We start from the raw sequence: 72,089 nt of genomic DNA on the forward strand, positions 1-72,089 counted from the left end.
TTCTGAAGAAACACTGTGTGTGTGTGTCTGTGTATGTCTGTTGTGTGTGTGTGTTGTGTGCATGTATGTGTCTGTAGTATGTGTGTGTGTCATGTGTGTGGTGTATGTATATATGTCTATGTGTGCGTGTATGTGTCTGTGTGTATATGTTGTGTGTGTGTAGTATGTCATGTGTATGTGTGGTGTGGTGTGTGTATATGTGTGTGCGCGCATGTGTGTGAAAGAAACTGGCTCATATAGTCAATCACAAGAGGTTGAAAATTTCCATCTTCAAGAGAAGCTGGTAACAGCTCAGTCCAAGAAGCCTAAAGTTGAAAAACCAGAAGGCCTCAGATACGGACTTCATGGAAAGACCTGTGACCCTCTGGGGAAACACAAGCGCAAGTTCCAGAATTCAAGAGACAAAGGTTCTGGGGTCTTCTGTCATAGGACCGCAGCAGGAGGCAATGCACACAGTCAAGAACAAGCCAAGTCAAGAGCAACCAGAGAGACTCGTGCCTCTGCCTCCTGCTCCCCTGTCTCATCTGGGCGCTTGAATGATTGGATGATTTCCTAACCCATGTTGAGGGCAAACCTACTCCACTTAGTTCAGTGATGCCCCCACACCGACCTCCGCTGAAAACACCCTCATACACATGCTCTAAGGGCAAGCTTTACCAATTCTCCAGGCTTCCTTCAGTCTGGTCATAACACTCTCCGTGAACTAACCCAGAGTCAGGTCAAACCACCAATTGGTACAAAAGCCAGGAATGCCAACCCAGCTGTAACACAAATGGGCTGGCTTGTTTGTTTGGGTTTCTGTTTTTGTCATGCCCTGTACCCCATAACTGTTTAGCCCCAAAGAAAATCATACATAGGTTTCCATAAATTATAAGCTGATTGGCCCATTAGCTCTTGCCTCTCACTGGCTAACTCTTACATCTTGGTTAACCCATTTTTTTGATCTACGTAAGCCATGTGGCTCAGTACCTTTTTTCAGTGGGGCAGATCACATCCTGCTGCTCTGGTGGTCGGGGTAGGAGTGGGAAGAATCAACTTCTTCCTTCCCAGAATTCTCCTGTACTCATTACATCATTTCTACTTCCTGTCTGGTTTTCCCACCTATATTTCCTGCCTGGCCAATCAGCGTTTATTTATAACATGATTGACGGAATACAGACAATTCTCCCACACCCAGCCCATCTGATTTTAAAACCCAGGCTTTAGTTATCATTTGTTTCATTTTTTCCCTATTAATTGGAATTATGTCCATGACATTTTTTTTTAGTTGTTTTCTCTATCCTTTGAGACAATCGCTTGTTACCAGATCTTCAGCATTCGGCAAACAGGATGAGGCTTCCCACAGCTGTCAGGGGAGGGAGATTCCTCCAGTCCTCTGCAGTGTGAGTCTCCAAAACAGTCCCTAGATGTTCTGCATTGTGAGTCTACAATACAATCCCTAGATATTCTGGAGTGTGAGTCTCCAATACAATCCCTACATGTTCAGCGTGACTTGGAGCACACTGCCAGCAAATGAGCATGCAAAACCCATTTTGCAGTTTCAGCCCAAGTCAGTACAACCTGAGTTATATTCAATAAACACAGAAATGAACACTTTCACAGCATCAGTCAATCCAGACTTAGAAATTGCCTGTGTAATATGTACCAGCCAATGAAGAAAAAAAATGATTTGTCACAGTGGCTGATCTATACAGTGCACTGCGGACTGTCTGCTCATTAACTGGGTTTTCCCTTTTTAATAAGCAGAATCTCAGTGTTGTTTCTATTATCAATATGTGCAGAGTTTGAAATATATGGCGTTCTCAGCCTTCCTTATGACTGTAATATGGTACTGTAGGAAACGTAAGCAGAGCTCAAAGAATGCCCCAGAGGAGGCAGGTTTGCTTAGGCTAAAATGCTCCATGATGCTAATGGTGGACCAGTTACTTGTCCCACAAGACACATCAATAAAAGCTGCATGCTCACAGTGGCTGGAAGTTGAAAGAGACTAAATTGCAGACAGCACCATGGTGACAACAGGATGCCTGGCTATTGACTTTCCTGTATCTGAAATCTTTATTTATAAATTAAATTTTCAGTTGCAAGCAGCCTGTTGGTTTTCAAGTATTAGGTGTGGCTTTTTGTGCTACCAAAGTGGTAAAATCCTATACATAGGAATATTCTTTGGTGTTAATCCTCAATGTTGGGGGTACTTTTGGGCACCAGATGTCAGGACTAGAAGTCTATGAGAATAGAAACCATCTTGACTGGTTCACCGTTGATTACCAAGGTTTATTTGTGATATGCTTGGAAAGTCAAATATTCTATAAATGAATGACCAGATGAACAAATATGCTTACAGCCGCTCCAGAGAGCTTAGCCAGGAAACAGGTGGTTGCAGGAGGATAAGCTCTTCGTTGTCCTGACTACTGTAGGGCTTCCTGCGGATGATTTCAACCCAGTGACAACAAGCAAGGGAAAAGACAGAAGGAGAACCTTCTCGGGTGAGAACACAGGATGTGATGGAGAACTGTACAGTTTGCCAAGCTTTGGTGGAGAATACAAGACCAGTTGTGGGTCTGAGGATCGGAGACAAGCCCATTACATCCCAAATGGCCTGTGTGCTCTCTGCCACAGAATTCCTTTGGTTAGGCTAGTCTAACTGTATTCTATAGACTGATTTCAGGGTGCTCTCAGTATCTGCATCTGCAGCCACAACTGTGGATCTTGACATTTCATAAGTCTTAGGACTTGATGACACAAACTTTTTGGGCCACATTTCTAGACTTTGAGTGGCTTCGTTCCTATTTCACAAACATACAACATCTATCATGAATGGAATTCCCCTTGGCTTTAGTGCACAGATAAAGATGCTTTTAAAGGTCCTCCTTGTAGTGATGCCTTAGGGGTTAACTGGGAATTTCCTTGCCTTTCCTTTAAAAACCTTTTTAGTCATAGTTGTCCTAAGGTTTCTTGCTGTGGAGTTAAGCATTTCCATTGCCCTCTATTTTATTAAGACTTTGTGGTGTGGTACATTGAGTCTGTATGCATATGGTTCATGTTTTGATCCTTTCAAACAGGTAAAAATCCAGAGGAGTCAGCAGGGTGACATTTCCCATAAATGGGGTCAAAGTCAGGACAGCAAGGCAACATTTCCCCATCTTTGTTTACCTGCCTCCCTATTCCCCAGACTTACTCAGTAGCTTTCTGCTTTCTCTTTTGTGCATTTGACATTTTTCCTGGAGATTATGGTCATTTATTGTTTAATCTGAGCTATATCCAACCCTCAAGGAAGCTCAAATGCCCAGTCATCCTGAAAAGTACTGCTGCTTGCCACAATGTTTACAAACACACACACACACACACACACACACACACACACCACTGCCTTTCCCATAATCATCTCCAATCCTGTCCCCATACCCTTTGTAAATACATGCTTCCTTGCCTGTCAGAGCACTGTCCATCAATGAAGCTGTGAGAGGAGAATTCTGGGAGCTTACAAGAAAACTCTAAAGAAAACAGGAGTCTTGCGACCTCTGTTCCTCCATAACAAGGGCTGTTCTTGGGATGTGCTTTCACGCTGCTCCAAAGTGTACTAAATAGGACTGGGTTTGTTTGAGATCAGCCATCTTCTACTATTCTTACTCAGATGTTTGCAAGCGTGAGCTGTCCTTGTGACTGTGTGCAGCCTAAACTCACGTCACCTTTTTTTTTGTGACTGTATGTAGCTTAAACTCATGTGAATTTTGCTCATACAACCTTGCTTAACTTTTAGAAAACGGATTGTCTGGTAACCTGAATAAAATTGGCTATTGCATTAGACTTCATCCTACCTCATTTTTTTAGGCTCTGCTCCCCCAGGTTCACACCATCAACTAGAGCGATAACACATGCCTATGTATAATATGCTACCTGTGTCTATGCATCAGGTGTGAGACCTCTTCTCTTCCTGGTTTGAATAATAAGAGAAAAGGAAAGGGTTTTGTATTTCTGTTTGTTGAATGCTGGCTGCCATGTAGCTTTCAACTTGAATTCCTATAAAAAGTGTATGATTTTCTCAAAGTTGACAGCATCAGTGTTGCTGATCGTAATGTGGGTCTTCCATCTCAAAAGAGAGAGAGAGAGAGAAAAAAAAAAAAAAACAGGAGAGGGAATCATTATGTGTCCAAGTATGGAATCAGCTATTTCTAAAATTAAGTAAATTCCCATACACTTAACAGGTATCACACTCAATAGAGTTCTCTACGAAATAGCGACATCATAAAGAGGCATAGAATACTTTACCTTAACGGTAGTATGTTTTGATTTTCCTTCTAGCTGATAAATGGACATTGGGCCTATCCTTTCAAGTCTGGCAGCATTTACTTTGACAGATTCTATTTATTAAAACATTTCAGCAGTTAATATTTTTCTCAAATCTGAAAATTTGCAGGTGTGGAATAAATCATATTTTGTGTCTCCATATGTTTTGGGCTACTTGGCTTCTGTCTGTTGTTCTACTCCTAAGCGACAGCTTTAACAATTCACTGAAGACATCTTTTTTATGTTTTTATGTTTTCTGTTGCCAACAAGTGCAGAGCACAGCATACTTTGCTTCGTGCTGTTAGTATGCATTATTCAGAAAGCAATGATCAGATCGATGTGACTCCATTTGCGCAGGAAGTGGCATTTATGTATAATCCATGTGTTGCTTTTCTAAAAATGTGAAATGGTGAACTTCAGAACAAATGAAAGTTGAGGCTAGTCTCTGTGACAGCTTAGGCTTTATCTTCAAAAGGGATCAAATGATGTATTTTCTTATTAGCTAAACACCAGCTATAAAATATTGCAATACTGTACTGGTATCCCCTTAGAAATATTACATTTATGTCCCCAAGTCCTCTCTCTTCCTGACCCTCAACATTCACAGTCTCATAGATTCAGTGAGTTCCATGTTCAGTTCACAGACAGTCATCTAGTCTACAATCCCTCCAGGTTCGACCCCTGTTTACACCTCTCTTGCTGTGTACCCATGCCTGGCCAGGCTGGGCCGTGGCCAAAATCATTTCAAGACTGGCTTGGATCCCATCATATTATTCAGACTTCAACTTGTGTATTGGAAACAGGAGCCGTTCAGTAACCCAGTCCAATAACAGTTACTCTGGTCAGATGTTAAATGTTTTCACTTATTGACTATTTCATCATCAATTGAGCCACTTTTGAAGACTGACTTTTCCTTTTTCTCTTGCAGAATGCCTTCTTTATCGGCTCCTCAATTTGTTTTACTGTATTTTTATTGAAGAGCTCTATATCCAAGCTTCATTTCTTTTCCCCTCTATGAAGTACAAAATCTGGTTCCCTTAAAATTAGGAAATCCTCACCCTCATGCTTCCCAAGTCCTCTCTTTATTGTCTTAATGTTTATTCCGATATTCCCTTTGCTGTTAATGTGTGGGGATTAAAGAGGTTGCCACATCCATAAGAGGAACTCTGCGCTAAGTGGCCTACATTGATAGCTGTCCTTTAAAGAGAAAGGACTTTGTTATTGTTGTCATGGAAATACAAGACAGAGTGTTATTATTTTATAATTTATCTGAAAAGGTAGGGGTGGAACAAATGGTTCATGTGCCATTCTCTTTCAGTGTTATAGGTTGGCCAACTTCAAGAGAACTCTACCAGTCTTTCTACTCCTAAACTATCATTACATGTTCGCAAAAGCAATAAAAACTGTGGACAGTAGGAGCTAAATTCTACTTGATAACATTGCATTGTTGAATTTTTTTAAAAAATATTCTCCAGAAAAAAAGTCAATTAATCCATATGGCATGATATAGTATGGCTATTGGCATTAGATCTCCCTGGGGGGGGGGAATAATAGGAATGGATTTTCTAGTTCAAAACCATGAACAAAGCCTTATCAATATTCCTTTAATTAAAGCAAGTGATTATCTGGGGGAGGGAGATGAGTTGGGATTCTGTCTGTCTGTGTCACTGTCTGTGTCAGTGTGAGTTTGAAAGAAACACAGTGTGAGCAAAGAAATGATTGAATATACTAGTATATTTTTATTTCGAAAAATTTGGGTATATATGTATGCTTACATTAATAAATATTGCCTTTTCGTATTTTAGAATAGAATACAAATTAATTTCAATTAATTGTATCATTGACACAGATTATTAATTATCAATTGAGTCATTGATTAATAATTAATAGTTAAATATCAATTATTGCTGCAAATTACTTCCTTATGGAATCTTCATACACATGCCTCATTCTGCTTTTTTCTCATTTGTTTTCCTCCCTCACTGTCCCCACGCTTGTCCCCTTCCTTGCCCTAGCTAGGTTTCTTGCTATGATAAAACATTCTAATCAAAAGCAACTAGAAAAAAATTCATCTTACAACTCTCAGATCATGGCCCACCATTGAGAGAAGTCAGGGCAGGAACATGGGGCCAGGAACTGGAGCAGAGGCCATGATGAAGAGTTTCAGAGGCTTGCTCAGTTTGCCGTCTTAGATACCCCATAGTCACCTTCTCAGGGATGTCAACACCCACCTTAAGCTGGGCATTTCCACGTCAATCACCAATCAAGAAAACAGCCCCACAGGCTAGCTGACATGATGGGGCACATTTTCTCAATTGATGTTCCCTTTTCTCAGATGACTCCAGCTTGTGTCAAATTGAGAACGGAATTAATCAGGACTGTGGGTAGTAAATGAAGTCCTGAGTAAATGTGAATTGTTGACATTAGTGTGGCCATGTTAAAGACACAATGCTGCAGACCCATGGTGGTGGCAAGGCCTTTGCAGGTTACAGAACAAGGCAACTCTCCAGCTAACTCTTCCATTTCCTAGCTAACCTCTAAGTCTGCTTTCTTACTACACATATTCATTAGTCTCTATTTCTCACCTCCTTTCCCATTTCACTTAAAAGCTGTCCCTCCCCTCTGTTGCCCTTCCAAGTTTTGTGACACACAGACATGTTACGGGATCTCCTTCTGCTCCTTCAGCCAATAGCTGCTAAGATACCAGCCCACTAGGGCGTGGTCTCTCTCCCTTTAAAAATGTGGCCACTTCCCTCTGCTCTCACTCTGGCTTCCGACTCTGCTTCCGGCTCCTCTTCTGGCAACTAGGCTCCCTTCCTGATTGAGCAGAGGGCTGTTGTCTGGGACGGTGATGTGTAAGTTTTTCCCCTTTAAATAAATAGCTTCTCTATTGGTCATATTTCCAAACTGGTGTGGGATTGTTTGTGACTTACGCCTTCACAGACACATATATGAACCTATCTGTACATATGCGTACATCCACATATAAGCATAATATCCACAATAAGTGAAAATATGTATTTGGATTTCCAAGTTTGATTTATTCTATTCAACATAATGGCTTCTAGTTACATCCATTTTCTTACAAAGGTCATGATTTTATTTTTCTGGATGGCTGCATAAAATCCCACTGTATACATGAACTAGATTTTCCAGAGCTATACATTCCTGGACATTCAGGCAGATTCCATTTCTGGGCTGTTGTGAATAAGAAATCTCTAAACAGGTACAAATATTTCTGTGATATATTGGATTAGATTCCTTCAGGTATGTGCCCAAGTGACAGAGCTTGACACATGATAGTTCTATTTTTTGAGGAGCTGCTAGGCTGATTTCCACAATGGTTGTACATGTTTCTATTCCTACCTTCAGTAAACGATAGTTCCTCTTTCACGTCCTCACTAAATCTGCTGTCCTGTGTGTGCTTGATAACAGCCATTCTGACTGGAGAGATGGAATCCATCTCGAAGCAGTTTAAATTTGCCTCTCCTTAATGGCTGAGGATGCTGAATGCTTTTTCAGTATTCTCGGCAATTTGCTTTTCTTCTTTTGAGAACTATGTATTCAATCCACTACTCTGTATTCAATTTTTAAATTGGATGGTTTGGCTTTTTGTTTGTTTAAATTTTGTAGTTCTTTATATAACCAGACGTAAGTCACCTGTCTGATACGTATTTGGGAAAGGTATCTTTGCCCATTCTGCAGGATCCCTTGACTCTGCCAGATATTTTTTCCTGACTTTGCAGAAGGCTTTTAATTTCATGTACTCCCATTTGTCAATACTCAGAATTATTTCTTGAGCAACTGCAGTCTTTTTCAGAAAACATTTGCCTATAATTATATAATGAAACACTTTTGCTAAGCTTCCTCTAACAGATTCAAGGTTTGGGATCTTATATTAAAGTACTTGATCCAGCTGGATGGCGATGTGTTGTCGGAGACTACTCCTTTGTTCCCAGCCACTCAGACTCGAAATAACCTCTCAAAAACTATATTATTTGCAATAATCTTTGGCCGATAGCTTGAGCGTATTTCTGGCTAACTCTTATATCTTAAATTAACCCATCTCCATTAATCTGTGCATCTCCACAAGGTCATGGCCTATTGGTAAAGTTTCAGCGAACTCCAGTAGAAGCGTCTGTCTCCTGTGGCAGCTACGTGACTTCTCACTGACTCTACCTAATATAAAGGTGACTCACTATTGAGGCCACTCTAGGGCTGAGGTATTATGTGAAGTTAACTTACACTGTAGAATGAGAATAAAGAACCTCAGAAAGACCCAATCTGTACAGATTTAACTTCAGACTTTGTACACTCATTTGTCTCTCCTAACTTTAGCTTCCACATCTCACACTCACAAAAGTTCTTCACAACTTAGATCAATTAAAAGACACACAACCCAGTCAATAAACAGGCTAATGAGATGAATGAACTGGCTATTGTCAGAAGTTGAAGTACACATGGATAATATGTGAAAACAGAGGGTTCAACACCCTTAACACATAAGGAAAATGCAAATTAAAACTATAATGAGATTAGATCTCACCCTGCTCAGAAAGGCTCGCATAAAGAAAACAAATTACAGGACCAGTGATGAGAATGTGGGGAAGTGGAGAAAATGTAATTTAGTCCAGCCACTGTGGAAATCAGTACGGTAGCTACTCAGACTTATAGTTTCCATTCTTAATTCTTCATTGAGTCTCTTTACCGATTCAGGTGAAGTCTTCTTAAAACATGAATTCACTTAGTTACCTCAGTCCTTCCAAGCCCTGGGTCCTTAACCTTGGCACAAAGACCATTTGGGGAGCAGTTGTTCTTTGCTGTCTGCCTTGTGCATTGCAGGAGAAGCGGTTCTTGTAAGAGTCCTTCTGGCCTCTGCCTCCTAGATGACCACAGTGCTGCTTCTCTCTTCCAGCACAAATAATGGGCATTTGTCAGTTTCTCGAGGAAGTAAAACTATCTTCAGTTGAGAATTGTTGACATAATTTTAGGATGCATATAGACAGAAAATTAGTTTATAAATTATAAAAGTAAGAGAGATTAAATATAGGGAGGCACTAAAGGACCATAGGAGATAACATGAGCAGGAGGAGGCAGGAGTAACAATACCTGACACCCATTAGGATAGCCACTACTACAAGATTCAAAGTTTCCTGTGTATCAGTCCCTTGGCTGTGGGTATCAAGCATACGTCACAATCCCCAGGCTCTACAGCAGTGAAAAATGGTTGTTGGCTCCAGAATTTGACTCTAGCCACAGCTTAGAGCTGTCAGACCCTGAGGTTATTCCCAAGTGAGATTTGTTCCTGACCACAAAGGACGGGGTATCTCCTTGTGTGGTGAACTCGGTCTCACGCCACCATGTCTTTTAGCTTCCTATTGTCTGATTCTTCCTCTCTGCCCCACTGCATCTCTGGGCATTTTCCAATATGTTTTTTTTCTTATACCTTTTTTTTTTTGTGTTTTTCACTATGAAGAATGTTTTTTAATTTCCTTCAAATAAAAAAATACCATGGTTTGGGACTGGAGCAATGGCTCAGAAATTAAGGGTGCTTATTGCATGGTCATGAGCATGGGAGTTCATATCTCAGCATTATGTACACAGAAACAAGCTGCTTATCCTGAAAATGCCTGTAGCTCCAACTCCAAGTGATCCAATACCTTCTTCTGGCTCCCATGAATGCACAGGCATACACATCCTCACATACATACTCTCTCTCTCTCTCTCTCTCTCTCTCTCTCTCTCTCTCTCTCTCTCTCTCTCTCTCTCTCTCTCTCTCACACACACCTATGCACACATGTGTAAATAAATAAAATGAATCTTTTTTTAAACTTCCCATAGATTTTAGTCAACTTTTATTTATAGCTTCATAAAATAGCTATTTTAAAATTTTTATGTCAGTTCTAGGATTCTCATAATTGGATAGTTACCTTTGTTTTATTTTATTTTCATTATCTTAATTTTATTTTTTCCTTGGGCCTAACTGGGATTTGATTAATAAATAAATCTAAATTGCACATATTTACAGTATACAACATGATGTACATATGTGTGTGTGTACACACATACTCACTGAATAACCATTTTAAGACATCACAGTTCAGGAAAAAGCACACAATAGAAGGCACTAAGTCCTATTTTAAATGCGCAGTTTATGTTATGCGGCAGAGCTGTTTATCTTGCAGTGAAACTGGAAAAGACAAATACGAACTATTACAAAGTTTACACAAGTGTATATTAGACCTTGACATCGCTGTATAAACATAATGCAAGACAGCAATAGCATTAGTTAAAGGGCACTTGCTTCTGGATTCTTTCTGTCAGACAGAGTTTGGTGTTGTTAGGCAGGCTGTAGGTGCAAATGAAAGATGCTGACGTGAATTCTCCTTCACATGAGAGCTTTATTAGAAAATTACATCAGCCTGAAGGTCACATGCTCAAGTTCTAAAGGGAGACACAGAGATTGAAGACATAGTCCCAGTGAATAATCTTACAGGCTTCCAAGTGGGAGAAAGGTTTGTGCCGTGTGACTCAGCCTTCATGTTAGGAGTTACAAGGCTTCCGGATAGTGGTGGGGGAGTCTAGAAGGTACTATGAACGTATTGGTTCAAGGTTGCCTCAAGGCAACCAAGAGCAAGGGTTATAGCTCTTCAAGGATGCAGAACCCTTTGTAAAGCTGCAAAATCTAACCCTTTTGTTAATTCATTGTGTAATCTACAATCTTGTTGCAGTTTGATTCTTTCATCCCTAAAGGAATGCTGAAGAGTTTTCTTCCAATTGTATAGGATTACATAAAAAAAAGATAAGAAACAAAGTTGATTAAATGAGGATTATGTAAGGAAGAATGTGGAGACTTTCAGCTGAAGGCAAAAGGAGACCTCTCTGGGAAAGGCAATTATCTGGTACAGATTAAGGAAACAGAGTCCAAATTCCTAGCAAAAAGCCTCAGCCATCTCCTCCCACTGACAGGCAGAGCTGACAAGGCCAGCCCTTTTCCATCTCCATCTATGTTTGGAAAGGGCCCTCAAGTGTTAATAATGGAAACCTAAACAAATAGGGGAAATAGCTTAGAGAAAACAGTCTTAGGAGAGGAGAAAACAATAATGTAAAATTATACACAGTTATACAAGGATAACAAAATGTCTCCACAGAAGGAACAGCAAGCTCATAAGACTCTGTAGTCTAACTTTACATCACAAACACTTTTAATCTTCTGAATATTGAATATTGTTATTTCTAATCTATCCATTCCTGTCACCAGATGCATGAGGTGGGAGCGATAGGAATAATTTCCCCTCAAAAGTAGTTCATATAGAGGCTGGAGAGATGATTCAAAGATTAAAAACACTGACTGATCTTCCTAGAGGACCAGGGATCAATTCCCAGCATCTTCATGTTGGCTCTAAGCCATCTGAAACTTCAGTCCCAAAGGATCTGACACCTTTTTGTGACCTCTATGGGTAGCAGGTACACACATGAGGCACAGACATGTGTGCAACCAAATCATAAAATCAAATAATTTTTTTTAAAAATTAGTTCACATATAATCTATAAAATATTTTTGTAGTGCTTGGGAAACAGATCTACGGCCTTGCATGTGTCTACCCCAGAGCTGCACTGCCTCTCTGCAACACTTATCATAACCTCTGGTGTAGAGAGCTGGAGCTCGACCATGGGTTAAAGATGTGATGAAGTCCACCTCCGAAAAGCAGGAGGTAAGAATTAGGATTGAAGTGCTGATGGGTTCAGTCAATAAGATTTTCAGGAGTATCTGACTCCTTAATCCTGGTAGTATTTATGAATTAGAAGATGTTTTAAACTGAATTAAAATGAAAAACTGGGGAGCAACAATAAAGTTGGATAGAAGCAGGCAGGTTTATGCTACACAAGGGAACGGTTGCTCAACCTACTCCCTTATACAGGTTAGCTTTGCAGGGAAGTGGTTTTTATGTCTGATGTTCTGCTCTGAACATATCTTTGAAAAGTGCCATATAAATGTCCAAAGAAAACTCGTGTAAGCTGGGAATGAGAGGGAAAAGGATGTCTTTGTAATGTCTGTGTTTCAATCAGGTTAGAGTTGGGGCTTAAACTAACCAACCATCTGCATCTACACTTCTTAGTATATTAGTTACTTTCCAGTGGTTATGGACCAAAGGCAGCATATGGGGAAAAAAAAGTTGATTTTAACTGAGAGTTCCAGAAGGAAAGTTTATAACGGTGGAGAAAGCACAGGAGACCTCACTTTCAGCTGCAAATGGCAATCAGAAATTGCAAACTATTAAGTGAGATGAATCCACAAACTCTCAAGACCTTCCCACGGTGATATACATCCTCCAGCAATGCTTCACCTCTTAAAGGTTCCATGACCTCCCCCAAACAGTGCCACCCATTGGAGATGAGGTAGTCAAATATGTGAGCCTATTGGTGTGTTTCTCGTTCAAACCATCACACATAGTGTGAGGTGAGTTCTATTGAAGGGGTCTGTAATCACTGTAAAACATAGCCACTGACATTACCTAAGTCACCTAAAGAATCACACACACACACACACACACACACACACATATATAAAATTTCAGGTACCAATGTCTGGACCAATATATTGGTGCAAACTTCGATACCTGCAATAATGACCAAGCATGAAACTAACCACTTAGCAAAGGAAGAGCAAAGGCAAGGAGCTAGTATTTCTCAAGTTCCAGGCACCATTGTAAGAGCTTTACATATTTATCTCTTCTAATCCTCGCAGCAATACTACTGCGATGTAATTATCCTCATGGTTAAGATGAAGCTGAGAAGTTTCTCAATAAGGGAAGAAGCCGCTCTGAAGCTAATGATGACTTTTCCCAGCTGTGAGTTTCAGACTCTGAAGAAAAATTAATATAATGGGCATGAGTAAAGAAGAGATGCTTAAAGTAACTTTTGAAAGATTAAAGCTTTCAAGGCACAGTAGATACTATACTAATCTATTGCTGTTGCTATAACAGAAACTTCCAGGTTGGGTACTTTGTAACAAAGAGAGTGTATCTCTTAGCTCAGAAGGATGAGAAATCCAACATTGGCAGCTTCTGATTGGGAATGAGGGTTCACCTGACGGTGTGGATGGAATATAAAACAAAAAAAAAAAAATAAAACTGAAAGAGACAAGTTTGGTTTCTCCTTGCCTTTTCTGTCACTAAGATAAACACCATAACAAAGTACAATTTGAGGAGGAGAGGAGGAAAGGGTTGACTTTGGCTTATACATCCTGGTCCCAAGTCATCATAGACTTGTCCAGACTCACATTCAGCTAACTCTCTAATATAGCCCAGATGCCTGTCCAGTTACGACACTGAGCACAGAGGGTGGGGCTCTCCCACATCACTCAGTGGTCAAAACAGTTCAAGATGAGAGAGTTCAGATTTCTCTGCCTGCTGGCACGCCTTTGCTCTGCCAGCACCGAATCTAGCTTGCTGGGACTCGAAGTCCAAAAAGACTCTTTCCTTTCTAAGTTGCCTTGATCATGGTTTTTTATCACAACAATGGAAAAATAACTAGATCATACACCCAAACCTAATGACTCCCTTTTTTCTTATGGAGAAATTCTCCTATGAAATTAAATGAAAAAAAAAAACACTGGGTATGTATGAAAATTTGATCACCAGAAGTCTATCTAATCAAAAATAGAGATCAACCTGTGCCAGAAACAGTCTCAAACTGCAAAGTAAGTCTCCCAATCCCACAGAGATGGAGGATTTGTGTGACGAGTAACAAGGCTTTGCTAGCAGTAATTCTTGGGTGAATTAATCACGGCTAATCTCCTGCTCTGACAAATACAGGGGCCCTGGAAGTAAAAGGAACAATAAAGAATCTTTTCTGTGACACAAAGGCTTTTCACTCTAAGCTACTCTCACACCCAGGGGAGAGCAACCCTGCTCTGACACATTGGTGACTAGAAGGGAGGAAGCCATGTACCATGTCATTCCTTTGAAGCGCACAAGGCCTCAGTCCTACATAAAGAACCGCAAAAAAACCAAAGGAATGCTGAGAGTGGAAGAAATGGTCTTACTCAAAGAGGAGCACACCAGTTGGTTGTCGAGTGTCCAACAGCCCTTAGAGCATACATACAAGTAACTTTTATGCAGACTGAGCAGGTGATAGTTAAGAATATGTGGGTATATACATATACATGTAGGCATTAGCAACAATTAATGAAAAATTAGCCATGAATTTAAAAGAGAGGTAGCTGGGAAGGGAAGAGAAAGGCAAAATGATGTGATTATATAATAAACTCAAAAAGTAAAAGAAATAATTTTTAAAATAAGTATGCCTCTTTAAGATTAATTCAAACTTCAACTGGCATTGGTGATTGCTTGACAAGAAGTATGTTTGCACATCTACAAGATCTTTGGGTTCCTCTCACACAGTCTGATTTTGCACAAAAGCATCTATGTATCACTTTAAACATGGGTCTCTATACTAAGTCTTTTCAATCAGTTTTCCTTTCAGATACGTTCTGATCCTCATTGATTACCTGAACACATTTCTTTCATTCTCTGGGGGTTAATTTCAAAGATGACTACTTAAGAGTCTGGGCAAGAAATAGATTATACAGGCACTTGAATGTCTGTCAACCAGTTCTATCCAGAAGTGTGTGTCTGGATTTCTTAGGAAATTAGACCAAAATATATACAGTAGGACCACCGCCTTGGCTATTTTGGTCATAAGATAAACTATGTAGTGGGAAAAATCTGTTTAAGTAATTTTGAGATGCTCTCTTAGACAAGAACCATGATTTTTTTTTATTGATTTTATCCATGACAGTCTCATTTCTCATACTTTTTGACTAAGAATAATTCAGGCCATTTCTGTTTATATCAATCATTTTTGTTTGGTTGGTTTTTTTAGAGCCACAGTCTTGTTAATTATCCCTGGCTAGCCTAGAAATTAGCAGACTGGTCTAGAACTTGCGGAACCTTGCTGCCTCTGGTCCCCAAGTGATAAGATGATAGCCAGCCATGTGCCACCACGTTTGGTGTCAGAGATTGATTCACGGTACATCTGTGACCCCAACACATGGGAGTGAGGAAGATTTCTCAGGAAGATAATAGAGTAAGAATGAGATGCAGAGGACTAACTAGTGAAAGGTGCCCATACTGAGAATGGGAAGCCAGCTCTGGCAGGAAGAGTGAGCGTGGAGCTGCTGGGGTTGAGGCAAGAGCCCATGAGTATAAAGACGCAGAGAAGAAGGGTTGCGGCACAGTAAATCTGTTCACTCTAGTACAGATCAGGTTGCTCACCATTTGGTCTCCAGAGTGTCCGCAGCTTCACCCACACAGCTGAGGGAACCGAGAATCTGAACTAGGCCTCTATTATTTCCTCTGGCCCTTCAGAATCTTTTTAAAATTCCTTGAATAAGAAATGGATGATATTATCTTCCAGCTAATGTAATCAGCTGAACTCAGGTATTGAATTTATGCAGCTGTCTAGAATCAAAGGCTCTTTCTTATCGTACAAGATCCAAACATAATCAGATCTACATCTAAGACCTGTGCAGTCGATTCTGGTGTCACGCTGCCTCTCTTTAAAAATATTTTACAGTGATACTAAAGAAAACAATTGAATCTTCTCTACAGGGAGCAGAAGGGTTCAAGTAAGGTCTTGGGAAGATGGGAAAGAACCAGGAAGGGTGGAAAGTTAGTAAAGAGGAAAACAGGTTGCAATTCTTGAAATCTTTGGCTCTTCCCCTGCTCCTAGATTGCTTTCAAGGGACTAGTTCTCCTTACAAGCCATGTTATACCCTACACAGCAATCTTATGTATTTATTCATTTATTTATTTTAGTACTGGCAATGGAACTTTGAACTCTGCACATGCTAGGCAATCATTCTAGTACTGAGCACCCCAGCCCTTCTGTGCACTTTAAAGCACTTTTAAATACACATGTTTTGACGGTGGAGTTCTCATAATATTGCATCTGGTCTGTGATGGCTTTAGGAGACAATATTCAGGAGTATCTGGAGAACTTAGAGTTGAAGGCACTGAAAATGCATGAAAGAGTTTGGTGAAAGGTGTCTTACAAAGCCCAGGAACTGTAATGTAAATAAACACTTTGTGAAGGCTCTCCTGGTCCTTCCTGTCCTCCTGCTGCATCCCTCAGCCGGCCAACACACATCTTCTAGGGACAGAATGGACTTCAGAAATGTCATAACATTTTATTCCAAGTACTACCAAATATATTAGACTAAGTTGATATGTAATTCCCCCTCTGTATGCCATGAATACCATTGGTAAATAAAGAATCTGCCTTGGTAGTGTAGAGTAGAGCTAGGTGGGGAAAATTAAACTGAATGCTGGGATAAAGAAGGAAGAGTTAAGAGATGTCTGTAGCCCCACTGGAGACAGATGCTGGGGATGGAACTTGACCAGCTAAGCTACAGACACATGGCGATTACAGATTAATAGAAATAGGTTAAGATGTAAGAGCTAGCCAATAAAAAGCTAGAGCCAATAGACCAAGCTGTGATTAAAATAATATAGTTTCTGAGTGGTTATTTCAGGGCTGAGCAGCTGGGAACAAACAAGCGGTCTATTACTATATATTGGTGCTCCAACCTGTGCCAGTTAAATCCACATAAAACCTGAAAGGGCTTGGAAAGGAATTCTACACACTAAAAAGCAAAGTTAAGCCACTTTTTTTCCCTGATGCTGACAGCATGCTGCAGCTCCTTTGAGAGAGGTCTTCCTGAGTGGGGGCGAGGGGGAACTGTGCAGTTTTGAAATGGCAGCTTCTTGGGCCATGCTGCCAGTATGAACTCTGGCTCCTTCAGGAGACTAAGCATTTAAATGGGGTCTATGAGCCGAGTGCTAAAACTTGCTTAACAGCAACATAGACCCACTGTGTGCCTGAAAATGGGGCAATGCGCATGGCTCTCAGAGACAATGAACATGTCTCCACCATGTTGGATCGGGCAGAGCCAAAAGACAAAGCAGCCTTAGTTGCTGCTTAGCATTTTAAGAAGCTCTCCAGGACAGAAAAGGATTACAGATACACAATAGGACAGACTCAGACACAAAAGACCTCTAAATAAGACACGGTGTATTTTAAAAATGTACATTGGCTTGAAGAGAGAAGAAAAAGAGTATAGAGAGTTATTTTAAAAAGTAAATGGTTTATAAAAAAAAACAAAGTCTTTAAAGAGGCAGCGTATAGGCACTCATAGATTAAAGGAGTAAAGATAATAAAATAAATTTTAAAAAGTAATAAATAAGTCACATAAAAATGGAATATACACAGAGAGTTTGAATTAAATATATTATAATGTTTTCCTTGAATTTTTTGACTGTTAAAGAGCTATATAACAAGGGACATTTCATTGCATAGACTGCAAAGATAAACCAACATATAGGTATCTTGACTTCAAAATTTGGCTCTAAGGATTTGTCGCTTTGGAAAAGAGGTTCTGCTTTTGTTTCCACAGAGAATGAGAACCTGTGGAATCCTTCTAGACTGATGTGCTTTGATGGACCAAGACTCCCTGAGAAGTTTCCATCAACACCCCACCCCCCAAAAAATATTTCTCCCAACAAAATGCAGAGGCAGTTTGGAGAGAACTATGCCCAAATTGTCCAAATACTATTTATAAATGTTGGATTACATTTAAAGGGGGGTATGCTATAGAGATGAATACTTGGCATTGGTATGTATCTTGGTTACTAATAAAAACTCAAGGTCAATTTTGTTAAATGTATATTTCTGCTCTTGATTAAGATATTATGTTTGTGCAGTTACTTAAAATGCAATGTATAATTAAGAAATACAGGTTATTAAATAATCATCTATAATAGTCAAGCTTGTAGTCATGTTAGTTATATTTTCTAGATGTACAGAAATATACTTCAGATAGATAGGCATTCTTTAAACCTTTCAAAGTCTATAAAATATAGCATTTAAGATGTTTATGAACTTAGGTCTTTTCATGATGATGAGACACATCTGATTCTGGCAGCATCAACTACTTCAAGAGGATGATGGGCACTGAAGAGGCTCCTTATGATGTTAGCCATTTGGGCAAGAAACTGATCTTGCCTGGATTGCTTGATGTTATGCTATATGAACTGGATGTGCAGGACCCACAGAGAAATGACTGCTGAACTTTCCTAAAGGTGAGATAATCCTTTAGGGTTCCTGCTTCAAGAAAGAGTCTGCTAGACATTCTACAGGACACAGAAAAAATGTGACTGACAAACTGCCAATATAGGTGGAACTGTCTTTGAAATTTCTGCTTCATGGAAAAGTCTGCTGGATACTATGGGCCTGTAGGCTCCAACGATACAGAAGAACTTTGGGTGACTATCCAGACAGCAAGATGTCTCTGTCAATTCTAGAGTTAACTTAGGTAATATTATATCCTTTTGGAGTCTTTGACAGAGTTGAAGACTAGATAGTTATAGTTTTCCTTAGCTATGATAAAAGACAAAGTGGATATAAATATTGTAACTATAATTCTCACTTGAGAATTTTACTGTTAAAGTTAAAGCCTTCCTTTTTATTTAAACAGAAAGGGGGAGGTAGTGTGTGATTCTTTTCTGTATGCTGTGAATACCATTGGTAAACAAAGCATATGCCTTGGGCTGTAATAGGGTAGAGTAGAGCTAGGTGGGTAAAACTAAACTGAATGCTGGGAGAAAAAAGGCTTAGTTAAGAGATGCCATGTAGCCCTGCTGGAGACAGATGCTGAGGATGGAATTTTACCTGGTAAGCCACAAACACATGACAATACACAGATTAATAGAAATGGGTTAAATTAAGATGTAAGAGCTAGGCTATAAGAAGCTAGAGCTAATAGCCCAAGCAGTGATTTAAATAATACAGTTTCTGAGTGGTTATTTCGGGGCTGAGCAGCTGGGAACAAACAAGCAGCCTATTACTACACTAAATGACATTCCTTTCCATGTGTTGGTTTATATCACAGCCCTGGATAGTTTCTGAGTCCACAGAATAATTAGAGTTTTTCAAGCACTCTTTCAAACTCACTTATAAAAGTATTTGCAGACCTTCAGGAAGCAATGAGCTTTTTCCTCCTGAGACTCTCATGTGAACATGTTTAAATACATTAACAATTTCTAGGTTATAGTGCTTTTGGTCCTAATAAAGAGAAAATATGTATTCATTGGCTAAATAGAACCTTTGCTCATAACAGCTGCCATTCAATCTACCCAGAAAGAATGCTGGTAGGCACCAGCTCAACCTCTCCAGGTTCAATGAGTTGTGTGGGTGTTGTCTTCAGCAATAAAGCCTTTCTGTCAGTTTATAGAGAACAACCTACTGTCTTGATAACAACCTGGGTTGTTTGGGGATTTCTAGGACCCCTTGGCCAACAACTCAAATGGAACAAACTTTGTAACCATACTGGAAGCTTTGCTTTGTGACAAGAAATGCCTAATAGGGGTTCTATTCCCCTAATTATTTGGAGACTTCATTAGGGTTGCCTTCATATATTATAGGAAGTTTCCATTATATTAGGTTTCATTACAGCTCCTCAATTGCTCTTCATTTCTTGCTGTCTCTTCTCTCATTCTCTCCCTCAACTCCAACTCTCCTCCCCCTTTCAACCTGATCCTCCTGGGTCCCATAAAATCTATTCTATTTCTCCCTCTAAGGAAGATGCATGTTCTCCCCCCATAATTCCTTCCTCTACACCTAGCTATATGGCTCAACAGATTGTAACTTGGTTATCACTTATTAATGGCTAATATCCATACATAAGTGAATACATATCATATTTATCTTTCTGGATCTGGGTTACCTCACTCAGAATGTTTTTTTCTAGTTCCATTAATTTGATTGCAAGTTTCATGATGTCATTTTTAAGAGCTGAATAATACTCCTTTGGGTAAATGCACCACACCTTCTTTAACAATTGTTCTGTTCTGTTAAGGGATTGGGGCAATGGTGGAGGAAAAAGAAAACATTGTGGGAGTAACTAACTGATGTCTGATTTGATTTAAGGCTCACTCAATGGAGGGAACCCATACCAGAGACAGAAAGGGAGTGAATCTGGATGGGAGCGAAGGTGGGGGGGAACTGGGAGAAGCAGAGAGAGGGAAATCTGTAATCCGATTATACTGGATAAGAATATAATCTATTTTCAATAAAAAGAAAATACATGTGTGTATATATGTGAGTGTATATGTGAATATATATGTATAAATATAAAAATCGATCTACTAACTCCTTGTCCTTGATTTTTGACTGTAACACATCTAAGCCAAGGGGCCCTGGAATGCATCTAAAAGAAGAGCACCCTGACATGAGTTTTATGATCTTGGGTTGCAGTTGGAGTCATGTTCCCTACTCCTGGAAAGGCTAGTCTAATGCCAAGTCCTTCAGTGGAGAAGGCTGTTTTGCCAGTAAGATATTCCAGCTGCTGTGGCAGAAATGCAAGTTTGGCTTAGTCCCAGTCCTTATATTTATCTCCTGTAAAGTACAACCTTCTCCTCTATAGTCAATATTCTCTAAGACTAGAGAGATTTATCTTACATTGATTCTTTGTTCTGAAGACATGTTTAAATAAGGACAATCTAACCATTATATCAAGCACTTTATCTTGAGTGAAGAGAACAAAATGTGTAATCATCAGACCTAGAGCAGTCTTCCATTAGATTCTTTCTCACAAGCACAAATTAGTCAATAATTTATTTCGAGAGAAGTAGTTAACAAATTTATGGCTCTTGCTTTTAAAATAATAATAGTACAATTTGAGAAAATATCGAAGTTTTAAAATACTTTTATTACATTTATTTTATGGTGTCTGTGTGCATGTATGTGTTTACACATATGCTACAGTACCTGTGTGGGAGTAAAAGGATGACTTTTTGGGGGGGGGGGGGTTGGTTCTTTCCCAGGGATTGAATTTGAGTAGTTAGAGTCAGGAGCAAGTGTCTTGAGCCATGGAGCCATCTTTGATCCAATCATTTGGAACACTTTTACAGAATTCTGATAAAAGTCTTCCTAATAGACATTGGCAAAAGATAGAGGGAAAGTTCAGACATAGGAAAGCATGAGCTTTAAAGAAGACTTAAACCATTTTCCAGACATATGATGCTGTTGGGAGTTGGAAAGAATGAAATATATGCACGAGAGCTGTGAAAGGACAGGAACAAACAGATAAATAGTTTTTTCAATGTCAAAGATTTTTAATTAGGGGCTGGGAAGATGTCACAGTTAGTAAAGAGTCTGCCTAACAAACATAAAGGGTTGAGTTTGATACCAGGCACCCACTACTCAGACAGTAAAACAGGTACAGCAAGGAAAAAAAAAAGGTTTAACCACACATACAATATCTCTGGAGCATTTGCTGTGTGAGTGAGACACAGTGTTAGATGCTTAATAAGCATCTAATAAACAGATCCTCCATGTGTAGGATGTATGCTACATTCTAACCAAAGACACAGCTAAGATACAATTCTGTTGTTGGGGTTTCTTCCTGCCTGATTCTCACAATTGTTAAGTCCCAAAGAAATCACAGAGGTCTGCATTAGTCATAAACTGATTGGCCCATTAGCTCAGGCTTTTTAGTAACTCTTATAACTTATATTAGCTTATTATTCTTGTCTATGTTAGCCACATGGCTCAGTACCTTTTTCAGTGAGGCAGTCACATTTGCATCTTCTCTGGATGGATCAGGACTGCAGAGGGATGGGCTTCCTCCTTCCCCAAATTCTCCTGTTCTCATTGACTTGCCTCTACTTCCTGTCTGGTTGTCCTGCCTATACTTCCTGCCTGGCTACTGGCCAATCAGCATTTATTTAAAATATAATTGACATAATACAGACCATTCTACAACACCACAATTCCTTAGATTTATTTTGTTTGTAAATGTTTCTTTTATTTATTTTTTTATTGAGAATAGGAAAAAAAAGTTTCCGCCTCCTCCCAGCCTCCCATTTCCCTCCCCCTCCCCCCACTTTTCTCCCCCTTCCCCCACTTTTCTCCCCCTCCCCCCACTCCTCTCCCCCTCCCTCTCCAATCCAAAGAGCAGTCAGGGTTCCCTGCCCTGTGGAAAGTCCAAGGTCCTCCCCCCTCCGTCCAGGTCTAGGAAGGTGAACATCCAAACTGGCTAGGCTCCCACCAAGCCGGAACATGAAGTAGGATCAAAACCCCTTGCCATTGACCTTGGCTTCTCATCAGTCCTCATTGTTCGCCATGATCTGCAACCACTTTGGAAATCAGTGTTTCAGTTCCTCAGGAAATTCGGGATCAACCTACCCCTGGACCCAGCAATACCACTCTTGGGAATATACCCAAGAAATTCCTTAGATTTTATGGGTACATGAGAAGCAGAGGGTACAAGAAAGGGATGATCAGATAGAGAGGAAGTTGAGGAAGATTGCACAGGAAGAAACAGCTGGAACTGAGGGGCATTTGAGGGGTGGTTTGCACCTAGTGCAGTGGAAACTTCCCAGAAGATATGAAGATGATCCTAATGAAGTATCCAAATAATGAGGGAGATGGAGTCCCACCTGGCCATCTCTTATCACCAAGCGAAGCTTTCAGTACTAGGACTGGGTACATCCAATTGAGTTGTTGGCCAAATCTCCGAACACCCAGTCTGTTGCCAAGATAATAGGTTGCTCTCCACAAACTGACATCAAGGTCCCATTTCTGAAGACACAAGTCATTGAATATGGAAAGGTAAAGCTAGTGCATACATAGAACCTTCACCTCAACGTTCTAGTGTCTTTGGGAAAGTACTCTGCAGTCAACGCAGTCAACCAAAAGAAAAATATAAACACCAAACCAGCCACAAAACCTTTGATCTGCAACCTGTCCTGCCTGAAAAATATGCTAGGGCAATGGAGGCACAAAGCTTGTGAGAGTAACCAACCAATGTCTGATTTAATCTAAGGCCCACTCCATCAAATGGAACACATACCCAATACTGCTTAGGTGACCAAGAATGAGACCAAATAGCCCAGAAATCTAGGGTAAAGCTAAATATTACTTGGGGGGGGGGGGACAAGAATCAATAAAATGTAATGATGAGATGAGAAGGCCTGCTTTTCTTCCCGCCCAGCTCCCACATGGTTAGCTTTACACACGGAAATAATAACTCACAAACTGTATTCATTTAAACATTGCTTGGGCCATTAGCTCTAGACTCTTACTGGCTAATTCTCACATCTTGATTAACCTATTTCTAATAATCTGTGTACCACCATGAGGTGGTGGCTTACCAGGAAGATTCTAACCTGCGTCCATCATGGAGAGGAGAACTATGGCGTCTGCCTCACTGCCTTCTGCCTTTCAGCATTCTGTTCTGTCTTCCCCACCTACCTATGTTCTGACCTATAAGGCCAAGCAGTTTCCTTATTAATTAACCAATGAAAGCAACACATCAACACATAGAAAGAAGACCCACCTACATCAATAAAATGACTCCTAATGGCGTTCTGCTATACTCAAAGATCAGTGCCTTATTCAGCCATTGTCAGAAAGGCTTCCTCCTGTACCAGATGAGAACAAATACAGAGATCCACAGTCAGATATGAGAGAGAGAGAGAGAGAGAGAAAGAGAGAGAGAGAGAGAGAGAGAGAGAGAGAAAGAGAGAGAGAGAGAGAGAGAGAGAGAGAGAGAGAGAGAGAGAATTAGAATTCTCAGCAGCTCTAAAAGTGATGTCTCCATCAAATCCTTCCTTCAGGGCTCAGGGAACTCTGAGGAAGAGCAGGCAGAAGGAGTGTGAGAGCCAGAGGGGATAGAGGACATCAGGAGAACAAGGGCCTCTGAATCAACAGGATCAATGCACCTGGGAACTCACACTGACTAAGGCAACAAGCACAGGGCCTACATGGTCTGCACCAGGTCCTTTGTATATATACTATAGATTTCAGTTTAATATTTTTATGGGATTCCTGACTGTGTGAATGAGTGGGATTTCTGATTCTTGAGCCTTTTATGGGGGCTCTTTTCCTTCTGTTGGTTTGCCTTGTCCAACTTTGATAAGGTGGTTTTGTTTAATCTTATTATATTTCATTTTGTTATGTTTGGCTGTTATCTCTTAGAGGACTGTTCTTTTCTAATGAGAGACAGAAAAGAATTGGACCAGATGGAAGGTGAGGTGGGGAGAAACTTGGTGGAGCAGAGGGAGAGAAAACTGTAGTAAGTATATATTATATGAGAAAAGAATCTATTTTAAATAAAAGGGTTAAAAGGGGGAAAACATACATAAAATAAGTTTTTTAAAAAAATAACTTTAAAAAGAAAAAATAATTTCTATCTGAGGGATTTCTCCATAAAGTGATCGGAAATAACAAGAGATACTTAAAAGAATTAAGGGTATCATATAGCCTAGACTGGCATTCAACCTACTGTGTAGTCATCAGTGATCTTGAGTATCTGGTCCTCCCGCCTCCAATACCTGAGGATTTGGATCATGGACAGTGCTTTTGATTGAACCCATAGCTTTTTCTGTGCTGGGCAAACATGCTGTCAATTGGTCTATATCCCCAGGCACCTGTTCTAAAAGCTTTGTCAACTTTGTCATTGCTGGTATCAAATATGTATAGGAAGTGACATGAAATGTACTTCTAAAGGAAAATCTTTGTTCTATAATTTATGAAAAAATTATGTTTTTTATTAATTTGTTGTATTAATGTACTTTCGTTTTTTTTCTAGACCTACAAAATAAGCCAAAAATATTTACATGCTTTAGACTCTTCAGTAAAACTAAGTTATGATACATAACTAGGATTCAGAGTTTCAAAGGGACTTCTCCATACTGTATACTGCTGTGTTATTAAAACAGACCTCAAAAAATTCAAGGGTGTGTGAGTAAAATTAAATAAAGTTACCAGGTTATTACACAGTTTTATACACAAATATTCCCTGAACATATTTATATATTTACAATAGAACAGCAAAAGGCTGTTACTGCAAGAAAATTATCAATGCTAGTTCATAAGCAAGTCTATGGACTCTTTCTTGATTTGAGAGCATCCTGAGAAAGGTTTGCACTTTGATGCATGAAGATTTTTCTCTTATTAGGGTTTCAAGAATAAGCCTGAGGCTGGGGCCGTGACTCAGTGGTTCAGCACTTTCTAGCATGTATGCGTATGGCCTCTGAGTTCCAGCTTAGCACTGAAAAAAAATTAAAATAAAAACAAAACAACCTGCCCTAGCTATCACCTAATCAATTCTGTTGTTCTTTAGAGCACAAACAGTGCTCCTGGAATCGATCGATAGGACCTCATGGCTTTCATTTGTTAAATAATTTTCTTCTTGTTCCTTTTTCCCCCCTAATGAAAGAATCCTTCCTGGAGTCTATCACTCCTTCCCTGGGGCTGTCATTATCTCATTTGTCAAAGGCCTCCGATGCTGAGTGGAATCATTTGGCAGCGTGGAACTCATAGTTACAGAAAAAATGAGCCTCTAAAGTTGATGAAATCTGAGTCTGGCTTGGCACAATGGTCCTAGTCTGTCATATGGAAAATGGGAGGGGGACATAGGAAAGGATGGAAAGGGCTTAAGCTGAGGGGAACAAATATATATGAAATTCTGTACAAATGCAGAGGCTATAAAACAGACTAGAGGTGAGAATGAAGACATTGACTTACACATTTGCTTGTTTGAGACAAGGCCTCACTATGCAGCCCTGGCTACCCTGGATCTCTTTATACAAACTATACTGGCCTCAAACTCACAGAGATCCACCTATGTCTGAGTACTGAGATTAAAGGTGTACACTGCCACAACCAGCCCCATTCACATGGTTTTGACAAGTTTTATATGTTGTTTTTAGGCTATATTTTATTATTAAGGCCTTAGGACCTATTAGAGGGTCTTAAGTAAAAAGACAAAAGAACACTTTAAAAACATCATTGTGGTGTATGGAGTAATGTAATAAAAAATGCATGAGAGATCCTTCTTATGACCACAGCAGCATCCCAAATGAGAAACGATTGTGTTTCAGACTAATGCCAAATGGAGAGGTGTGACTGCTTCATGCAATATAAAGGAGATTAAAAAAAATATGTCAATGCTCAGAATAGGCAAATGTTGGTACATGGGTAAAGAGAGAAAACGAGACCTGGGACTCTAGTTTGAGCAACTACGGAGACAAATCCTTGAAATCTGGAATGTATCCAAGGAGCAGATCTTGAGGAGGTAGGAAGCGTGGAAAGATGACTAGTGGTGTCTTCCCTTGGAAGGCTATGGTGGTGGGACATCTGGAGGTAAACACGTGCCAGGGACCTCGGGGTCATGATCCACAGTCACAGGTCGTCAATATAGAGAGGATTATTGAAGCCTTGGAAGTAACTGGAGGTAGACGGGGATCAGACCTCAATTTGCCAGATGCCAAATTTCAGAGGTAGGTACAGGAAGTGAAATCCCCAAGCTGACAGAAATTGGGAGGAAATGAGAAAGATGTGCCCCAGAGGTGAGAGAATCCTACCCAGATATGGAGTTCCAGCAGTATTAGATGCTCCTGGAGGTCTGTAGTGACCCAGAAATTCTCAGGATGATCAGTGAACATAGTGACTTCCAGAGGATAGGCTAATAGTGGGCTGAGAAGACGAAAGTGAGAAGATACCAGTGAGCCAATGTTCGGGCATGACTGCGAGTATTTAGCTGCAAAGGAAAGAGGAGAAAATAGAGACTCTGGACTTGCATTTTGTTATTTTTTAGTATGGAAGAGGGTTGAGGTATTTATAGTGACAAACATTTTTTAAATCTAGATATAGTCCATTCATTTAGACTTTGAATATTAGAAAAAAAATCAGAATTGAAAGTAATCTTGGAGAGCTGGCTTGGTAGTTTAGAATGCATATGCTTTTTCAAGAGACCCAAGTTCTGTTTCCAGCATCCACATCAGGCAACTTACAACCACCTGTAACTCCAGTTGCAGGGGATGTAATGACTTCTGGGTCTATGGGCACTTACACTCATACGTGCACACATGCACATTCCCCACCCTCCCCCCACATAGGTGCATAATTAAAAATTAAGACTAAATCTCTTATTCACTGTAAATCACAATGGGCCATTCAGCCTGTTTAGGGCACAGTATCTGTATGGCAGGCACTCACTGGGTCCAGGAGGATCTGATTATTCAGCAACTCTGCTGTGGAAAAAAAAAAAGACATTTTTGTTTTGTTTTTGAGACAAGGTCTCAGACTGCCTAAAATTCAGCCCCGCAGTCCTCAGTGCTGGGAGGAAAACTGTGAGCCACTGTGCCTACCTGAAAAGTTGTTGTTTAAAGTGACACAGATTTGTCTTGCTGTGATGTAAAGGACCCTCATGGCACTCCAGTTCTGTCCTCCAATGTCATATATAAATAGAACTTTCCATGTCCTCTCTTGAACAGGATTTATGTGTTCCAGAGGGGCAGCCAGGTGTCCTTCTTAAATATGTAGTTTATTGTTCACAGATAAAAAGAGGGCACAACTCACAACAAAGCTAACAACCTAATGATCCAGCTCTGAGTGGAGGTGGGCTCTCTGATGCACAGTAAGGAGAGATGACACAAGAGAGTCACATGTCCCGTTGCCCTGTGCACAGCAAGCCAGCATGTCTGTATCTACTGGTGAGGGAAGGACAGTCTGTGGAAGCTGGCTCTGAGGGGACGCTCCTTGAGAGAGATGTTTATTGAGAGTGATGGAGGCTAGCTGGAAACCTCAACACTCACCCCCAGTGACACACTTCCTCAAACAAGGTCAACTCCCTATTCCTTGCGAAACTGTTCCATCAACTGAAGACCAAGTGTTCAAACACATGAGCCTTTGGGGCCCATTCTCATTCAAACTGCCACATTTCACTTCTTGGCCCCCATAGGCTTATGGCCATATCATAATGCCAAATGCATTTACTCCAACTTCAAAAGGCCCCCATAGTCTTTTAGTTTCTAGACTGTTTACATTTCCAAAGTTCAAAGTCCCTTCTGAGAGTCAATGTAAATTCTAATTGTAGCTTCCTATAACCATGAAAACAAATTGCATACTTCCAATGTATAATGACATAAGATACCCATTACCATACCAAAAGACAGTAATGAAGGCCTAGTAAGGAAATACTAGACCAAATGCCTTAGTCTGTGTTCTATTGCTAGGAAGAGGCACCATTGCTATGGTTATGGTGTCCCTTATGAAAGAAAGCATTTAATTTGGGCTTGCTTGTAGTTCCAGAGATTTACTCAATTATCAACATGGTAGGAAGCATGGCTGCATGCAGGCAGACAAGGTGCTAGAGAAAGAGCTGAGAGTTCTACATCGGGATGCAGCAGCAGGAAGAAAGAGACACACAGACTGGCTTTGAAGCTCCAAGTCCCACACCCAGTGATGCACTTCCCCTAACAAGGCCAGACCTTTTCCAGCAAGGCCAGACCTCCTAGGCCACTCCTGGTGACCAAGCCTTCAAATGTATGAGCCAATGGGGGACATTCTTATACAAACCATCACACAGGTGTGACTAAAAGCCAACACCACAGCAGACTCCAAATCCTATAGCTCTGTGACTGATGCCAAAAGACTGGGATGACACCGCCCTTCTATACCATGCACACTGCACCACATTCATATACTACACATCCTACACACACACCATAGTACATGAACTTCCAACACACCATACCACACACTACAGGCCTACACATACATCACATTAGATATACATACATCACTATTCACCTACAGCATATATCACATACATTTATACCATACACTATGTATCATACATGCATGCACACACACAAACACATATGCATGCATGCACACACATAAAACTACCTCTACTCCATGCCACAAGCAATTGTGCTTCATTACCCTTCAGGGCTGCACGTGGTGACAGTATCGGTAAGTTGGAAACCTTTAAATTAAGACATATTAGAAGACACTTCCTAGTCCAAATTGGAAGGTAGGATAAGCCTATTTATTTCTTTGTGAATACTCAGATAAAGCAATTATTCCCCATACATAAATTATAATTAAATTCTTGCTGCATCCAAGGCCATAAAGCTTCTATAGATACACACAGAATCTGAAGGCTGCAGAGTTTTGCTCGCTGTCCTCTGAGAATTTAGGAGACTTCTTTTATATACATATACAAGTAATATATGTTACTGTAACAAAAGGTTATCAAAGAGCTGTCTTGCTCTTCCTGCCTATGAAAGATGATTATGACAAGAACATTCTGGATGGCACAGCCTGACCCTGTAATGAAGCAAAAGAGAACCAACTGAGGAAGTAAGAACTATGTAAATTGTCTCTCTGCGGGAGTATCTCAGCACACGTTCACAAAATCTGACTGACATTCAGGCCAGTCTGTGTGTATTAGGGAGTAACCCAAAGATATCTGATTAGTGTAAAATACCCGCTAACATGAGACGTTTTAATTGGCTCACTGAGCTGAAGTGATAGTCTCAAGTAGATCTATTTTTTCCTTAATGAACCAGTAAACTGACAGAACGGAATTACAGTTCCGCAGTGTGGCTTTAGGCTTCAGCTCCCCAGGTGAAACACCACATCAAAGGACTGTCATCTTTCTTCTTTATAATATGCGCCATCCCAAACACAATCTTCTCTTTGTCTTCCCTGAGCTTTGCTGCTGCTGAGACGAACTGGAGAAATTAGGAGCTAAGAGTCTAAAGGAAACAATACTAGTCAGACAGCAACAGTCACCAGCCCAGAAGAGGTCCAAAGACAGATGACAGAACGTGAGTTCAGAGCTACGTCCCAGATGGGGAGGTGAACCTATAGGGACTATTCAAGGGGTAAGGAAGATGTCATGTAGGGCAAGACATGCAATGTGATATTTCTTATGCAGCAGGCAATGGGTGCGAGATTTGGAAGACAAAAATTTACATCAGAATCCAGGCACAAGAACTTGACACTGATTGGCAGGAAATCCAGATTAGTGTGGTCACCACCTGACCACAAGGTTAAAAAAATCTATCTCAGATAGCTAGATAGAAGGTCAGCTACTAAAGCTGAAGTACCTGAGTCTAAGAGGAATCAGCCTTCTATCAAAACATCAGAGATTGCACACTCTGTTCTCATCTTAATACAGGGAGATGGCTAAGGGAGATGTAAAATTAGTCGTGCACATGTGTGTGTACCCTTAAAGACCTGCACACACATGTACACTCCCCATGCACACCACGTATACCATCCACACATCCAAACACAGGCACACAGACACACACCATTAATAACATAAAGCTCAACTAATCGCCTTTTCCTGGTTGGCTACTTCTATGAATCAAACATTTAATTGGTATATATTTGAACTTTCAAAAGGTTAAGGAAACATAACCTTTTTTCTGAATAGCAGTTATTCATTATGGAAATGGATTCCCATCTAGAAGGTTGCTTGCTTTGTGTGCAGAGACACAGCCACTCATGCTGCACAGTTTTGATATGGGATTTATGTCATCTGCCCTCCTGGTTGTCAAAACAAGATAGATCTCTAGAGACTTATCACAGTGATCTAAGAAGAAGTATGAAAATCCCGGGGCGCATAACTGAATATGTTAAACTTCCTCTAGAATTTCTTTAAACATGCACCTCCTGATCACCTGAAACCCACTTCCAGGTTACAAAGACACAACATGAAGAGCACAGAGCAGCAGGAGAATAAAGGAAAATGGGGTTCCTTCTGGATTCATAAAAATTGCCGTTTTCTTTATACCCTAGAAAGCAAGTTCAATGTTTACCTTGCATGTTTGTTTCCAAACTAATGAAAACTTATGCCAGATTTGATGTCTTATCCAGTACCTTTCCCCCTCAACAGATGTGAGGCCCATATCTTATAATTTGTGAATAATGCCATGAAATAATCCTGCATTCTATAACACACCCAGAACATTGTGTTTATGAGAATAACGGAACGTTTTCTATATCTGAATACATCTGTATTCAGAAAGAAAACCAAAAACAGAAACAAAAAGCTGTGTGTGCTAGTTAAGGAAGAATGCTCCCCTGGCAGCTAAAACTAAAACAAAATATAATAGCCACACTTACATCATGAATTTAACAGCATTATCATTTCAATGGTCACTTTGTCATTGACAATGACTGCAGGGTGCAGAGGTGGGTGCCCACAATGGCTGGTGGCAGAGCCTGTGCTGAAGACCAATATCCTCTCCCTACTTTTGAGCCCTACCAGATTTTATTAAGCTGCACAAGTTTCTAAGTTAATTATTGTTTACAAAAATCACTACCCTGCACTGAGTTAATCACTATGGAAAGCACCTAAGATAACCTGTGAAGCTTTCTTTGGGCTCACAGTTTCAGTGGTCTCAGACCACGGTTAGATGAGCCCATTGCTTTAAGCCTCTGGTGGTTGTAACAAATGGGAAGGGAAAGTGTGGCAAAATGAACTGTTCACGTCATTGACTGAAAACAAGGGGAGATGACAGGTCGGGATCCTGCAATCTCCTTTAAGAGCTCCTCTCAGTGACCTCAGAGAATTAGTCTGTTATCATTATGACAGGGAACATGGCAGCATGCAGGTAGATGTGGTACTGGAGTTTAGAGTGTTACATCTTGCAGGAAAAATGAAGTTGACTGAGACACTGGGTGGTATCCTAAGCTTAGGAAACCTCAAAGCCTGCCCCAGTTCTCCCACAATGACAGACTTCCTCCAAGAAGACCATACTCCCTCCAACAAAACCATACCTCCTAACAGTGCCAGTCCCTATGAGATTATAGGGGCCAATTAAATTCAAGCTACCACATTCCACTCGCTGGCCCCATAAATTTGTAATTCCATAATGCAAAATTCATTAGTCTAACTTCAAAAGTTTTCATAGTCTATCAGTTTCACCAATGTTTTAAAGTTCAAATTTCAAAGTTTATTCTGAGATTCACACAATTTTTTTAACTGTAATCACCTATAAAAATCAAAATCAAAAGGCAGATCATATACTTCTAACATATAATGGCACAGAATATACATTACCATTCCAAAATGCAGGGAAAGAATGAAGCATAGCTAGGAAATACTGGACCAAAGCAATACCCCAAACCTGCTGCACAAACTCCAAACTCTGCATTTCCATTGCATTTGATGTCAAAAGGCTCTGCACATCTCCAACTCCATCCAGCTTTGTTGACTGCAACATACTTCTTTCTCTTGAACTAGTTCCAATCCTTGTTAGCAGCTCTCCTCAGCAGTCGGTCCTCAATTCAAGAGGTATCTCTAACATCTTGGGTTCTCCAAGGCAATCCAGGCTTCAGCTTCACAGCTTCTTTCAGTGGCCTCTCTAGTATGTCTCCATTCGGGGACACCTTGACATATGTCTGGGCTCAATGGTTTTATTACATAACTCATTTCTTCCATCCTTAATTCTAAACCCAGAACCATGTGCCAAAGCTGTCAAGTTCTTGTGATTACTGAGGCTGGAACATGATCCCCTCATTCAATTACATCTTCACCAGCTTTTTGTCTTTCACTGCCTAAGCGCGGCTGCCCTGAAACTTGCTCTGTAGACCAGGCTGGCCTCAAAATAAAAAATTCACCAGTCTCTGTTTTCCCAGTATTGTGCTTAATGGTGTGCCCCCATCACATTCAGTTCTAAGCTTTTCTTTAGTTCCTTTTCACAAGTTGGAAACTTAGCTGGGTGGGATCTTGCCCTGAGATCACCGCTCTCTATATTCCATGCCTTAATCCACTTATCTCCTTAAATATAAGACTTGCCTATATTCCACCTCCTGGTGCTCTTTTTCTCCTCAAAATTTACTTTTTGTAATTTACCATGCTTATCCTGCTCCTTTTCATTATAAATCTTTATTGGCATTACCGCTAATACCCACACAACAGAATCTAGACTAGGCTGTTTTGAGATTTCTTCTGCCAGTGAAATTAATCTGAAACCATTCACTTTAGTCTCAGGCAAACAAGGGCAAAAAGAAGTCATTTTCTTCGCCAAAATATCACAATAACAATGTCTAAACAACATACTAAAATTCTTCTTCTCTATAACCTCTTGATTGCGCACCCCCTCCAATTCATCAAATCACACCCATAAATACTACTGTCTTGCATGCTCGTACTAGTATAGCTAATTAAGAAGCACAACATATTCATCAGCTTTTCCAATCCATGGCCAAGGTTTATACTCTTTCAGCAAAAGCATGGCCTATCACAGAAATACAAAAATACTCCACTCTTGGTACCAACTTCTGTCTTAGGATTTTTATTGCTGTGAAGAGACACTATGATCATGGCAACTCTTATAAGGAAAACATTTAATTGAGGTAGCTCACTTAAACCCAGAGGTTCAGTTCATTATCATCATGGCAGGGAACATGGTGGTATGCAGGCAGATGTGGAGCTGGAGTTGGGAATCCTACATCTTGCAGGCAACAGGAAGTCAACTGATGGAGGAAGGTCATTGGTTAATTAATAAAGAAACTGCTTGGCCCTGATAGGTTAGAACATAGGTGGGTGGAGTTGTTATTATGGGACCCCATCTTCTTCCTGGAAACTTCAAATGTCACTTCAGGAAAAACTCATTGTTCATTGTGAAAAACTTAAACATTAATCATATAGACATATATAGCCAATATTACAATAAATTTATGGGGCCGTGACCTGCTACAGCAATGGAATACCCAGATTAACATTCCTGTAGTTCCAGGAACTCATAATTCTGGGAAGGATATGATGAGGTGTTATGGAAAAAGGTCACCAGCCATTCAGGCTTTACAAGAACATACAGCAAATAGCAAATCTTTAGCGGTAACAACAGCCCCACGCTGGGTGCCGTTCTGTAGAAGGAGCTGCGGCTGTGTTCCTGCCGCCTGGCTCCCGGCCGCCTGGCTAGCTTATGCCCCAAAATAACAACACACAAACTGTATTCTTTTAAACACTGCTAGGCCCATTAACTCTAGCCCTTACTGGCTAATTCTCATATCCCGATCAACCCATCTCTAATAATCTGTGTAGCACCAGTCTTACCAGGAAAGATACAGCATGTCTGACCTGGCGGCTTGCTTCATTGCATCTGCCCAGGAGAGGGGAGCATGACATCTGAGCTCACTTCTTCTTCCTCCCAGCATTCTGTTCTGTTTACTCCACCCACCTATGTTCTAACCTATCAGGGCCAAGCAGTTTCTTTATTAATTAACCAATGACTTTCCTCCATCAGTCAACTGAGATATTGAGAGGTATCCTGAGCATAGGAAACCTCAAAGTCCACCTCCACAGTGATACAATTCCTCTTAACAAGGTCATACCCACCCCAACAAAGCCATACCTCCCAATACTATCACTCCCTATGAGATTACAGGGGTCAATTACATTCAAACTACCATATGTTCCAATACCCAAATCAAATGATGTTTTTCCAAATACTCCAGTCAAATTATTTTGCTCCATTTCTAATATAGAATTAGTCGTAATTGTAGCTAGTTGTTTAGGGTTTTTTGGGTTTTTGTTGTTGTTGTTGTTTTTCCCACAATCAGAGTCTTATCTCCCAGGGTGATGAGTTTTAATCTTTATAATTTTCAATAGAAAATGATCTTAGAACTCATCGAAGTATATAATTCCAGCAAACCATTACACATCAAGAAAATGACTCACCCTATTTTCCAACTAGAAACACTGTCCATTGTATCTAGGTGATATTTTCATTTGAAAGGCTTTCCTAAGGACAAATGATGCTGTTTTTAAAGTGTAGAGCACGGGATATGTTTAGAGATAGTAGTAGTAAGGAAACATAAGTCCTGGCTAGTGAAAATATTAATTAGGCTGATGACAACTCTCACAGGTTATTCCAAGAAGAGTACCCTCGGAGTCAGAGTTTTATCTGGGGATTTGCCTCGGAGGTAAACAATTGTAGGCTGTTTGGATAAACTGATGGGGGACATAATCAAGCCAAGTAGTGGTGGTGATGCATTTGTCCTTTAGTCACAGGAAATAAAAGAGTTTCTGAGCAGATAGAATTGGCAAGGCACACAGCTTGATCGTGAGTGAAGATTAAGGTCTCACATGATGCTCAGGTAAAGATGTTATATAGCAGCAAGAAAGACATCTGAGCCCAACTTTACACAAATTGGTACCCGCACCATTGCCATGTTCAGTAGACAACTCATTCTAGGGGGAGGCAACAGGAGCTATCAGGAAATTACATTGACCTTTTTGGACAAATGAATAGGCCCAAAATTAGATTCTTACACCAACGGACTAAAGGGAAAGCTATTAAACTGTCAGCCAGAGCTCAGAGTGGTTTTTATGAATTAGCATGATTCATCTTTCCAGGGAAAGGATCTGAATGAGAATCATTTCCGCTGCTTCTCAGGAGCTTCCGAAGGATCAGACACTGGAGCATTAGGGCAAAATTGACTCATCATGAAGATCAGAACAAGCATCTAAACACAAAGCACATATTCCTCATATCTAATTCTGATGATCCAACACGGTATGTGGTTTTTCTACAACCACTTGTTCTTTCTGGCAAGTATTTAAAATGTCATTTAATTGGTGAGTTTAGTGAATTAGATATGCAGAATAACGCCACATAGGAAAGAAAATCTAACACTGGCAGTTAGCAGCCCTTATGGTAGTTTGACCCAGGAACATGTTTTCTGGTATTAAAGAAGCGGCATTCTTGGATGGAATATTACATTTGGGAACTGACAGAAATAGCCAGTGAAATATAATCATAGCTAAAGCTTTTACAAACATTAGCACTTGAACACTTTTCAAGGTGGGGCATTATTTCATAAGTCACAGCCATAGGGATTGTTAATTCTATCGTTTATATTATTGCCTGCCTTCGGATTTGGAAACCCCGAAAAAGAACAACCAGAAACGCTGAAACAGATATACCGAAGGGTGGTTGATACCACCGAGCTGCTTTGAAAGAGGACAAGAGGTGCACAGCCCACTTGTGTTTCAGCCTCCTCTCTGTGCTCTCTGGGAGCTTGTATGACAAGAAAGGCATTCTTAAGAAAACCTACAAACCCCGCCTCCATGCCACATCCCTTGCCCTCAAGCCAAGCCTCCTGCCATGCTACTCACTCACCCTCTAGGTCACTCAGCTCTGGCCACACATGGGCCAAACATCGAGAAAGCTGCCACAGTCCGTGGTTTTCCTTTCAGACCCACTCCCGAGGTTCCCAACTGCTCCACTGACCTCCGAGTCTTGCCCCCACAAAAGGGCAGAAGCCCTCTGAACCCGGGCAGTACACACAGTTCTTAACTGTAAGCAATTTGATGGACATCCAAGCTCTCAAGCAATCCTCCTCTCCTTACAGGTCCTAGTCCTGGAGCACAACCTATGAAGAGCTGGCTGCAAATCACCCCAAAATCTGTTTGGAGAGAACCCAGCTTAAGACAGCAGGCTTTCCAACATCTGCTCAAGAAACTTTTGTCGGTGTTTTTCCATGAAAGAGAACATTCTTCAGCCTTCCACACACCTCTAGCATCATAAGTATCTCACCCCATTTTCTTTTTTTTTTTTTTTTTTTTTTTGTTTTTGGATTTTTCGAGATCATCCCATTTTCTTGCTTGGACTTTATTTTCCCAGGAATGTCTGGTCTTAAAGCCTGGTTTAATTCAGGCACTTAATCCCCATACTTTCACGGAAATAAATCCCCTTAACCCAGAGGACTCCTGTTTACAATACCACAGCCATGCGTTTGTATACCTGACCCAAGTCCATTTTCTTTGCCGTCACGACTGTACTGTTCTCTGTTCTACTGACACCCAGTATAGTGCACCATACCTGCCTCGGATATGAAATCCAATGAATTAATCAACTATTGGCTGACTGATAATCACTTGCTGGAAAACGAATGATCTCTGTCATCAAAATCCTTTATTTTCTTGAGCCAGCATCCTATCAACAAAAGTCCCCATTTTCTGGTGACCTCTCTTCGAAGTGAGATTCAAGTGTGCATATCCTAAGAAATAATCCCTGTCATAATTAAAATCCATGTAGGGTTGTATTTTTAATCTTTCTAATGCTAACCTAAGAAAAATGCCACATCTGAAAAGTGGTGTAAGGAAAATATGTACCTCTTCAGTCCCGTACTTTCAGGGAACTCCAGACAATTCATGGACAGTCATCAGAGAATGATCTCAAGTTTAAATCAGTGCCAGTATTTCATTAAAGGTGTTTAAAGTTTTGGTAGCAAAATGGCAGGAGACTCGTTTCTTAAACGAGAAGGAAATGCACTCTATTTCTATTTTCAGAAGATTTTGTTTTAGAAATCATTTTTAGTGTTGCTAAATTATGCTGATTGAGACAGCTAAATTGAAAGGTAATATACTAGGAACCGAGGGAACATACTTTGCTAATGGATACTGGTTTCTTACGCAGGTTTAAAATTAGACTTGTGTTTTTTAAAGATTACATTTGTTTATGCAGAAGAAAAGAAAACCACCCTAGAGGCCGAGCTGAGCAGAGGGAAAGGAGGGAGCAGTATCTGCCTGGTGCTCGATGATGCTGATGGTGGGAGCAGAAGGAAAGGAGGGAGCAGTATCTGCCTGGTGCTCGATGATGCTGATGGTGGGAACAGAAGGAAAGGAGGGAGCAGTATCCGCCTGGTGCTCGATGATGCTGATGGTGGCAACAGAAGGAAAGGAGGGAGCAGTATCTGCCTGGTGCTCGATGATGCTGATGGTGGGAGCAGAAGGAAAGGAGGGAGCAGTATCTGCCTGGTGCTCGATGATGCTGATGGTGGGAACAGAAGGAAAGGAGGGAGCAGTATCCGCCTGGTGCTCGATGATGCTGATGGTGGCAACAGAAGGAAAGGAGGGAGCAGTATCTGCCTGGTGCTCGATGATGCTGATGGTGGGAGCAGAAGGAAAGGAGGGAGCAGTATCTGCCTGGTGCTCGATGATGCTGATGGTGGGAACAGAAGGAAAGGAGGGAGCAGTATCCGCCTGGTGCTCGATGATGCTGATGGTGGCAACAGAAGGAAAGGAGGGAGCAGTATCCGCCTGGTGCTCGATGATGCTGATGGTGGGAGCAGAAGGAAAGGAGAGAGTAATATCCAACTGGTGCTCGATGATGCTGATGGTGGGAGGCAGCTCACCTGAATGATTCTTTAATATGCTGAAGGAGAGACGAGGCCGGGTCCCTCAGTCAGGATCAGGCATGGCACGTCCATGAGTCAGTTATTCTGCTGGGCATAACTTCACAGATCGCTCATAAGAGCACTGGGAATTTGATGGATCATGACAAAATTTAGACCACTCCCGTGCTATGTCTGAACTCAGACCAAAAAAAGGGGGGAAAGGGGCTGCTGGAAAAACACCCGAGTCTTTGAACCTGCCTCTTCCTAGCTGAGATGAGGACTGCTTCCCTCATCACAGCCAGTTATAGCTGTGGTGACATCTTGCCTATACTGTGTGCATAAGGTTACTAAAGACACAATAGCAGAATCTACTTCCTCAAAGGACCCAATGCAGATCCCCTCCTTTCTTGCATAGGCCTAAACAGACTATGTTTTCCTCCCTACTAGGGAATTAAATTTCATCTGAATTACTTTAATGGTATATGGACTTGTGTGTGTGTGTGTGTATGTGTGTGTGTGTGTGTGTGTGTGTGTGAGAGAGAGAGAGAGAGAGAGAGAGAGAGAGAGAGAGAGAGAGAGAGAGAGGGAGAGAGAGAGAGAGACTCTGGAGATCAAACCCAGGGCTTTGGGCATGTCCGGTTCATTAGTAACTTTTCTAATTGGTCTGACTTAAACCTGACAAGATAAACTTAATGCATCTGCACATTGCACCCACAGTCAAAGAGAGAAGAGAGGAGGACTCAGCTAGCTTTGTCCTTTTGTGTTGTCCAGAGTCCAGCACATGCAATGGGGCCGCCCACATTTCCAGCAGGTGTTCCCACATTACTTAATCTGTAAAACTCCCTCTAATTTATTCAAAATTGCATAGAATGGACAATCAATGCTAACCATTCACTAGATAAGTCTTAATTTTTACCTAGAAACTTTCAGAATTACATGACATAAATTTCTGAAACATTTTTAAAAAAATAGATACTAATAAGAAACCTGATTTATGCAATTATTATAAAAACATTGTATTTGAACACATAAGTAAGTGAACATTAACCTGTTTTGAACCCTAGTAAAGGGATTATTAATTCAGACTTTACTTAATAGGTATTTCTATTGTACTCGCTTGAATTTGGCCATGCAACCTGGGCAGGTGGAGAAGCAAAGAAAAAAAAAAGAGCCAACTGAGAAGTGATTTTCATGTAAATATGTTCCCAATGAACAATCAAACATGACAATTTTATAACTATAATAACCAATCTCCCATAACATTATCCTAACTAAAATTTATTATGAATGAGAAAATCTTGGAGACCGTATGAAAGCAATGAAACAAGAGCAGAATTTCCTCCCAGACCATGAGTCTGAAAGGACAATCCGAATGGACAGATCAACATAAACACAGGAGGAGTCATGTGCAGATCTCAAGGATGCTGCAGAATTTGGTGTAGAACACAGATGTGCTAGTTGTATGGAGAATGGCTGTGGAACTCAAGAAGCTCACATCTTAAAGACCCACCGAGACAGTTTGACCAAAATACTGATGGTTTAGAGGCAGAGATCCACAACCAAGCACCAGACCAAATTCCAGAAATCCAGTCAAAGACAGGAAGGAGGGAATACATAAACAAGTGAGATCAAGATCATGTTGGAGAAATCTACAGACAGCTGAACCAAGCTCATGGAAACTCATGAACTCTGGATGGACTACTGTGAAGTCTCCATGGGTCTGAACTAGGTCCTCCTATATGCAGGAGTCAGTTGTGAAGCTTGGATTATCTGAGGGGCCCCTGGCGTGGGACCAGGATCTATTCCTGGTACAGGAGCTAGCTTGTTAGAGCCCATTCCCTATAAGGGAAAGCCATACTCAGACTTAATGTAGAGAGCAGGGGCTTGACCCTGCCCCAAATTAATGTGTTGACTCCCTTGGAGCCTTTACCTGTTGTGAGAAGTGGATGGGGGTGGGCTGGGGGTAAGGTGGGGAGTGGGAGGAGGGATGGGAAGGAGAACCTTGGTTGGAATGTAAAATGAATTAAAAAATAAATGTTAAAAAAATACTGATGGTTTAACCAAAAATATGGTTTAAACAACAGGAATTTATTCTTCATAGTTCTGGAGGCTATGTGGACCAAGACCAAGGGACGTGACAGTTGGGTTTATGGTGAGGACTCTATTCCTTGCTTGTAAACAGCACATGGCTTCTCTTTGACTCTGCCTACTTGATGGGGGACTTCAGCCAATTGCGTGCTGTATAAGGTGTGTCGCCCTGGGGCCACAAAAAGCCTATAAAAACATCAATGTGCGCTTATTTTTCCTCTTTGTTTTCCTGCACTCCTAAATCGCTGGAACCCAGGTTTTGTAAGTTCCCCTTCTTCCCTTTAGTAAAGCTGAATATTTTATATTAGAGCTAGTCTGGTTAATTCTAACTGCCAATCGATCACGCCCCATCACCTACTCTCTCCTCCTCTGTATGCTGTCAATACCATTGGTTAATAAAGAAGCTACTTTGGGCCTATTGAAGCACAGAGTAGGGCAAGGTAGGAATTCCAAGCACATAGAAGAAGAGGAAGTAGGCATGTAGCTGCTGAAGGAGAAAGATGCCCACCGGAGCCCTTGGGAACTTTGCTTGTAGGTCACAACCTCATAGTGATGCACAGATTAATAGAGATGGGTTAATTTAAGATATAAGAGCTAACTAGCAATACGCTTAAGAGGTTGACCAAGCACTGTTGTAATTAACATAGTTTCTGTGAAATTATTTCAGGTGTGGGGGTCCAGGAAACGAACAAGCACCCTTTGCCAACACGTGGTTGTATTACATTTCATGTTAGCCCATGGTTAAGGAAAAAAAACCCATGATAGAGTCCCTTCCCCATTATCTTACTTAGACCCTGCTACCTCTAAAAATACCTGTCTCCAAATTCTATTTCCTTTGGGCTAGGACTGCAACATATGAATTGAATGGTAATACAATCAATCTATAATAGGTCTTATCATATATTTAATTGACAGTGACAACTTTGAAATGGCAACTAAAATCACAAGACTGATTTGTATGAATATCAACTTAGTTTGAATAGAAATAATGGATTGAAAGTGATCAGTTAAACTCTACCGCAAGGTTTCAATATACATGACTCATATTTCAAAACAACCCGCAGCATTGTTATATATTTCTGAAGAAAAAAAACTGCTACTGATGTAATGTTCTCTTTTATATAGGACTTTGGGCTTTATACTTATCAAAAGGACTACTTTACAAGATTTCAAGGTTGGGAAGGTAGCTGGTAAATTGCTAGCCTAGCACATGGGGATCATTGGGTTCCATCTCCAGCAGTGATTGAACTGGGCCTCATGCTGCACACCTGCAATCCCAGGACTCAGGAAGTAGAGGCAGTAGAATCTGAAGTTTAAGGTTATCCTCAGCTCCATAGAAAATTTTAGGTGAAACTGGGCTACAGAGTCATCTTGATAAAAATGGTAATAGTAGCAGTTTTTAAGCTTCTATTTTAATTGTGCTACTCTTTGCATATGTTTTATATTGTGTAAATAATATCTGAAAAACATATCTTGTTTATATCCAGGTTCCACTTTTTCTACCATTAGTAGTATAATTAATTCTTTATATATTGTTTGGTAAATTCCTTACATGTGAAGTCTCCGAGTTTGGTAGCCTGTATATGCTTAAGGTTGCCAATGTACTTTTTCCACGTGCTCTTGAGAAAACTGCAGCAATGCATATCCATTCTGCTCACATTCTGCTGCCCCACAGCTCTTCCACCTGGGGCTTATTGTCGTTCATTTCCATCTAGACTAGCCAGTGTGTTAACACTTAACATGCTATTATTGTAAACTTTATTTCTTGATTACTGGTCAGACTGAAAACGTTTTTATTTATTAATTATGTATATTTATGTAACATCAAATGTATTTAAAATATAAATTATGTGTGCCTATTAATGTGCATTTAACATCCATAAAGTTATTCTATACCTAAGTATATGTAGATATGCAAATACATTTTTATTCGTTCTTTGCATGGATTATTATATTTGTTTTAAATGATCTTTAAGCAATTGTTTCCCTCTTTGAATTCTGATGTTGGTATTTTAGAAACATGAAGAAATTCAAAAGCATAGTCTCCAGTTGCAATTGGCATCTTATATCAACATAATTTCGTATAATGTACTTTGGCTTATTAACTCATCTGTGAAAATGTTCATGTGACATTATCCTCAAAGCAGAATGTGACTATTAGTTTCTTCTATTTGCATCTATTTTAATAAATCTAAAGGCATCTTATGCAAATAACCAAAGAGGACAGACAGTTTCCATAGAAACAGAAACTAATACTATTAAGAAAAAAGAAACTAGGCAAGAACTAGTTCCCTTGGGGTCTTTCATTTGAAGCCAGTTCCTTGAGTAAGCAGTATGCATAATGCAATTCTTGATGCCGGTGGACACCAGTAATTCCTTAAAAAGGCTTAATGGGCGTTTGAGAATCAAGAGGGAAAGGCTGGTATAAATTGCAGAGACTAACTAATTTGAGGGGTTTGTTTTAAATTGAAATTAAAAAGTAAAACCATTTTATCCCGACTTTCTAAGAAGAGCTGTTTATCCCCCATGCTAAAACTGAAACAGCAGCAAAAATATGAGGAGGGGATATGTTTTCATCTTCAACTTTGAATTTTTTTAATTTAAAGCAAACTTTTCCTATTGAGTCAATTTTCGTAGTCCTTTAAATTATCAAATGGCAAAGACTCCTAAAAAAAAGGTACACAAAAGCTCTGAGACTCTTTTTAGAGAAATTTAATATAATTACATGATTGAGACTGGTGGAAATTATAATTGGTGTTTGGAAGTAGAAGATTTCCCATCCTAAAGAGCATCTGGTGGGGTCCAAATAACCTAGAGAATGGGCTTTTTCCATGTGTTACCAATGTCTGTGATTCAGATTTCAACTCAAAAATCCCCCTTAAAGGCTGTGACCTTTTCCATGTTTTTTAAATTGCCACAGTTGTTTGTGTGTGACACGTCTCAACTTAGTGATAACAGTGTGTCTTGATGTGTTTGCTCTTCTCTGGTAAGGCCGAAGGAAAGTCATTCCCATTTCTGCTAAAATGGAGTAGGCTCTCATTTAAAAGATCATGAACATAAAATGGTTTCCAGGTCTGCAATACTTATCCCTTCACTTAAACAAAGCTGTGCATTTCCTCTTTTGGTCATCACCACGGTGCTACTGACTTTATCTTTTTATTTTAAGAAAACTGAGAAGACTGTGAGCCTTGCTGAAGGCTCCAGACAGCAGTGAAGCTAGAACTCTCAAGCTCCTATCCTCAGTGTCTGTGTCCCAGGAAGTCACTTCTGAGGGAAACTCCCTGCCAGGATTATAAATACTTATAAAAAGTCTGAGGTAGGAGAAGAAGGTAGGAGGTGGGCACTCACCCCAACAATGACGTCATTTGTGCGCAGGAAAGAGAATGAAAAAGGACGTTCTCGAACCAATATGTACTGCATGTTGTTCCTGCCAAATTGTGGCCCTTGCTGCAAAGATCTTCAGTTCCCAGTTATGGGAATAGCCATACAATATCATTGTCTTCAGTAGTCAACTGTGAGTGAGTCTTTAGCAGGGCAACTTAAAATAAAAATATAAAATCAATGAAAAGCCACACTGCTACTCTGACTCTTAGTGTCTTCAGAGTTCACTGAAGAGAACCAGCAAGGGCTCTTCCATACAAGTCCCATCTGAGGGAAGTCAGTGTACAAAGGGTTACCTGTTGTCAACTTCTCACTGCTTCTGAGATAGGGTCCCATGTAGCCTAAGCGAGCCTCAAGATCACGGTGTAGCTAGTCTGGGTAGATCTTGAATTTGCGCTCTTCTGTCTCCACCTTCCAAGTGCTGTGGTGACAGCTTATTTTCTCTCTTCATTTTAATGGCAATCCTCCGGGATCCTATTATCTTCTCTCCTAAGAAGGTCTCAGAAAACTAATTGTCCAAGGTCACATAACTAATAAGTACCAAGCCAGGACTCGTTACAGTCTTTTGTCTCTAAAGCCGATGCTCCCTTTACTTCCCTGCACTGGTTTAATAATGCCTTACATGGGAGGTATGGGATGAGAAAAGCCACAGAATTTAGGGAAATGGGCAAAGTCATTGGAGAAACAAAGTTCTAAATACCATGAACTGGAGTTTTCCTGGGAATAATTAGAAAACAACATTTCCCTTTAATCCCAGCACTTGGGAGGCAGAGGCAGGTGGATCTCTGTGAGTTCGAGACCAGCCTGGTCTACAGAGCTAGTTCCAGGACAGGCTCCAAAGCCACAGAGAAACCCTGTCTCGAAAAACCGAAAAAAAAAAAAAAAGAAAGAAAGAAAACAACATTTCTTTAGAAATGGCTATTTAAATACGGGATCACGGGATCATTATGAGTGTTGAATAGGAAAGTGAGTTAAATTGACCTATACCCTGCCTACTTTAAACAAGAAGTAACTCTTAGGTAATGTTTGGTTAGGAGGAGAAGACCCAGGTGGTAGTGAAAGGTTAAGTATTTAAAGCAGACAAGTATGCCTGTCGAGCAAGCACAGCCACACCATCTGTGCCCAGAGGACATCCGTGTGGATGCTGAACTTCTGTCCTGCACTCACCAGCCACTTCTCCTGCATAAGACTGCCTTCCCATGACTCTTCTCCCAACTCAAGCTGGTGGCATGTTCTGATTAGTGGACTTGGCAGCACAAGTCTGTCCTGAGTTACAATGGAATCTAGGTTTGGGATTATTTGTGACATTTGAAAGCCTTTGGTAGCTCAAAGTCACAACTGGAGAAAAATCTCTGAAGAAACTCTAGGGCAACCCACTTAGCAGACATCTATTTAAGGTAGGCAAGAGTTAGGAACCCAGAGCTGTGTGTGTAGCTTGCCTTGGAGGAGGGGTGAGCTCACTGACATGGACATTTACTTATGCTTGACAGGTTCAGTGTATTATTATAGAAAGGAAGGAAGGATGATTCACCAAATATAATGAAGACATCCCTGAAGGTTACACAGCACCCTGGGTTCATATTCACCAAGAAAATGTGGTAGCCGTTAGCTTTCCCAGCAAATTTATAGACTGCAAAGGGAATGAGCTGACTGACAACCAAGAACATCCCAGTATCCTCTGCATTTGTACTTTCTGCTGTTAGTAATTTCATGCACATGGCAGTGTGCCGTTATTCTACTTAGATATAAGATATCCAGTGAAGATCCCATCCAGTCTTTGACCCCCAAGTAGCTCACAGCTTTCTGAGGAAAGCGGGAGTATGGAATGGTGTGATGGGTCCAGACCTGTTCTAAGCCACGTGCTGGGGTGATTTTTGTCATGGCCCAGCCACGATGGGATCATACATTCTAGGGTAGGGGCATACGGATTAGAAACATTTGGTAGGAGGAACAGAGATATGAAAGAAACACAGAGACATAGGATAGTACCGGGAGGGCAACTCAATGAATACGGAATACTGAATTCACCTGTGTTTATTTTTCAAACGCTTTTATACCCCAGTATGAAAGTGGGGAGAAGAAGACAAAAGACTACTTTAACATGACACAAAGGCCAACCAGCACAGTTATTGCTTCAATACTTGAGACATCAAGCCATTATTTCCTAAGTAAAGCATTTGATGCTTTGGGCAGGATATGCAGTGAATACACCTACACCCTAGGCCATGTATCCTGTAGGCAGCCACTCCCTATGTCAAACTTCCTATTTTAAAATTAAGGAGAAGGAATAGGCTTTAATTCTTTAATTTAATTTAATTTAATTCTTTAATTTAAATCATTGGTCAGGGAGAGCTGATCCACCTCTATGGGCCATCTTAATGTCCAAAACACCAAATAACCACACCCTAGCTCAGGGTTTCTTGTTTGTAGCCACACCTGTTGTCAACAACTTTGAAAGAGGAAATCAGTAGAACAGGCTCACATCCGTGGGCCTCCACACAGACCTTACAGGGATGATAGAAGGAAATAGCAACAAACACCTACCTCTCCCAGACAGCAAAAAGAACACTGCCTGGGTAAAGGCTCTCCAGTTAAAAGGCAAACTCCGGAGACGCAGAGAGCAAATGCTGGGCTGAAGAAAGGCACACAGAGGTGAAGACTTTAGTTAATTCCATTCCTTTAACAAATACAAGATAAGTGCCTACTACTTGTGGTTGATGGAGTCGAGGAGGTCGGGAGGAGCATGGGGGAGGAGGAATGGTGGGTGCCAAAGCAATGAGGCTGGAAGGACCCAAGGCATTAGCCACACAGAAGATGCAGATCACATTGAGCTGAGAATACACCTGTGGTGCTCCAGCATTTTGAGTTGATCTCTCCTTAGAGAATGTTTAGATAGATTCAGCTCTTAAGGTGGCATCTTCCTGCATCTACACATGAGACTTATGCTGCAGCATGCATTGAATTCACGTGACTCAGGATGGATCCAACTGTGTGCATTCTTTTTATCTTTTTGCATCCAGGTTGATCTCTCTGAGAATAAGCCTGAAAAGGCAGGGATCCTCCAGATGACACATTTAACAATAGTCCGTAGCAGAGAAGGTAGTGATTTGAATAAGGCTTCTCGGAGAAAAATAAAATCTTCTGGTACCTCCCTGTGTGATACCTGGGTAGCTGCTATTAGATGTCAGACAACAGAAGCGTGAGCAATAATTAAGCATTGGCATTTGCATAAAGATAATGGAATCTGGATAGTGAAGTAGCAAATTAGATGTAAGCCAATACATGCTTTATAGAAAGTGAGAGGAACACGTAAAAACAACAGCAGAAGAAATGAAAGCAGTAATCCGCACATTTGTGTATTTAAACACTGTGTTTAGAAGCGTCCTACCATCGTGAACCACATCACCTGCCAGCTGCACTCAACAGGGGATGGCGCCTACTCAGTCCCCTGATATTTAATATGCTCTTGTCTGTTGCTCCTTGTGAGTTCTCCATTTCCAAGTTCAAACGTTAAGTTTTAAGCCACATGTGGTGGTTCAGACCTGTAATCCTATCACTGGGGAATCTGAGGCAGGAGGACTGAAAGTTTGATACCAGCATGGACTACATCCTAAAACCCTGTCTTTGTTTTTTTTTTTTAATTAATTTTTTTTTTTTTTTAATTAAAAGAAGAAAGAAAGTAAAAGCATATGGTTTTGAGCAAAGAACAGGGGAGAAAGTGGAGCTCTGGCCACAGAAGTGTGTGAAGTATATGTGTGAAACATGCTACCGTTCTATGCAATGCAAACTGTCGATCTAAATCAAGGAAGAAATTTCCTACATCAAAGAATGCTCAGGTCTCCCAGCCATTAACTGTCGAGAGCTGGCCATGAGTGAGGGAAGGAAGGGGGCTCCAGGAGGCAAAGAGACTAACATACAGAACGTGGCCTGTGGCCACACCGGGTCTGGTCCCGATAATCCATGTGTCCTAGTTGTTTTTACTACTACAGAGAAAAACACCGAAGGAAATTTGAGAATTAAATGGTTGATTTGGTTTAACACATGCCAGATCACACTACATCACTAAGGGAAGGACTACATCATCAAGGCAGGGACCCAAGGAAAGGAAGTTGCAGGTAGAATCTGAAGTCTCAAGGGAGGAATGATGATCGATTTGCTATTATGGTTCATTTGGCTGCCATTTTTATGCAATCAACGACCACCTGCTCAGAAGTGGCACCATCTACCGTGGACTGGGACCTCTATGTTAATCATTAATCCAAAAAAGTGGTCCTCACACTTGCCGACAGGCCAATCTGATGGTGGTATTTTCTCCAAGGAGGTTTACCCTTTTGTCTTAGATTTCTATTGCTGTGAGGTGACACCATGACCATGGCAAGTCTTATAAAGAAAACATTGAATTGAGGTGACTCATTTACAGTTCAGAGGTTTAGTCCGTCATGATACAGAGCAGGGTGGCGTACAGTTAGATGTGGTGTTGGGTCTGAGAGTCCTACATCTTAACTCAGAGGCAACAGAAGTCCACTGACTCACTGGGCAGTATTCTGAGCATAAGAAACCTCAAAGCCAACCCCCACAGTGACACATTTTCTCCAACAGGGCCATACCCACTCCAACAAAGACACACCTCCTAACAATGCCACTCCCTATGAGATTATGGGGGCCAAATACATTCAAACTTCCACATCTTTCCTAGACAGTGTTAGCTCATATTAAACTAGCAAAATCCCAACCAGCATATCATGTCAGATTATTGAGGAGAGAACCAGTTCCCAATGTCAAGCTCAGTAAGGCTGAGTAACATGCCATATTAAAAATGTATTGTTTTAGAGTGAGGAGCAGATGGACTAATTCATGGTATTCTTGCCCTTACATGAATAGGTAACTTTAACCAGGAATCAAAGGGTCTATTTTCCGGCACTTAAATGCAGGGTTAAGAAAAAAAGCAATGGTTAATCTCACAGGTATAGCTCCTAAACTTTTGTTGACCTCATGCATACAACATCTGACATTTTTTTCATAAACTCTCCCATGAATTTATAAACAGTGACATGAACATTGACAAGTGTTCAGTGAACTAATCAAACAACAGCTTATAAATAGCCACCTAAACTGGCTCCTTTAATCATCTACAGGAAAAAGTAAAATCATACCAGATGCATGACTACATGGTAATTTTCAGACTAGGTGGCAGATTGTAGCCTTATGATTGAGTTCTCACCAATAGATCATGAGTGAAAACATTGTGTGTCTAGAATGCACTGCCAAGGTCTTAGCCCCCTTCCTACTGGCTAAGATCTACTTGTAGCTGTGACACAGTCTTGCCCAGATACTCAGAACAGACCAGAAAGCCTCAACATGAAGAAACCTGAGTCCTTCTATCTCATATGGATTAACACTCCCCAAACCTAGAAGATTCTCCTTCACATAATTCTGGAGGACAAAAGAAATTCCTAAGTTCTAAATGTTGTAAGATCTGTTATAAAAGCTTTACATTTCTCATAAGTATTAAAATGATCAATAAAACAAATCTTAAAATGATTTTGTATAGTTTTGAGAAAATAGTAATAAATATGACAGAACTATTTTTTTTTTTACTGCTGAGCAAACCAGTATGAAACTGTCAATAAAGTCAATGCACAGTCTCTCTGCTCATTCACACCCTTTTCTTATTTGGAGTCATCTTGACACTGTTCTTCTCTCAGCAGATGGGTCCTACCATGTCCCATCAACTTAGCACAAGCCTCCTGTGCTGTGGAATTGTTTTAACTATATAAATATCTGTTACATTTTTTTATGCTGCAGAATATTACTTTAACTGTGTAAAGGTGTGTTACATTTGTTTATGCTGCATCTGTTTAATTATGTAAAGATGCATTGCATTTGTTTTATCTTGCCTGCCTTAAACACCTGATTGGTCTAATAAAAAGTTGAACAGCCAATAGTTAGACAGGAGAGGAATAGGCAAGGCTGGCAGACAGAGATAATAAGTAGAAGGAGAAATCTAGGCTCAAGAAGGATAAGAGAACAAGGCAGAATGAGAGAGAGAGAGAAAGAGAGAGAGAGAGAGAGAGAGAGAGAGAGAGAGAGAGAGAGAGAGACCCAGGGCCAGCCAACCAAGCAGCTGCCTAAGTTATAAGAGTTAACAGGAAACGAGCCTAAGCTAAGGCCAAGCATTCATAACTAATAAATAGTCTCTGTGTTGTGATTTTGGAAATGGCTGGAGGCCAAAAAGAAAGCCTGTTGTACTCCTCTCCTTCCCCAAGTCACTGTGATCGATTGCAATAGCCTCCTGGCTGTTCTCCTTGCTTCTGTTGCTACCCTCCTCTAGACGGTCTCCCAGAGAAGCCCTTAATGAATCAAATGCAAGGACATTGCTCTTTCTCTGTGAGAATTTTAAATATTTCTTGCAAAATCACTAGGACATTAATCAGCAATGGGCTACTAGGTACCTGAGCACCTCAGAATGTGAGGCAATTTTCCCCCTTTTTTATTATTGTTTTTTATTGAGTTCTACATTTTTCTCTGCTCCCCTCCCTGCCTCTCCCCTCCCCTTTAACCCTCTCCCAAGGTCCCCATGCTCCTGTGAGGCAATTTTTAACTAATTTTGTCTAGAACATTTTAAGAAATTGCAAGCAGTTAAAATATAATCCTTCCTATAATACAGGCACACTCTCCAGAACTCTATCTTTCTTTTGTAATATGGCTTCCAATTTCTCCTCCATAACTGTTCACCAGGCCCTGTAGGAGAACATGCAAAGGGTTTTGCCATCAATTCAAGGCCTTTTTGACTTGGTCTTAATCTTCCCTTCCTTCCTTGGCTCTATTTTTATCATTTACACAAATCTTATGCCGTGGCCAAATCCCATTATCCATCATTCTTAGAAGCATATTCCTTTCCCCATTGCTTCTGCTAGGTCATTCAACTGGAAACCTTTCTCCCTTGGCACCATTTGGATGTGGGTTCCTTCAAGACTCCACTCACGCATGCTTTGTCTATTTCTTGCCTCTCCAACATGAAATAATACTATCACTTCTGTATCTACAACATAACATTTCCAAATAAACTTTGTGGCTAAATCCAATTATTCTTTAAAACATGTCTACGTTGTTGCTTCTTCCATAAATCCTTTCCTAATTCCCCAAGATTACCAGGTGCCCTCTCCAGTGGGATTCTAAATGAAGCTTATGAGTGCTTCAATATGTTCCCATATTGGCTAAAATCTTGTGGAAGTATTTACTTAAATAAGTATTTTATTCTTTACTGTCTCTCCAAGTACTCAGACCACTCTAAAGTATAATGAGAAATATAAAAGTACCCATTGAGTATCCTATTGCTACATTTGCTGAAAGAAATACATCTGGGATGTGCTTTTTATCTACCTGCAAAGGCAAAAATTACAAACAACCCCTTTAGTCCATTCAGTTGTGTGGTTGCCACAAAATACCACAAACTGAACCAAGAGTGTGCCACACGCATCAATAAACTTAATGTTCAGGAGGCAGAGTCAGGAAGATCACAAGGTTGAGGCTAGTCTGGGCTACAGAGTACAGCAATGTCTAAGAAAAGAAAGGGAGGCCAGGTGGTGGTGGCGCACGCCTTTAATCCCAGCACTCGGGAGGCAGACAGGCGTATCTCTGGGAGTTCGAGACCAGCCTGGTCTACAAGAGCTAGTTCCGGGACAGACGCCAAAGCTACAGAGAAACCCTGTCTCGAAAAACAAAAAAAAAAAAAGAAAGAAAGAAAGAAAGAAAGAAAGAAAGAAAGAAAGAAAGAAAGAAAGAAAGGGAAAAACCTCCTCAGACTTGACTTGCTAATTTATAAATGATGTATTTACCAGAATGTTCTGAAGGTTGAGGCATCTCAAAAAGGGGCAACTGACATGTAAGAGCCACTCTGTAAATCTCCAAATGCCAGTCTTGGTGCTGCAACCTCTAGATGAAAAGAATACTGTGTCTTTATATTATGACAAAAAACAAAAAAGCTTGTTTGTTCCCAGCTGCCCAGACTCCTGAAATAATCACACAGAAACTGTATTAATTAATTCACTGCTTGGCCCATTAACTCCAGCTCCTTTTTGGCTAACTCTTAGATATTAATTGAACCCATCTCCATTAATCTGTGTATCACCATGTGGCTGTGACTTATCGGCTAAAGTTCCGGCATCTGTCTCCAGTGAGGATACAAGGCTTCTCTTTGACTCCTCCTCCTTTCTCCCAGCATTCAGCTTGGTTTTCCCCACCTAACTAAGTTCTACCTTGCTATAGGCTAAGGCAGTTTCTTCATTCGTTGACCAATAAAAGTAACACTTGGACAGAAGGTTCTCCCACACCACTTGGTCATCCCAGAAAGCCTTTCACAGGGCACTAACCATCCATGAGGACACACCTCATGTTATCATCGGTCTAACAAAGCCTACATAGAAACACCGTCACAGCATGAGGTCTTCAACATGAGTTACACAGAAGACAGAAACTTTCTAACTACCTGTGCCTGCTGATGGGAAATATTCAAACCAACTGATGTTCATTCACTTTGTATGTGGGTCACACAAGTAAGGGATGTCTGACACAAACCACTGAAAGGGAGAGATTATTTATTTTAAACTGTTTTCAGTCCATGGTCAGCTGCTTCATTATTTCTGTGCCTTGGTAAAAAGCACACCAGGAAAGCACTTTGTGACCTACTTTCTCCAGCTGGACCCTGTCTCTTAAGGTTTTTAGCGCTTCCCAAAACAGCACCACTGGTGAGAAACTACCTTCAATATATGAGCTACCAACCCTCAGTGTATGAGCTACCAACCCTCAGTGTATGAGCTACCAATCCTCAATATATGAGTTACCCACCTTCAGTATATGAACTACCAACCTTCAGTAAATGAGCTATCAACCTTCAGTATATGAACTACCAACCTTCAGTAAGTGAGCTACCAACTTTCAGTATATGAGGCCCAGTGGACATTGCAGACCTAAACCATAACACTTTGTATTTAACAATGTTATGGAACAATTCATTCAGTGAGATTCAGTTAGGTAAAGTTGTATCTTACTCAGTTCATGCATGTGAATGTTGCTTCATAAGAAAATGGGGAAAGAGATACAATACAGTTGTTTTTGTAGTGGTTGTTCTTGCACGGTAGACTGGATTGGTAGGGACTGGAATGAAAGGATTGCTTTTCTTTGTCCTACATATTAAGAAGCTATTTCTGTCTCAGGGGCTGAACTATGGTCATTATCATAGACTGTTCAATTCACATGAAAACCTGCTAACAAAAGCTATTCAAATTTTCAAATTTGCATGGAAAGCATTTGCTAAAACAGAAACACTTTCCACAATAATGAGGAAATAGTTTAAAATAAACAACTTTCTATAAAATATGAAGTTGCATATATGACACAATAAGACTGATACCAAACACAGAACCACACTTTAAAGGCCTTTATATTTATTTTATTGCATAATTATGAGTGTTTTTGCATGTATGACACACATTTAAGCAGTGTGTGTGTGTGTGTGTGTGTGTATGTGTGTGTGGTGCTCAAGGAAATCAGATAAGGGCAGCATATCCTCTGGAATTACAATTACAGGTGGCCACAAGTCACCATGTGGGAGCTAAAAATTAAACCTGCGTCTTCTGCAAGAACAAGTTCTCTTAACTAATAAGCCATCTCTCCGGCCACTTTTTAAAGAGTATTTGAATATTTGTGTGGTGTGTGTGTGTGTGTGTGTGTGTGTGTGTGTGTGTGTGCATAGTGCCCACAGAGGCCAGAAGTGGGCATTCAATCCCCTATATTCAATCCCTTGTAGTTGTAACAGGACTGAGAGTTAATGAGGATGCAATCAGTTATATGGATCTAGTACATGTCCTGTACAAGGTGGTCACTTACTCCACTTGTCTGGTTCTGTTACAGAGGAGCACGGGATTCTTCTGCTCTTCTCAAAAACAAATTTTTTTAAAAAAGCACAAAACAAAAACACTTTCAGCTCTTAATTTAAAAAAAAATTGCTTGGCAGTGGATTCAAAAAATAAAATGCAAAAAGATCTTGTTGGAAAGTATCTAACCATTCATTCATTCCGGGAACCTGAAACACTACTCACTTCTTCAGCTTTTTTGTGTCTCTGAACCTCCTCCCAGCCCCACCTGCTAGTCTAGAACAGCTTTTCACAGGAAAGAGTAGTCACGTTTAACTTTCCCATCTGGAACGGTTGGGAGGTAGTCGCTGTACATCTTCATAAGACGTGTGCGAGCAACGGTGCCAGTTCTGTTGGGTTCAATAGCGCTGCATTTTAAAAAACGCTTTGATTAGAATGAGAATGTAAAGTTTTTTCCATTGATTTAGGGCACAATAAATAAAGAAAATATTAATAACAATCTGATGTAACAAATATATAAAAAGAAACTATGGGGATAGTACTGCTCAGAACAGTTACACGACAAAAATGTCACCCTGGCATCGGGACACACACCTGTGCCAGTGCTCTGGAGGTGTGGGATCTAGTTTAATCTAGTGCATGCTACAGACATCCTTGCCACCAAAACTCAAAGGGAAGAGGCTGGAATTCCTGCACTCTGAAGATGGTAGCCTAGTCAGGATCACTAATTACACCCTAGAGAATAGGAACTAAGAAGCTTAGAATTAAGTGCCAGAATGTATGCAGTTGATCATATGGAGAAGCAGGAGCTGAGCAACACCAGAGTCAACAGAGCTATCAGGCAACAAATCACTGCATACAATGTTTCTGTTTTTCATATTGATACAGAAATAGTTACCCTAAGATATCATTTCAACCACCAAATGACCTATTAAAGAATTATTGCAACTTCGGTGACAAGTGATTAGACCATCATGTTCTGAACTCCTGCCATAGTTAGATGCCAGGCAATAGAGGAAGGAGTATGGTCAGTGTACCTGTACAATATATACATGTAAAAATGATTTCCCACAATATGCAATGATTTATTTTTAAAACAAAAATGTTATATTTTAAGTGATGCAAAAGAGGAGGGGGTGCAGATATTTCTTTGAGATCTTGCTCTCTATTTTTAATTGTATGCAGAAATGAGATTCTGTATCATGTGATGCTATTGCTTTAATTTTATTTTGAGAAACCTCATTGTTTTCCAGAATTGATGCATTAAAAAAGAGCATATTCCTAACAACTACATAAAAGAGCTCACACTTGAGCACATTCTTGCAGCATCTGTCACCATTGGGGATCTTTTCCGAACAGTCATCCTGAAAGTGTGACATGAGCTACACTGGAATTTTTATTTCCTTCTCTCTGATAATCAGGGCCCTAACTAGTTCTTTAGCCTACTGGAATATTTGTCTTTTTCTTTGCAGAGATCCTATCCAAGGCATTCTTTCATTTCTTAATTAGATTGAAAATTTTCATTGTTTTGCTCTTGTTTTGTTTCTTGCTATTGAATTGTCTTCTTATATATTTTAGCTATTAATCCTTATCAGGTATATTACTACAAATATTTTCTCCCACTCTATAGGTTGTTTTTTCTCCCTGTTATTTTCGTTGTTGTTTGGCAATTTTTGGTTTGATAGAACTTTGCTTGTCTACTACTTATTTTGTGTGCTCTTGGTATAATATCCAGTAAACAACTGCCAAAAGCAAAGTCATAAAGATTCTCCTCTATCCAGGCAGATTAGTTTCAATCATAGGCTTTTTAGTCTTTAATCTATTTCTAGTTTGTGCATGTCATAAACTAAGGATCAATTTTCATTCTTTTGCACATGGATATGTGTTTCTTTCAATACCATTCATTGGAAAGAGTGTCCCTTCCTGTTATATGTCCTTGGTTTCCTTCTTGAAAAAGTTGACTGTAACTGGGGTTTCCTCCCAGTCCCCCTCTTCTGCTCACTGCTCTCTGTGTCCATCTGAAATGCCAGCGCCATGTTTCACCTCTGTACCTTTGCAATTTCTCTAGAAATCGACAAGAATAGTGTTGTCAGCTTTGCTCTTCTTACTCAAAATTGATTTGTTTCTTTATGAGCTTGTGACTCTGAGTGGATTTTTTTTTCTTTCTATAAAAAATGCCATTGTGGTTCTGGTAGTGATTGTGTTACATCTGTAAGTTCCTTAGGGAACTGAATACTTTTACAATATTGATTCTTCCAATCCACCAATGAAAGATCTCGGCTGTGTTTACTGCTTCACTCGAAGCCAGCGGTGCTTTGAAAGTTTCAAAGTCCATCTTCCAGCTCCTTGGATTGCTAAGTAGTTTGATGTGATTTTTTTTTTGTTTTATTGTTTTGTTTTGATTATTTTCTAGTGTAAATGGGTTTATTTCCTACGTTCTTTGCTGAGGTGTTTGGTTACCACTAACTATAGAAAAGCTATAAATGCTGACTTTCAAATGTATCTTGCAGGTGCCTTTTAAAAGAGATAAATGATATTTTTAAGTCTGACTCTCAAAGAAATGTTACCTTTTTTCTAAGTAAAATTAAATGGAATCTTCAGCCCAGAAAGCTAACCTATTACAGCTTATATATATACCTCTCAATATATAATTTAAAAACAAAAGAAAGATCTACGCTCTTATTTTCAGCCCTGTCCTGATAAGGTACTTACTTGCTTTTCCTACTGTTTTGATAAAATACATATTCTGAGAAAGCAACTTACAGGAGAAAGGACTTACTCTGGCTCACAGGTTTAGGGTGCAGTTCCTCGTGGTGGGAAGTCATGATGGCAGGAGCTGGAGGCAGCTGGTCACATTATGCCCATGGTCTGGTGATAGAGCGTGATTGATGCTGGCACTCAGCAGGATTTCTCTGGTTTTTTTTTTCTCCAGTCTGTGGCTCAGTCTAGAAAATGATGCCACCTACAGTTGAACTGAATTGTCCCACCTCAATTAATCTCTAGATAATCTCTCACAGGCATACCTAGAGATTCTTCTCTTAAGTGATTCTAAATCTTGTGAAGTTGTCAAACCACACTAGTTACCACAAGCCCATCATTATCAACTCGATCAAATACATTGATTTTAAGTCATATCCTTCCATCCCTTGTCTCCATAGGGCCATGGCCATCTCATAATTCAAAATGCATTCATTTCAACCTCCCAAGCCCCCATATATTTAACAGTTCCAACACTGTTTTAAAATCTAAATCCTCTTCTGAAACAAAATCAATCTCTTAACTGCAAGCCCCATAACATCAAAGAACAAATTATATCTTTGTATTATACCAAGGCACAGGATAAACATTCCCAAAAGAGATGAAGGGGAGTGGGAAATAAAAGGGATGATCAGACCAAACAGGGCAAACAACAAGCTCTGCAGCTTCATGTTAGGCATCTGAAATTTGTTACAGACTCCCTACCTGGTCCCATCCCTCCAGCTCTGCTTCTAGATGTGGGATTCCCCTTTGTAAGCTGTGAATATGTTTTATTACCATTGGTTAATAAAGAAGCTTCTTCGGCCTGTGGCAGGGCAGAATAGAGCTAGGCAGAAGAACTAAACTGAATGCAGGGAGAAAGAAGGCAGAGTCAAGGAAACACCATGTAGCTGCCAAAAAAGATGCTAGAACCTTACTAGTAGGTCACAGCCTACTGTGATACATAGATTAATAGAAATGGGTTAATTTAGTATATAAGACTTGAGCCATTGATCAAGCAGTGTTGTAATTAATATATTTTTGTGTGATTTTTCAGGTCTGAGTGGCCAGAAAACAAAAGTGGTCTCCATTTGCAGTTTCCTGTAGCATACAGACCAATAGCTGAATTCTCTCCACTTTTTATTGTTATTATTATTATCAATGCTGTCTTGATTAGGGTTTTTTACATAAAGCAAAAAAAAAAAAAAACAACCTACAAATCACAATCCCAGAGAACCTAGACAACAATGAGGACTCTAAGAGAGACATACATGAATATAATCTACATGGGAAGTAGAAAAAGAAAAGATATCCTGAGTAAACTGGGAACATGGGGACCTTGGAAGAGCATTGAAGGGGAGGGGAGAGGCAGGGAGGAGAGCAGAAAAAAATGTATAGCTCAATAAAAGTCAATTTTGAAAAAATTAGGGTTTTTAATCACTGTGAAAAGACACAGTTACCATGGCAACTCTCATAAGGAAAACATTAAATTGTGGCTTGGGGGAGGGCAGCTCAGTTTCGGAGGTTCAGTCCATTATTATAATGACAGAGGAATTGCAGCATGCAGGCAGACATGGTGCTGTAGGAGTAAGTAAGAGTCCTACATTTGCAGGCAACAGGAAGTCAACTGGCAGTCACACTGGGGGAAGCTTGAACAAAAGAGACCTCAAAGCCTGCCCCCACAGTGACACACTTCCGACAACAAGGCTACACCTCCTAATAGTGCCACTCCCTTTGGGACAATTTTCTTTCAAACCTATTTTAAGGTAATAAATATACCTCAAGAAAAAGAATATTTACACCCAATCAGTGTTCCATGACTCACAAGTCACTGCAACAAAAATGATGAGTCCTTTGGTGGGATAATTAAAGAAAAGACTTCTTCCTGTTGGTGACATAGGCTAGCACTCAGCTGGGAGCCTTGCCCCAACTACTGAATTAATAATGGAAGAATCTCTGGGAGTTCTTCAAAGGGTTTAAGTCTCTGTAAATAATGCTATGAGCCAGACAGCAGGAGGGCCGAGCAAAGATATGCACACCCTCCATGAATCTCAGAGCTTGATGCTTAATCAAATCACAGCTGCTGGTGTTCAAACCCATTGAAATATTCATAGAAATTTTTACTAGTAATTAAGAAAATAGATTTTAAGGTTATTTGAATTAAAAGGCAAAGTTGCTTGTTTTAGAGACTTAAAAAGAATTTTGTAAATTGGGTCTTTAAGGAATATTCTTAATGTATTTAAGTCAGAAAGAAAATAAAGTCAATAAAAGTGAATTGAAGGTAAAGATAATTCATTATTTGTGTTCTTTTGTAACTTGATATCTTCCAAGATAATCAATATTGACAAAAAGATAAATTGTCAATTAACAATAGCATAAAAGTGGGTATTATTCACATAAAAACAAATAAATAGACTGAAATTTTATTTTTGATATGATGCCTCTTACTCAGCTGTTTAAAATATGCATCTTTTAGTCCAAATATTTAGAGGCTTATTTTGTCTATTGGAGTGTTGTAATTATTGTCATCTACCAGAAAAATAAACTGTATGGGAACTTTCCATGAAGCCAGAACCTGCCTCAGACCATGCCCACTCGTTCTTCGTCCAGTAGGCACAGTGTGGCACTGGGCCTGGAGGGGGGTCAAAGGTTGATAAGTTCATAAACAGAAGAAGCACCACTTGGCCCTAGTCATAAAGTCACAGATACGTCTCTTCTGGTGATTCCTATCAAAAATACATCTTCATCTTCCAATTTCTTTTAAATGAATTTCAATTAGTTGCCAGGGAAATAAGATTGAGTACAAATAAGTTTACATTCTTGCCACAAACTCAAGACCATTTTGGATATTTAACCACCAACCTCATAAATCAATTATGAGATGGAAAACAAAAGTAGTTCTCTAATCCTTAAGGCAATGAGACAGTAATCTTTGTGCTTTGAAAAGCCAGGTTCCTTGTGTAAACAGTACTGAGTCTCCCCTGAACCTGAAAGCCATACTGGCACTCCTGATGCATTACTATCCTTAACCCCTGTCGTAGCACTTGTCCACTGGGCCTCAGAGTAAACCTCAGAACTCAGGCACCAGCCCTGATTCCTAAGGTAAACTGTCAGCATCCTGCCATTTCATAGAAGCAACACTGGCTTCTTCAGAAATTAAAAATTAAGCTTCCCTCTATGGTAGCAAGCAAAACTGTCGGCCCGCCTCTAAGTTAGTTCGGCTTGCACAATTATGAGCAGTAAACCTCATTCTGCCACCAGCTCTGACAAATGAAGAAGAAGCTGAGAGGCAGGTCTGGGCAGCACAGCTTGTAGCAGCCTTCACACTCACCACACGCGCAAACACCAGGAGGACATGCGTGTGATTCAGACCTTTCAAGTCTAACACAGCCCATGCCAATTTATCTAACTTAGATGTTCTATCATAAGCCTCAAGTGCTGTCAGGAATTTAGCATTGTATGTTATTACTTTTATACACAGTCAAAGCTTCACTTTAGTTTCCTATTTTGATCTAAAGATAAATCCAGCAGCTAAGTGGTTAAGAGGAATGTGTGGTGTTCTTCCGGAGGACCCAAGTTAACACAGGATGGTTCACAACTGCCTCTCTACTAGCTCCAGGGGATTTGATTCTCTTCTGGACTCTGTGGGCATCCATAAATACATATACACAGACAGACACACATAGATAAGAATAAAAATAAATCTTTAAAAATTGAAAAGAACTCACTCTTTATAGTTCAACTCCATAACTACTTGTGACGAATATTACTTAAGACTATATGGGAGAGGGACAAGAGAGTTAAGAAAAAGTGTCTTAGGTTTCTATTGCTAACATGAGACACCATGACCCAAAAGCAAGTTGGTTTGAATAAAAATGTCCCCTATAGGTCCATAAGGAGTGGCTCTATTAGGAGGTGTCATCTTGTTAGAGTAGGTGTGACCTTGTTGGAAGAAGTGTGTCTCATTCACTTCCTGCTGCCTGATGATCCGGATGTAGAATTCTCACCTCCTTCTCTGACAACATGTCTACCTGCCCACTATTGTGCTTTTCACCATGATGACAATGAACTGCACCTCTGAAACTGTTAGCCAATCACCCCAATTAAATATTTTTCTTTATTAGAGTTGCCTTGGTTATGGTGTCACCTTATCGCAATAAAACCCTAACTAAGACAGAAGGAAAGGGTCTGTTTGGCTTATACTTCCATAAGTATAAGTTTATCATCAAAGGAAGCCTGGTCAGGAACTCTAGCAAGGAAGGAACCTGGAGGCAGGAGCCAATGCAGAAACCATGGATGGGTGCTGCTTACTGACTTGTTCAACATGGCTTGCTCTGCCTGCCTTCTTAGAAAACCCAAAAACACCAGCCTAGGGATGGCCCACACATAATGGGCTGAGTCCTCCCTCCCCAACCAATCACTAAATAATAAGATGCCCTACAGGCTTGAGAGATCTTATGGAGGTATTTTCTCAATTGAGGTACCCTCCCCTCAGATGACTTTAGCTTGTCTCAGTTTACATAATACGTGCCAGCACAATTCCTGTAACATTTTCCTTCTCAGAACCTCCCTTTCTAGAGGGAGAAATGCAAAGCCGCAACAATACTTCATTGTATTTAAACACACAAATTCTATCTTTAATCACTGCCAATTTGACATTTTAACAGTAAACTATCTCAAAACTGCTTCACAAGGCTGAATGTTTGTTCATCTTAATCTTTCTTGGACTAAAGACAAAAAGTAACAGCCAGGAAATATTTTCACAAGGGAGTACAGATTAAGACAAGCTGCATTAGAAAGGGGTTAAAAGAGAGACAAGTGTTGTCCACAAACTTGTTCTCAAATTTGACCCTCTCCAGGCTGGCCAACCCCCTGAAAGTCTATGGCCAGTGAGGGTGAAGTCTCCTCCCTTCTAGCAAGCCTATCCAGTTAGATTTTTTTTTCCTGGTAGGTAATTTACCTCTGTGTCTCTTCAAATTTTAATTCAGCCTCATAGACTTTGAGTTACAAGGAGTGAGGTTTAACTGTAGGGCTTTATTTGCATATTGGTTCTGATTGGCTGTTATTCCTAATTTGTCCTAGTTAGCCTACCCACCCACATTCTAGATAAAAGCTCTTTGTCTGAATGCAAGGAGTTGCAGCTAGTTGTTTGAATAACACATTTCCCTCGTTTTTTACGAAGAGGTGGGACTTGCAAGTAGCTCTGACTAGCCTCAAGCTCTCAATTCTCCTGCTGCAGCCTCCTGAGTTCTGGGATTACAAGTGTGCACCACCAATCAGCCTTTGCCGTCTTTTTGATGTATTTAAAATAAAGGAAGACTTCCCATCTTGTGTAAATATCCCTAGGCCACACTAAGATTATCTGAGGAGTTTCTTAGTAGGAACTCTTAAGTAGAAATTTCTTAGAAAATTTTTAGGAAACAAGTTTGGTTTCTTATGAAATTTTGTATTGTTTACTTTATAATATTTTTTTAGTCATTATACCCATAATTCCTTGACTGGTGTATTATGCTAGGATTTGGTGGTCTTGTTGTTCTTGTTGCTTTGATTTGAATTTTTGAGAGCAGGGCTATGTTGCCCAGAATCACCTCAAACTTGTTATGTAGCCAAGAATGGTCTTGAACACCTATCTGCTCTTCCTCTGACCCCTGAGCTCTGGAATTGCATTTGTGCCCCACTAGGCTGGTAAGTAGTCATTTAAAAGGTCCTTTTACTCATGTTAAGTTGTTAATAGAATACAGTTTTGTTCATATAAGTTTTTATTTCGACAAAAACACAAAACCATATACCCTTGAGTATGAGGCTATGATATTGAGAACAGAGAGACAGGATGCCAAAATATAAAACAGTTAGCATAATGGAAAGAAAGAAAAAGAAGAGAAGGGGGAAGCCACAGAGGAATGTGGGGAGAAAGAATAAATTGGGGGAAAAGGAAAGTAGGGAGGGGACAAGATTGACAAGAAGCCATATCTAGTTTAACGTAGCTTAAATTAGGGTAAACTGAGTATTTTCCTCAGGTAGGTTTTACTCAGTTGTTTCCCTGATTATCTTACTTAGTTGGGGAGATTTAGGAAGATTTGAATTTTCTTCAATAAACCAAAAACTATTTTGCAAATTGTTCTCAAGTTTCAAATATGCAATGTCTATTTATTAACACTGCAATTCTACGCACATTTCTTTGGCATCGATAACTGTGCACTACAGAGATTCCAGTTCCCCAATGGTGTCCCTTTTGGAGACCAGCCTTCAGATAGGTTGTGGTATTAACTAACATCGTGAGTTAGAATTCTAAAGAACACCAGTTCTTGGATTCTTTACTACTTTAATTACGGCTTTAACATATAATTTCATCATCTCTTTGGTATAGAAAATTAAGGTTTTTGACATCAAAAAACAGTAAAATTATCTCAGAAGTATAATTATGTTCTAAATTATAGTAATAAATTCTTAATATCACCAAACAAAGGCTTGTTTTGAATAGCTTAATATGCTACAAACCATGAGACAGCGTCTTTTTCTAACCACTGCTTTGGTTAAGGCATAAACACACTTCCTCCTCCCTGTGAGTAACGGAAGTGAGTTCACAGAGGCCACGGTGTTTTTTGGGAACTCAGAGCTCAGCCTTCCTTCTTGTCCAGTATTCTTTCTTCTCTCAAAATAGCTCCATTACCTGGTATGTGAGGACAGACCATTCACCTACTAGGAACAACACATTTTTTTTATTTGTCTGCATTCTATTTCTGTATCTGCAGAGGAGCCCCATGTGCTCATATCTGCCTGATTTCCCATCATTGCTAGTAGTGTTTTTAACAACTAATTTTCAAAATGCAAACGCTGTCGTTTTTTAAATTTTGTAAATAAAATGAGTATTTAAAAAGACAACAAAAACAGAATTTAACCATGTATGTACCACAAGGTTGTGATTTCATCCCATAGGGAATGAAGCAGGAAGACTGCCTAACCTACTTTCCTGGTACCATGGGCTACATAGAGACCCTGTCTCAAAAACAAAATGTATAAAAACCAACAAAAACTCAACTTATATTATAATATGACAAGTATCTATAAAAACAACAAGTAAGGGGGTAGAGAGAAGGCTCTGTGGTTAAGAGCACTAGCAACTCTTCCAGAGGAGTTAGGTTCAGTTTCCCACAATCAGCTACAACTCAGATTCCACCCTCTTATAGCTTCTGTGGGTACTGCACCCACACGGTGTACAGGCACAGGTGCAGGCAAAACATTCACCCAGACCCAGAAAGACAATTGTCACATGTACTTACTTATAAGTGGTTTTTAAACATAAAGCAAAGATAAACCAGCCTACAAATTATAATTCCAAAGAACCTAGACAACAATGAGGATTCTAAGAGAGACTTACATAGATCTAATCTACATGGGAAGTAGAAAAAGACAAGATCTCCTGAATAAACTGGGATCATGGGAGAGAGTTGGAGGAAAGAAGAAAGTTAGGGAGGGGAACAGAGAAAAATGTAGAACTCAATAAAAATGAATACAAAAAATAATCATACACATAAAATAATTTATTTTTCAAAACAATAAAATATGTACATGATAATAGATATAAGGGACATTCTTTTTCTATTTAAAATTCTTTCATGAACTAGCAATTCCTTCCTTCTAGAACTCTCTTTGGGAGGGGCCTTTCCATTGCATCTTGTGACCTCCCTCTACACATCTGTACAGCTATAGATATTAGTATTCACAGTGGGCCAATGCTCCTTGAGCCATCATATATGGCAATGTTAGTTGTAGGGTGTGGTTTTATACATACGCACCTGTTGGTAGTATTTCCTGGTCACTGTTGGCTGAGCCATGAGAACTTTAAGAAAGGGGCTATGATTCTAAAACTCTGTGTTCCTTCGAGGCTATGATGAGCATGCCTGCCATTAAAAAGGAGAAATTGTTCCATGATGGAGAATCCTTAGCTTCATCTCTTCTCTGCTTCCAGTGGCGAGGGTGAGAACCTGCTCGTCAGGAGCAACATTGAGCTGGGAAATAGTCTGTGAATTTCAGAGGACTGTATTCTTGTGGTTTGGGGAATTTTACATCTTATTCTCAATGAAAAAGCAGGGGTGAGAGGTTGGAATACTGGGGATCCAGCTCAGTGACAGAACACATGCTGACCTACCGTGTACACAGCCATTGGCTAGAACCAAATTAAATTAGAGCCAACCATTTGGCTAGAATCAAAATTCAAGTGTTATGCTTGAGTAGCAAGACCACCAACGAGACCACCACAGAGCCAACTTTCTGATGCAATCACACAAGGTTTCTTTATTCTTTTTTTTTTGCTTTTTTTTTCTTCTGGTTTTTTGAGACAGGGTTTCTTTGTAGCTTTGGACCCTGTCCTGGAACTAGTTCTTGTAGACCAGGTTGGTCTCAAACCCAGAGATCTGCCTGCCTCTGCCTTCCGAGTGCTGGGATTAAAGGCATGTGCCTCCTTTGCCACCACCACCCAGTGGTTTCACAAGCAAGGGCTTCGTCCTACACACCAACAGAGCAGGTGAGGGAAGAAGGCTCACAGTACAAGGGGTCTTTAAAGGGATAAACAGCAGGGAGTTACATGGTTGGCATTTATGGATTGGGTTGGGGGAGATCTGTTTTGCTGTAGTTGGTGCTAAATCAAGAGGGGATTTTTGTAACTTTTGACAAAAACACCTGTTACTATAAACGCTTGTTTGTCTAGCTTCTGATTGGCTGTCCTTAGGTTGCTAGGCAGCCATGCAGGTTTTGGACCATTTGTGACTTTTCTCAGAATTTTCATGTACACAGTTGGGGCGCCTGAGGCAGGGTGCCTGCTAGGTTAGATTCTCACAAAATGGGGCCTGAGTTTAAAATGGTTTTAGTTTTGTCTCTTCAAAAGCAAAATGAACAACATAAAAACCTATTCACCCTGACATTTTTCTGGACCCCGAGTAGCTACATACATAGCTGAGATGAACGGCATCTGTAATGCACACATTACTGCCCACAGAAAGTCATAGATATAAGTGACGTGTCTTCAGCTTTGACAATACATGTGGAGTTGGTTTTGTTTTGATCTTCTGTTTGGTCCCTGTTTTAGTTGGAGTTAATGAGTAACATCACCAACATATTTGTCCGAGGTACTGGGGAATTCAAAGTGTTTTGCTCTGCTTGCTTAGGTTTTGCCACACTGTATATCTCATTGAGAGGCTCACTTAAGCTGCAATGGACAGCAGATCCAGACCTGACAGATGATAACCTAGCCAGCGGCCACACATAATGTGCATTGCCCAGTGACTCCGACAAGGCAATTCAAGTAAATGGCAAACGCCATAGATATTTTTGATTATCTGCTGCTGACCCAGATACAATATTTATGTGGCTTACTGGTTTCTTAGGATAATTGGTCCCTATCAGGTTCTATAGAACAGAAATTCATTTTTCTTAATTATTTATTACTATTCCTGGAATATATATATATATATATATATATATATATATATATATATATATCTTTAATGAGGAAACCTTTGAAAAGCTGTGATAATAAGTCCCCAGCAGGAAAGTCACAGCTCTCTCCAGCGTCCCTTTTAGCTCACATGAAATAGAATTCTTCCTACAGATGTACAAGTGAACTAATGACAAGTGGATTTTTAAAAAGAAAACATATTTCTTGATTTATCTTGTAACATTTATATGTGACATTTATTTGATGGCAAGAATCATCACAAACCAGGGTGAAAACAACCCCTGTTAGTCTTTATAAGTCATTTAACTGAGAATGTTTGTACTCTACAGAGATGGTATTCCCTTCATACTCCCCATGGCTCAACCAAGGCTCAACCACTGGGATATTAAAGCCACACGTCTCTCCATGGTCCTTTTTCCACAATGAATGAATGAATGAATGAATGAATGAATGGCTCTGTGATAGTTGTTAGCACATTGCTTTGCAGGGATTGGCTTATAGCACTGTTGGTGCACACACTAGGAGCTGCCTGTCAGAGGGGCAAAGATCACCCGCCTTAAGATCATTTGAGAAAAATGGAGTATGTGCTAAACCGAGTTTGGAGACATGACGTAAGGCTCTTTATTCTGCTCAGATATTAGCTGATAATTATATTTAATGCTTTTTGAAAACCGTTATGGATTAAATGTGTTCCTTCAAATTCCTGTATTAAACCATCACATTGGATGACACTTGGAGATACCACCGTAGATGAAGCCATGAGGGTGAAGGTCATGTTGACCAGGTTACTGCCCTTGTGAGAAGGAAACCAGAGGTTTCTCACCATTTGATGAATTGGGGAGAAGGCAATGAATGCTAACTGAAAAGAGAACCCTCATCAGAAATCAACAATGCCACCACTAGGCTGAGGAACTGTGGAAAACAAGTTGCTTGTATTAAAACTACCCAGGCTAAGCATTTTGTTAAGGCAGCCCAAGTTTGCACAAAAATCCAACTTCGAATATTCAGGTCAAATTATTTGTCTAGGAAGTTGATATTGTATCATTTTGGAGAAATGAAAAAAAATGACAAATAATTAAATAAATTATTAGTTGGTTAGTCATTTAACAAAAAATATTTCTCCTTTATTCTTCATGCTAATATAAATTTTGGATGAATGGGTGTTTGAAATTTAGGAAGAAGCAGATGATGGTGATGCATACATTTAATCCCAGTACTCAGGAAACCAGGAGGCAGAGGCAGGTGGGTCTCTGTAAGTCAGAGGCTAGCCTGGTCTGCACAGCAAGTTCAGGACAACCAGAGCTACACAGAGAAACCCTGTCTCAGAAGACAAAAAGCAAAACAAAATAAAAAAATAGAAATAAATAAGAGAAGGAAGGAAATAAGGAGGAAGGGTAGAAGGGATCCAGAGATCAATAGATATAAATTTGTTCATATTTCTAGAGCTAGGGGAAGTCATTTCAGTACAATACTTGACCCAGACACTATAATAAAAGATTTGTCCTTGCAAAAAAATTTTAACAAATTGAACCCAAGAGTGGCTGCCCAAAAATTACAACTTAACAAGAAAATGGCCATAATTATAGATAAAGACCCAATTTATAAAATAAAAGGGGATCTTTTAGCTTCTTTCCTGTTTCTGTGATAAAATACTCTAGAACAAGGCAACTTAAGAGGAAAAAAGATTTATTCTGGCTGAGAGTGAAGACACAGCCTTTCATGGCAGGGAAGTCAAGGTAGGGGGAGCCTGAGGCGGTGGATCACATCACAGCCACAGTCAGGAAGCAGTGAGCCGTGGGTGCTGCCGCTGCTCAGGCCTTTCTCCACACAGTCCAGGACGCTAGCCCACTAAATGATACCACTCACAGAGGGTACGTCTGCCCACCTCACAATGGTCAAGATAATCTCTACAGACACTGACCATTTCCCAGGTCAGTCTAGGCTTCAGTCAAGTTAATAAAACAAAACACCTTAGGGAGTATATCATAAATCAATTACATAAATGACCAAAAAAAAAATAGAAAAAAATTGAACAAAGGTATTAAAAATTATTTTACAGCGAAAGAGTTAGAGGTAATCAGTAAGTCCATGGAAAAGTGTTAAATGTCAGTAAAAATTAAGAATCGTAATATGCAGCTTTTATCTATCAAGCTGACAAAGATTAGGAATGCCTCCTGGTAGGGAGGGAGCACTATCGGTGAGTGACTGGGAGCTATCTAACAATGTCTCCCAAACTCTAAATGCACTTTGGCATTTCAGTTCCAGGCTCAGGAACGTGTACTTCACTTACTATTACAAACAAAGGCAGGCCCCAATGCTTGGTTTTAAAAAGAGCACTAAGAGCTTTTAACACACAAATGGTGTGTTATCCCAGTTACGTCTGTCTGAGGGGATTTGAGATAGAGATGTAGAATCTTACATATCACCTCGCAGACTTTGGTGCCATTTGTTTGTTTGTTTGGTTTTTTTAGGAAATTAGAATTTTATATTATTTTTATCCTTAAAAGAGTTAAGTATATCTGTGGATGCATGTGCCTGTAAATCCAGCGTATGAGAGGCTGAAGCAGGAGTGTTGTCTTCATTTAAATCGGTCTGGGCTACGTCATGAATAGTACGCCAACCAAGGCTACATAGCGAGACACAGTCTCAAATAAATAAATAAATAAATAAATAAATAAATAAATAAATAAAACTAGTTAAAAGTGCCAGTAAATAGTTGCAACTTACAAGCCTGTAGGAATTAACATAGTTAGGCAACCACTGTTATTGGAAAAAGCAAAGAATCAATAAAAAGTAAGCAAAGATCGAAAATAAAATAGTTCAGCAAAAATAAAGCACTTAGAATTAAAATATTCCAGAAACAACATGTGTCAGGTAGCTGTCAAGGCCCCGTCTGCAAAGCAGGCACAGAAGCCTGGAGACTGAGGTCACCCCTGTCACTCAACCCTCCCTTCAAACCAATGGAGGAGGAAAGAGAAGCAGTTCCTCAGACAGGGGCCTGGGGAGAGAGGGGGGAATATGGTCTCTGACGAGTTCAAATGAGGCCAAGAATGTGACCTGCAGGTAAGACTTTTAAAACTGGATTCTTCACCTCAGAAAAATATCCAAGCAAACTTTCTGTTTCCTTGTTTTATTTAGTCTCTATAAATAAGCAACAGATGTGTTTACACCGTGTTGTCTGCAAGCAGAGGAGGATGGAGTGGGATGCTGCCTGGGCCAAGGCTCCCAAGTGGAATTTCTCAGGGCAGCTGCAGAACCGGAGCCTTTCCTCTGCCGCATGTGCTCTGTCCTCACCTTGGACAGCTTTTCTACAAGCCAGGTCATTTATTCCAAGAGGAAAAATGTATTTTATTTGAAACTATAAAGTTCCCCATGAGGGGAAAAAAAAGCGTTATATACCAGACAGACTTGGCTTTGGCTGAACTCCACCTCTCTAAAATGAAAGTGCCCTCCAAATATGGATTCTTAAAACAACAGCAATGAAAATCCTGCCATAAGGTGCTCTGTCTGCTGGAGGAGAAATCTGAAAGATGACAGCTGTCCTGTCTTTGAGGTGACACAAACAAGAAATGGGCTTGTGTGTGTTACAGGAGCCAACTCGGGTTGAGAACAAAGTCCTTCTCTACTAGGGCTGAACACAGACGCCTACAGACACAGCAAGTGGCTGGCCTTGATCCCTTTGCCTTCCACTTTTTCTCTCCTTTCCCCCCACAAAGCATAGCTTGTCCATTTTCTGCATATATATCATACGCACAATACATGCACACATATAGTACCTCACCCCCCCACACACACAAGTACATACAATAACTGGTAAAACTATCAATTGGGACATTGTTATAGTTTTTTGTGGTAGTATTAATTTTTCTAATTACTAAGTAGTAAATGGATTGGAGTGTAGTAACTCTTTCTACGTCCTGCCAGCTACTTCCCAAATCACCACACAAAGACCTCTTATTAATTATGAAAACTTTGCCAATAACTTAGCTATTGTAACTTAACTAACCCATATCTAGTAGCTTATTTTCTGCCTGGTGTCTTTATTATCTCATTTCCATAGTGTCTATCCTGTTTGCTCTGCATCTGGCTGGCAACTCCCCTTTTCTTCTTCTCAGCGTTCTCTCTTCCCCCAAAATCCAGCCTAGCTATTGGCCGTTTAGTTTTTTTTTTTTTTTATTAAACCAATCACAGTGACAATTCTTCACAAAGTGTAAAGGAATATTTCACAATACTGGGAAGATGCTTCCATCACTAAAGTACTTGCCAAACAACCATGAGAACCTGAGTTTGGTGCCGTAACGCTAGGGTAAAAAGCCAGGCACAACAGTGTGTGTGTATCCCCAGTGCTCAGTGCTGTGGCGTAGACACTAGTAGATCCTTGAGGATTACTGGAAGTCAGCTCAGCTGCAAAGATGAGGTCCAGCTTCAGTAAGAAATACGGTCTCAAAGACAAAGTGAATAGCTACTAGAGAAAACACCATCAGTCTCTGGCCTCCACATACATACACGTGCTCATATATACAACCACACATGCACACGTGTGAACATATACACACCACATTAATTATTTTAAAGTGAGACATAAAATAGTACACTGTTTGCATAGATTTACTATGTTAATCGGCTAGCAGTTTTGTCTTGCTTGTTTTGTCTTGGGAGTTTTTCGTTTGATTTGTTTTGTCTTATTCTTTTTTTTTGTTTTGTTTTTGCTTTGCTTTGTTTTGGGCATCTACCAAGGGATTCTTGACCTAAAGTGCCAACAATTTTTCTAGTCATATAATTCCATAATGCTTACCACCTTGTCCATCTCAATGGGTAAGAGAGAACAATACTTCAAAACAAAACTAAAGGCCCATCAAACTTTGGAGAGATGGAAAAGGAAATGATTGATCCTGACTTAAGTTCTTCGGGATAGACATAACTTACAGCTGCATAAAAATCAGTATTCGATAGCACGCCAAAGTGAGGTAAGCTGGTGCAACTGTTGTGCCATACCTAGGGGTGATGGGTTATCCCACAATCTTGATATCTTCTCAGTCATGCACAGTGGTATGTACCTGTAGTCCAAGCTACTAAGAAGGCTGATATGTAGGGATCCAAAAAGTTGAATGTCAACTAGAGCAATATAGAAAGCCTATATAAGTAAATAAAAATGAAAATGAATCATGTGTGGTAGCTCACACTTCTATTCCCAACACTCAAAAGGATGGGAAAGGATGATGACAACTCTGAGGATAATCTGAGCTATGTAGTGAGTTCCAGACCAGCCTAAGCTGTATAATGACACACTGTTTCAAGAAAACACAAAAAGTAAACTAAAATTATGTACTCTGACTGGCCAAACAGAAGCATAGCTCCACGTTTGCTCCAAACTTTCTTTGCTTGTTCTAGAAGCTTGAAAGAAAATGACCCCCAAAGGGAGTGACACTGTTAGGATATGTGATTTTATTGAAGTAGGTGTGGCCTTGGAGGACTTATGTCTCTGTGGAGGCAGGCTTTGAGGTCTCCCATGCTCCAGTTTCACTCAGTGTGACACTCACTTCACTTCCTGTTGCCTGCAAGATGTAGAACTCTCAGCTACCTCTCCAGCACCATGTCTGTTTGCACGCTGCCATGTCCCACCATGATGATAATGGACTGAATGTCTGAAACCGTAAGCTTCCACATCAACTAAATGTTTTTCTTTATAAGACTTACAATGGCTATGGTATTTCTTTACAACAATAGAAACACTAAGACACTTGTGTTTACGATTACTCAGCTTCTGGACCACATACTCTAAAATCACAAAAATCAATCAATTTCTTCAAAGGAAACAACTAACTATTGGGCATTTAACTATGAACTGGTGGAGGGGACAAACCCACACTGCATTCTCTAGGGTTAGAGATATTCGAAGTCTATTAGAGTAGACCTTTTTGCTTTCTACTTATTATTTAATACCTTAAAGATTCTGCTTTTGTACTGATTGCTTGTTTTAGGATTGGGTAGTAAATAGTTAATGGAACAATCATATATCCCCTTCCTAATATCAGGGAACATCATGGAAGGGGAAGGGGGTCAGAAAGAATGTAAGAGCAAGAGCATGGGACAATGTGCAAAACAAAATGTCTCTTCTGTATCTGTCATTAGCTGTTACTCTAGAAAACTCACTGCACAAGGAAGCTGCACAAGACTGGACCTATCAACATGTCTTCATGAATGAAGAAGGGGCTCAGAAGGATCTGCCTTTCCAGAGGAATTATTGGCCATTCAAGCTTGTTGGTGGA

Source organism: Alexandromys fortis, unplaced genomic scaffold (genome assembly GCF_014885135.2).
Source record: "Alexandromys fortis isolate MF-2015 unplaced genomic scaffold, M_Fortis_MF-2015_v1.1 scaffold_14, whole genome shotgun sequence".
Lineage (NCBI taxonomy): Eukaryota > Metazoa > Chordata > Mammalia > Rodentia > Cricetidae > Alexandromys > Alexandromys fortis.